Source organism: Odontesthes bonariensis, chromosome 5, assembly GCF_027942865.1.
Source record: "Odontesthes bonariensis isolate fOdoBon6 chromosome 5, fOdoBon6.hap1, whole genome shotgun sequence".
Lineage (NCBI taxonomy): Eukaryota > Metazoa > Chordata > Actinopteri > Atheriniformes > Atherinopsidae > Odontesthes > Odontesthes bonariensis.
The window spans coordinates 6,236,620-6,308,656 of record NC_134510.1 but is presented as its reverse complement, the minus strand read 5'-3'; the positions used below and the strand labels follow the sequence as shown (position 1 = coordinate 6,308,656).

At 39.7% G+C, this 72,037-nt stretch overlaps 2 protein-coding genes across 4 annotated transcripts; both read left to right on the top strand.

The window, feature by feature from the left end:
• The first annotated feature begins 1,585 nt into the window (after positions 1-1,585).
• seh1l (SEH1-like (S. cerevisiae)) lies at positions 1,586-10,471 on the top strand. 2 transcript variants are annotated; one of them, XM_075464696.1, is made up of 9 exons: positions 1,586-1,784; positions 2,221-2,271; positions 2,458-2,604; positions 2,682-2,893; positions 3,539-3,637; positions 3,755-3,895; positions 4,036-4,190; positions 8,298-8,451; positions 10,188-10,471. In XM_075464696.1, exons 1-9 carry the CDS (start codon positions 1,674-1,676, stop codon positions 10,366-10,368), a joined length of 1,251 nt encoding a protein of 416 aa, XP_075320811.1. In that variant the 5' UTR covers positions 1,586-1,673; the 3' UTR covers positions 10,369-10,471. The 2 variants fall into 2 exon arrangements, with proteins under 2 accessions (XP_075320811.1, XP_075320812.1); XM_075464697.1 differs by having other exon boundaries at positions 9,688-10,278.
• Positions 10,472-11,590: 1,119 nt separating this feature from the next.
• cep192 (centrosomal protein 192) lies at positions 11,591-67,571 on the top strand. Of its 2 annotated transcripts, XM_075464694.1 has the most exons (52): positions 11,591-11,798; positions 12,306-12,536; positions 12,851-12,946; positions 16,817-16,974; positions 17,221-17,282; positions 17,426-17,561; positions 17,724-17,839; positions 18,007-18,096; positions 18,404-18,556; positions 18,690-18,840; positions 19,050-19,261; positions 22,437-22,553; positions 23,248-23,403; positions 27,203-27,467; positions 28,114-28,263; positions 28,370-28,434; positions 28,602-28,826; positions 29,106-29,247; positions 29,384-29,466; positions 29,559-29,831; positions 30,274-31,114; positions 31,265-31,370; positions 31,502-31,658; positions 32,051-32,729; positions 33,068-33,253; positions 33,616-33,764; positions 36,754-36,984; positions 37,173-37,298; positions 38,580-38,720; positions 38,879-38,942; positions 39,096-39,235; positions 40,753-40,845; positions 41,201-41,319; positions 42,524-42,697; positions 43,157-43,247; positions 43,466-43,645; positions 43,794-44,054; positions 48,550-48,671; positions 48,944-49,053; positions 49,317-49,479; positions 50,334-50,424; positions 50,554-50,632; positions 51,523-51,646; positions 51,944-52,049; positions 52,254-52,482; positions 52,746-52,822; positions 56,873-56,968; positions 57,440-57,559; positions 59,815-59,927; positions 60,252-60,378; positions 60,783-60,841; positions 66,091-67,571. In XM_075464694.1, the coding sequence occupies exons 2-52, from the start codon at positions 12,364-12,366 to the stop codon at positions 66,221-66,223; spliced, it is 8,310 nt and encodes a 2,769-aa protein (XP_075320809.1). In that variant the 5' UTR covers positions 11,591-11,798; positions 12,306-12,363; the 3' UTR covers positions 66,224-67,571. The 2 variants fall into 2 exon arrangements, with proteins under 2 accessions (XP_075320809.1, XP_075320810.1); XM_075464695.1 differs by lacking the exon at positions 60,783-60,841.
• Positions 67,572-72,037: the final 4,466 nt, after the last annotated feature.

Genomic DNA, 72,037 nt, shown 5'->3' with positions numbered 1-72,037 from the left:
GAGATAGGTAGTGGATTCATTATTTTATTTTTTTTCTTAACTGAACAACAGGCCCTGCCAAAGCAGAAAACCAAATACATAAATTAAAATCATTAACTTCAAGGACTAGAGTTACCAACCGAAACTGACAAGAGAACCAAAGGATAACAACAACAGTGACCTGGCAACTGCCTGAGTGACTGGAGAGCTATGAATACTGAGAGGGTTGATGAGTTGTGTAACATCAGGAAGGGAATCATCAGGTGACAGGTGAGAATGAGACCAGGGGACAGGACCAAGACAACTGAGGAAATCTAGGGGTGACAAGACTGCAATAGAATATAATACTGAAAACTGAAAGCTAAAACAGAATACAAGTAATAAAGCTCAAACAAAATACTAAACAAGAACACAGAATAGGCTAAATCATGGCAGAAAGAAATGACTAAACTAAAACTAAGAAACCAAAAGACAAAAACCAATACACAAAAAAACCATGGACCATGATACGAGAGTCAGTTCTCAACAGAGGTGTCAGAATAATTTACCTGCCTGTAAAACAGGGTACAAGGTGTGGAAAGATGTAAATGTAGGAAGCCAGCAGAAAAAAAGCTGGCAAACTTGATGGAAACTTCCTTTATCAAAATTAGGGTTATATTTAGATTCACATCAAGCTTCTGAATCTACATAATAGTTATTAGTGATTACTTTTGTGTAGCACAGTTGCTTTAGATTATCTTTTCTATTATCCCCAATATCAAGTGGAAGCATGCATTCTGCTGCCTGCACTTAAGTTTTTCAATAGTGTTTTTTTTTTTTTTTTTTATAATTTTCCCATTTGGGTTGATAATAATATTTCAATAGATTTTCCATTACTTGTATTTAATTACTGACATAAATCCTATAGGATTTAGAATATTTTTTGTTTGTTGTAATTGTGTTCAGTGTTTTAAAAGGGATTTAAGTTTAAGTAAGATTAAAAGCTGTATTTGCATTCAATGACTTTGTTTGGACTCGAATATCTTCATACACATACACACACTCATACACAATATAGATAGATAGATAGATAGATAGATAGATAGATAGATAGATAGATAGATAGATAGATAGATAGATTAAACTTCCCCATATTACTATACTAGGCTCTTTGTTTAATAGGGCTACTTTTTCTTGCAAATACAGCCAGAAACATCTGCCACAATTTGTATCGCTGCTTACCTTTTGTAAAGACAATACATAATTATATACATTTACTAGAGTAATTAAAGCTCATCTGAATTTAGTGCAAAATAAAACTTTTGAAGTTTGAAAATACACTGTGCAACATTGAGACGGGATAAGAATGATGTCAGACTTTCTTTCTGAAATCGTCCTTTATGCCCATGGCTTTAATTCGCGAATCTGAAGCTGGAATCGGAAACCAACTGCAGTGTCGTTACTTACTATTACTATTCACCTTAACTTTCTTTAGATTAAGCAAATGTTCTGTTTACTAACGAGTCCATGTTTTCCATCCATTGATGAAGTATCTCGAAAGAAAAACACTGCCCACTTGTGGCCAACATTACCTTACGACGACCCAGGCGTAAAACTTAGTCACACAGGCACAATACAGTCTATGAGGTGGACACATGACAGGCCTGCTAGCTTGCCAGTTCAGCTAGACCTGCCGGTATATTGTTGTTTAAATAATGTTTGTCGCTCGTAGTATTGCAGCAGATCATAAAGATCTCATTCATGATGTGTCGTATGATTTTCATGGCCGGAGAATGGCAACTTGCTCCAGTGACCAAAGTGTTAAGGTGAGTTAAACTTGGTGCTAATGTTAGCATCTGTTGCTAGCATATTAGCATTACACACGTTACCCACACTTCTAGTTCTCTCCTTAAAATACTGTCTCATGTGTTGTTGATAAATAAAGTATAAGCTTTTATGCTATAGCTCACCTGGTTTCCTAGACTCGAAGCTAGCTTTACGTTGCTGCACCTTGTTTTACTAGTTATACAACGTGTATACTAAAGCTAGGTGGACTGTTTATAGATTAATGCAGCAACTGAACAGGAATGCAGCTTTACACCGACACAGTTTGCATGTAAAGCAGCAAAATGCATTTCTTTCAAATCCTACATGTAGAGTGGGAAGGATATATAAGGTTCAAGAATGTTAGTATGGGTGATTTGTTGCTAGATAAACAAGTATGAATACAGATAAGATAATAGCAATATTTATTTCTCTCAGGTTTGGGACAAAAGTGAGAACGGAGAGTGGCATTGTACAGCCAGCTGGAAGGTAAATAACCACTTTTTAATTCATAGCTAAAGGCTTTCTTGATAAAATTATATGTTATCGTTACATTGCTTTGGTATCCTTATCTGTATATGCGTTGTGTATTCTAGACTCATACAATGCATTCAGTGATCATGGAATATAATAGGAATTTCTGATTCAAGGGAATCTAATCTCTCTTCTGTGCAGACACATAGTGGATCAGTGTGGAGAGTAACCTGGGCTCATCCAGAATTTGGGCAGGTTCTAGCGTCCTGCTCCTTTGACAGAACAGCTGCTGTCTGGGAGGAGATTGTGGGAGAGTCCAATGACAAGCAGAGAGGGTTGAGCCACTGGGTTAGTCCAACTGTAGCACATTTTTAAACTCAGGTTTGTCTGATCTGACCTAACTGTTTAATTTTTCTCTGTTTTAGATAAAGAGAACCACACTTGTGGACAGTAGAACATCAGTGACTGATGTGAAGTTTGCTCCTAAACACATGGGTCTGATGCTGACCACTTGCTCTGCTGATGGAGTGGTGAGGATCTATGAAGCTCCTGACGTGATGAACCTGAGTCAGTGGTCCCTGCAGCATGAGATCTCATGCAAGCTCAGCTGCAGCTGCATTTCTTGGAACCCTTCCAGGTTGGACAACAGTCTTACTTTGCATACTCTGAATCAAAAGCCTATGGAACCTTTTTAAGATCTTGCATTGGTAATCTTTTACCATCCCTGTGACTTCTAACTCTGTGCAGATATCAAATAATGAAGTACGGTCAATGTTTGCGTTGAGATTTGCACACGAATCTTTTGCTTGCACACACGATACTTTGGCTCTGATGCCTGCAGAATGTTGTATTAACAATGAGCCATGCGTTTATGTGGATGGTTTTCTTTTTTGTTAAGGAAGCACCATCTTTTGATTACAACAAGAATTGCACGAATGGGCTTGGAACAGGTGAAAAGTAAGATAGAAAGACGGATAGATAGATAGATAGATAGATAGATAGATAGATACTTTATTATTCCCGAAGGAAATTCAAAAGAGCGTGTCCCGTGAGAGCGAGGGGAGACTCCCCATGGCATAAAGCTGGTCTTGAGATAGCTGTTTGATGGCGAGGAGAGGCACTTTGAAGTTGCTTCATCTTTAGTTACTCTCACAATCTTAGGAGATGTTAATTTACGTACATGCATCTTTTCTGTAAATCAGTAGGAAACACCAGCTTATCAGATTGAACAGTGTTGCAGAAATATGTCCGTTTAATCTTTTATCATCTTCATTTCACTCAGCTCTCGTGCTCACCCTCCAATGTTCGCTGTGGGGAGTGATGACAGCAACGTAATGTACGGTGGGAAGGTCCAGATCTACGAGTATAATGAAAACACACGGTGAGTATTCCCTTTTGAGTACTGTTTGTGCTACTGTATTATTCAAAACAACTGTAAAATTCAAAACTATTATGGGTTTTTTTTTCTGATCACTATTGTTTTACTAATGTTTAAAAGCAAATACAGTAAAGCGGAGACACTGATGACCGTCACCGATGCAGTCCATGACATTGCATTTGCTCCAAACCTGGGAAGATCTTTCCATGTGCTCGCCATCGCAACAAAAGATGTCAGAATATTTAAGCTTGTTCCCATGAGGTGACTTTCAGTTTTTCTCTCTCACGCTCTCTAATGTCATTTGAATGACAGACATTTCACAGAAGTTGGTGTAATCAATGAAACCCTGCATTATTACATGATGGAATTCAAATTCATCCTGTCCTGGATGCTTCTAACAGGAAAGAGAGCACCACTACAGGACCCACCAAGTTTGAGGTGCAGATTGTGGCTCAGTTTGACAACCATAATTCCCAGGTATGGCGTGTGAGCTGGAACATCACCAGCACACTGCTGGCTTCCTCAGGGGACGATGGCTGTGTACGTCTGTGGAAAGGTGGGAGGCTGTTGTTGGCAACTGTTGTTGACTCATCATTTATCCTCTTTTAATCAGCTGTTTTTTTGCAGCACGTTTAAGCTATTAGTTTGTACATTGCTCGGAAAATGGAGACTTAGGCAAGGTGACTTTTGTGACATTATTGTTGCTCAGTGACTTTATAAGAATGATGAATATGATGGTACGAGTTTATCAACGTAGCTTTTCATTCCTTATCAATTAATAACTCTTTCAACCAATGCCAGTGCTGCTCCCTTTATACTTATTGCTTTTGGTATCGGGCTCTTAGTATCCATGTAGCAATGTACACCACTCTCAGTCAGTTGGTTTAGATTTGCTACTGTGATGTAGCAGGCTCATATACAAAGCATATGTGATCAAACTCAAATTGTAAAGTTCTCATGAAATCAATGTCAGTGTTTAGTTGTTTTTATATGATATGCTTAAATTGGTTGGTATTTTTGAAGTTGTAATTTCCTGGAAGATGGGGAAAAAAGAATCTGACACTTTCTGCACTTTGGGGCAATTTAGCTTTAATTAAAAAACCTTCTCTGTCCCACCTTTGCCGATGTGGAATGTGCTTGTTGTGGTCTGTTGAGTTGATCAATCAGAACAGAGTCAAGTCAAGTTAAATTTATTTGTATAGCACATTTCATGTTCAAAACAATTCAGAGTGCTTTAAATAAAATAAAAGCATTGCAGCGGGGAGTGGAAGAAGCATTAAAAAATGCATAAAATAATGTAAAGAGAAATAATTAAAATTATTTAAAAAAAGCAACAGTCTAGATAAATTAAAGATACCGTGCAGATTTCATGCATAGACCCATGAGAAAAAGAATGTTTTTAACCTGGATTTAAATATGTCTACATTTGGTGAAAGTTTAATCTCCACTGGCAGTTTGTTCCACTTGTTTGTAGCATAACAGTTAAATGCTGCTTCTCCATATTTAGTCTGGACTCTGGAATGGACGAGCTGACCTGAGTCCTTGGATCTAAGAGCTCTGCGAGGTTTATATTCTCTGAACATATCACAGATGTATTTTGGGCCTAAACCGTTCTGGGATTTTTGAACCATCAGTAGGCTTTTAAATGATATTCTGTGACTGACTGGAAGCCAGTGTACAGATTTTAAAACTGGTGTGATGTGTTCAGATCTCTTAGTCCTGGTTAAAACTCTAGTGTTCTGGATGAGCTGCAGATGTTAAATGCTCTTTTTGGGAAGTCCAGTTAAAAGACCATTACAGTAATCGAGTCTACTGGAGATGAATGCATGGATGAGTTCTTCCTGGTCTTTTTGGGAGAGAAAAACCTTTAATTCTGTTGATGCTTCTGAGAGGTGAAAAGCTGCCTTGGTGACAGCTTTGATGTGGCTGCTGAAAGTCAGATCTGAGTCTATCAACAGTCCAAGGTTACGAACTTGGTCAGTGATTGTAAGGGTCCGAGTCTCAACATATCTACCAATGCTGACCCTCTTCTCTTTGCTACCAAACAGAATGATCTCAGTTTTGTTTTCATTTAATTGTAGAAAATTCTCTCTCATCCAGGTGTTTATTTCCTCCAGACACTGACACAGTACGTCTAGCTGGGCTGCAGTCGTCTGGTGACAGAGACACATAAAGTTGTGTATCGTCTGCATAATTGTGTTACTTGATGTTAAAGTTCTGCAATATCTGACCCAAAGGGAGCATATACAAGTTAAACAGAAGATGTCCAAGAATTGACCCCTGGGGGACTCCACAAGTCATGGCCACTCGCTCAGATTCATATCTGGCAATTGTAACAAAATAGAGTCGGAGGAGGTTTTCAGGAGGTTGGTAGCTTCTCTAGTTTTTACTGAAAGTAAAACTGTTGAATTGATGCAATGGCAAAGCTGCATAGGTGATCTTGTTTTTTTTTTCTTTTTTTTGTCAAACTTTTCTTTTTGTGTCTGCATCTTTCTGTATGAAGCAAGTTATACTCCACTTTACTTTTTCATGACTACAAATTAGTTGTTGCTAGGCAACATATAGCTAAACAGTAACTGGTTTGCAAGGCTTGGTTAAGAGTTTTATAACCCTGAGTGTTTTTTTTCTGAGACTATTTTGCATTGTGGAGGCCTTATATCAAGCAGTAGATACAGAAAGTGCGAGAAAATATGCTGCAAAGGGTGTGGGCTGGGACTTAAACCAGGGTTAGATGGAATGAGAATGTTCAGCCTCTGTACGTAGGGCTCTTTCTCAATTAGTTGAGCAACATTGGTACCCATCTTGACAAATTTTAAAACCAGTCAAGAGTAAAGTTAATGTTTAGTGTCGGTGTGAAGGGGTGAGTGATGTGTTCTGTTATTAAAACTGTGTGCCCAGCAGAGATGCACTATGTTGCCAAAAGTATTCACTCACCCATCCAAATAATTAACTTCAGGTGTTCCAATCACTTCCATGGCCACGTGTATAAATTCAAGCATCAAAGCATGCTGACTGCTTCTACAAACTTTGTAAAAGAATGGGTCGCTCTCAGGAGCTCAAGGAATTCCAGCATGGTACCATGATAGGATGCCACCTTTGCAACAAGTCCATTCGTGAAATTTCCTGGCTACTAAATATTCCAGTCGACTGTCAGTGGAATTATATAACAAAGTGGAAGTGATTGGGAAGAACTGCAACTCGACCATGAAGTGGTAGGTAAAATGATAGAGCGGGTCAGTGGATGCTGAGGCGCAGAGGTCACCAACTTTCTGTGAAGTCAATCGCTACAGACCTCCAAACTTGATGTGGCCTTCAGATTAGCTCAAGAACAGTGCGTAGAGAGTCCTCTTGAGTGACGAATCATGCTTCTCCATCTGGCTATCTGATGGACGAGTCTGGGTTTGGCGGTTGCCAGAAGAATGTTACTTATCTGTCTACTTGTCATAAACACACTCCTAAACCTTGTGGAAAGTTTGCCCCAAAGAGTTGAAGCTGTTATAGCTCAAAAGGGTGGGCCAACATCATATTTAACTCCATTTATTATGAATGGGATGTCACTGGAGCTTATCACAGCTGTCACTGGGTGAGAGGCAGGGTACACCTTGGACAGGTCATCAATCCATCACAAGGGAGGTCATATTGTTACTTAGTAAAAGTTAATCCGCAGTACACATTTAGTCATTAGTAGTGCTAAGTTGATGTAATGTTTTTACCTGCAGTTATGTCGTTGAGAAATGGAACATTATGATTACTCTAACCTTGGGATGTGGCTGCATCTTTTGCTTTTTGGTTGTTGTCCAGCTCTGTCGTGTCACTGTCAGCGATCCATTGTCCTTAACCCTTATTTGTGTGTATGGTTTGTAGTAACAGAGAAAAAACTGAATGAATGGCTTGAGAAACAAAACACCAAAAAAATGGTTCTCTATTTAAGCCTATTTACATACATACACATATTTTGTATTGTACGAATTAAAGTGAAACCATACTAAATAGTGATTTTAAAACTAGTTATAAATTATTTCATTCAGCCAGTAGGAGGCAGTGGAGTCCATCGATGAACTATGACGTGCTCATTGTCATGTTTTATGAAATTAATCTGGTAAATGTGTTAAAAACAAGCTCATCATTCAGCTGGATTTGGTCTCTATAGCGTCTGAGAATGACACATGCTTTCACAGCAAAATGTTGGCATCCAAAATGGTCTGTTTGTTTCTTCTGATTGCACAAAAACTTTTCCCCTAAACGCATGTCTGCAAGCAAACCTCAACAGCAACGTTCTGATAGAAAAAAAAACTAAAACAATGAGTTGAAAGATGTTAAAGAAAATCTGAAGTTCAGGAAAGCTGCACTGTTGGGTTGTTTTCTTTGTTGATTGACCAGTGATATGGTCCATAGTAACATTACGTGAGTATTAGATGAATGTCAGTTCAGCAACTATAGGAATTTATGTATATTGTCAGGTGGCTTAAAAGCTTCTGAGAAGTGTTCTGATCTGGCAGAAAAGAAGATTTTGATGTCAATAGAAAAATCACACTTGAGCAGTAAGATACAAGGGTTATACACTTATGGTGGGGAGGAAGCAAAACTGATAACTTCTGCAGTTTCCGCTTTTCTCTTTCATTTAGGAAAATGATTAACTCTTAATTCTTCTCTGTCTGTGCAGCTAACTACATGGACAACTGGAAGTGCACTGGCATCTTGAAGGGAGATGGAAGCCCGTTGACGGGTTCATCTGGTCAACCCTCAGCCTTGAGCACAGTGGTGGGGTCCTCTGTTCAGACCTCCCAGAATTCCCTGAACGGGATGTCAGCAGGAAGGTAGGTGGTGTGGTGCATCTGAAGCCACTCACCCAGTCCAAGCCGTGCCAGTCAGAACTGACTACTAGATTATGCCTCACACTGACTGGGAGTGCAGCTGCCCACTGACAAACCTCTTGGACTCACTGACCCAATGCTGCCCTCATGCAAAGAGCTTGGCTTCTGGCTTCCAGTATACAAGTTATCTGGATTAGGCTTGTGAAGTCATGAGGACTTGTACTGATGCATGTCTTAAGAGTGGTGTCATGTTTTCCCTTTGCTTCATTAGTGTGAGGGCTAACTGTTTCCCTGCTATACAAAGTACAATAAATCTGTTTATATAAATTTGATATGTTGTTGTTTTTTGAATTTCTAGAGCTTTTTTTTTTACAGGAGACGCAAAGGAACCATTGTCTTGTTTGGTAACCTTGTTGTTATACTGAGAAATTAGATAACTTTCAGTGTAAAATGTCACAAATTCTTGGTGACTATTTCTCTTTTGAGAAGAGTAATGAAACCGGCCAAAGCTTGTCCTCATTTCTCTTTTCAAATGAATGTATCCTTGTGCAAGTATCGCCAAACTCTTTGCAGAGCCTAAAGACAGTTTGAATGAACCACATTAACCAACTGTAACACACAAATGCAAGTATGAATACAGCCATTTTACATTTGCAAAAGCAAGAGCTTATAACTTTTTAATAAAAAAACAAACAAAATTGTTTCTATTCTACTCTTTTCAGTGTCTTCAGACATTTTTTCCATGGAACCTTATTTGAATTTGTAGCTCTCTAAGTTTGGAGCCCATGCTTAAACAAACATATTGTTTAAGCAACTGTTGGCCCATACATTTTTAAGTGCAGCCACAGTGGATGCTGTTTAACAGAAGTTTCATAGGAGTAAAAAAAACAAAAAACATTGCCATTCACTGGTATCTAAGGCAGAAGTACCAGTAAACAAATTGAGTGTGGGCAAACACTGGTTTTGTCAGAATTGGCATGTGGCTGTATTTATGTTCAATTTAATAACCTAAAACTTAACCAAACTATTGTATTTCCCTTTTTTGACTTAACTCTTGGTTCATATCTAACCTGAGAGCTATGTATTGTATGATATTCTGTCATAGATTAATTAGATTTTGTATTGCTGTTAAATTATGTTTGACAATGTTTCCTAACATTCCAGCTACCTTTTGACAAAGATAAGTTTGAACTGGGTCTGCTGAAGTTAACTTGCTATTGTATTGCTTGTTGCATGCAGGATTGGCAAGAGAGCTCCCTTTGCTCCTCCCCTGCGGCAGCTGACCTCTCCAAAGATAAACCAGAGTCCAGCCTATTACTAATGTCTCTTGTGAATCAGCAACCATTTGTCCAAGCGCCAACAAGACCGTGCGCAGTACATTTTATAGCTGAATTCTTAGTTCTTACTGATTGAAGGTTTCATGTTTGGCATGAGAACTGCATGTATGTACTTCACAGCTTCCACTTTGTTTGATTCCTCATGTTTTTGGTGTTGGATGATGGTACTGCATGTATACTTTTAAACAATAGATCAGTGTTACTGCTCTGCCTGCTATTAATCCCTTTTTCAATTCCTAAGTATGTTTGCACTATTTCTCCTTTTATTTTCGCATTTCTACTTCCTTTTATGTGTTTCTCTCGTGTATTTATTTTGATTGTTGTTTTCTCCCCGTCCATGTATTTGTCCTCTTTGTCTTCTATTCTTTTTTTCTTTTCTTTTTTTTTTCCATGTTGCTTTAGGTATTTCTTTCCACCTCTGGATCCTCCCAGAGCAGGTACCAGGTATGGTCATCTGCTGCCTCCTTCCTCCCTAATTGAGCACTGTGATGCTGAGCCCATTATTCAGCTTCAGCAACAAGCTCTCCCCCACAGACTCTCCTCTAGAGCACTGCTGTCCTTACCAGAAGACGAGGAACAATGATTTTGCGTTTCTGTGTGTATTTTGATTTAAAAAGGCATGACATAATTGGGGTGAGGATGCAATATTGCCATTCACATCTAATAAAGAAACAATTTTTCCTGTGTTTTGTGTAATTTTGTGCTTAAATTTGAAAATATATTGGAAGATGTGATGAAGTTTGATCATATGGGCCTGTTTGAATTATTTTAAAATGTATTTCCCCTTTACACAAACATAAATAGCACATATGAGTAACTAACTGGTATGTGAAGCAACTCTAAGGAAGAGCATATGAGTCACTACCATGCAGCCATTACTTCAGAGATGGATGTACGCAGTAATTTTTGATTGTGAGTTTGGTTTTTAAGGCATTCCAAACATTCTTGCAGGTGGAACATGAGATCCGCTGTATTATAACCTGCTATGATTGTTTAGAGGGTGACCATCAAGCAAGTCGATGAATCCTTACTGGCTGCTATGTCTATGCTGCCTTCATTTGCTTTAATAGCGAAGAGCATTTTTATAAATTTAGTGACCCTGTCTCAAATGAAATAATAAAATGTCTGTGATGTCAGTTCTGCCTCTTCAAGCAGCTGTCGGGCATCTCAGCTGCTTGTCAGAACACATGATACACTCCTAACTTAGCCAGTAACTCTCCGACTGTGCATCTCTTGTTGTTTGCCATGAACCCAAACCACAATCGCATAATTGTAGTTATATTACAAGTTCCCAGCTGTATTATCATTATTTAATTTTTTAGAGTCTTGTTAACAATTCCCTAATTTTTCACACATTTTAGAGCCTTTCATGGGGTCCCCCATGATACCCTTTTTGTATATATTATAAGTATATATTTTGTAAAACACGCCCAACGTCAGTGATGTTGTTACAATAATGTACGTTAGTATTCTAGGATGAAATACAGAGGGAAAAATGCTTTGCCTAACTTTTAACCGGAAGCTCATTACTTTAACTTTCTTAAGTTAAATAACAATCCGTTTATTTTGTCAAAATATCCATCGTTAGATATATTGTGGGTGAAGTTTAAAATAAAACATCTTGAGGACAAACACCGGAGTGATATATGAATGGACTATTTTCCAATCTGACCGAATCAACAAAGTACAAGGTGATAAGAATGTTGTCCTATCGCGATTTCCAATTTTCTCCCTCTGTGCTTTTTGGCCAATCACAGCGAGCGGAGCGGCTTAAGTCCCACCCTATTAATATGACGCTCACGCGGGCTTCCTGTGGTTTCTGGGCGCTACTGGGTCTTTCAGAATTGTAGCAGTTAGTTCGAAATTTTAAGAAGTAATGAAACCTGTAAGTGTTAAAAAAGTTACATTTGGAGCGTAACTACAGTTGGCAGTGTGTCAGAACAAGTTTAAAAAGACAAAGGTCGATCTTCATAAGAACCAGTTCACTCTCGGCCCTCTTCTGGAGTATTGAATGTGAGTTTAAGACCAACTAACGTTTACGTTATGTGTTTCTTTGCCGAAACTAAGCAAGAATACTATTAGTAAGCAGGTGTGACGTATCACAACTGTCTGCTGTCGTTTTGCAACGCTTCCCTCCAGTTTATTGAGTAGTAGAAGTGGAGTAGCTCAAACTTGGAGCTGCAGTCGAGCTTAACAAATTCTCTTGTTTTTAGCAAGTAGCTAATAGGCGCAATTGCTACTAATTCAGCGTAATTGGCTAGTGTTGTCAGTCTTCTGATGGATTTAAAGGTCCACCTGCTAAACATCATACATGGAAAATTCTCACAATTGGATTATGTTTAAATTGACAATACACACTGATCAAATGATCCCATCCGCGCTGTACTGTATATTTAATGTGTATGATTGGAGATGACAAACAAATGCTAACTTACTCTTATTTTCTTTCATTATTATTTTTCTCTTTTCCTCTTTTTTTTTATTTAATTTTTTTTTTTTTATAAATTCTACACCTTACAGATGGTCTGGACCTGAACTAATCTCAAGCCACGTTTGGCAGTCACCCTGCTCCATTAACATGGCAGATAGTTTTTACAAGTTGGAGGATGAAGCCTTCCCTAGTTTCCTCGGTAAATCTTTGGAAAACACCAGTGGCCGTGCCACACTGGGGAATGTGACATTGGGTTCAGGCCCAGGGCTGCCCGTGGCTGCTTCTACAGTGGCTAAAATTAGACCTGGGTCTGACAACAGGTGGGAGCATGTTTTTGCTTTGGACAGATGTGACTTGCGTTGAAATACTTAAATACATTATTCTAAGAACCAAATCCATGATTAAGGAGAGAGCTTAAATTCAGCTTTGTGTGTTTATAGTAGATGCATATAAGTGCTACAGGACTAGAAATTAATTGTATACAGAAAAAGATGGTAGTATGGGAAAGTTACCCCCAAATAACTAACTTAATGTTTAAAAAGTTACTCTTTGTGGTTCTTTACTTGTTTTTGTTTTTTTTGTCACAAAAGTTCCTTTGATCGATAATGACGCTGCAATGGGCTTATTTTTATAGAGAAGATCATGTTGAGGCATCATATCTGGAGCAGGCCAACTTACTGTCATCTGGTGGAGAACATCCCAAGTTTGCCCTCAGCTTCAAAGATGACTTGTGAGTACTGTGTATACAAACATTTTCAACAGAGTTGGGTTTTTTTTCCCATAATTTTTCTTGCAAGATTGTATAGAATGGTGGTTCTAAAACCTCTTACACCATGTCTCACCTCAGACAATGTTAAGCTCTCCAGGTTCCCTCTTATGTGTGAGCACTAAATGTGATTTCAACGTTGCATTTAGTTGCAGCCTTCATTTATATCTCTGGGTAAACTTGAACCACTTTTATGCCCAAATAGTTAAATACTTGTTATGGGTGTAGCTCAGGAAGAAGAGCAGTTGTTTGCCAATAGGAAGGTTGATGGTTCGACTTCTGGCATCCCCGGGCCACATGTTGACGTATCCTTAGCCAAGACACTGAACCCCACGTTGCATACCGATGTGTCCATCTGTGTGTGTGTGTGTGATGGAGGGGAGGGGAGGGGAGGGGAGGGGAGGGGGAAAAAAAGCACTGTAAAACTGTATAGATGAGTGAATGTGTGACTGTGGCCCACAGTGTAAAAGCAGTCAGCTGGAGTAGAAAAGTCCCTTTATCATTTATTATAATTGTTTTCCCACAGAAGTCTGCAAGTAGCCAGAATCATAGAATGCACCAACCTGGATTTTGGTTGACTTTTGGTTGAAAATGGTCCGATTCACAATGTCAATATCTTTTCTATCAGAGCATTTATGTGTCCTATTGTATGGAATTATACAGACAATATGCTGACCACAAGATGCCCCAGGGAGCAATTTCATACGTAATGTAAAGAAATGGTAATCATTTGGCAGGATTTTGGAAATAAAGCTTCAACAATTCTGTTAACTTTTTTTTTTTAACCCTACCTTTCAGTTGCTGAAAATGTGTCATTTTGACATTGTGTCAAAAAAATCACAGGTGATACTGGGTAATATGAAGATATTGTTACAAACTTATTTTTGACTAGCAGATCAAATGCGAGTCATTCTCTTGATCAAATTATTAAAAAAAATAACTATACATACTGCGTTGACAAGAAGATGATTCAGCAATAATAATTTCAAGTAATTTCACAGGGAACACCCAGAATAACAACAAACGTATGTCAACAAACTGAATAAAAAGAATTTGGGGCAACTATAAATAACACATTTACAGACAATTCACCTTAGACAGTTTTTTTTTTTTTTTTTTTTTTTTTTTTTTTTTTTTTTTTTAAAATCAATCAAATTTACAATAAAACAATCATAATAATAATTAAAAAAAAAACTAATTCAATCTGTGTACCACTAGAGGACCTAGCATACCATCAGTAATACATGCACAACATTTTAAGAACCATGAGTATAGAAGAAGCTTCATCTTATATGTTCCAGTTCTTTGGATAGTTTTCTTTGCAGATTTTTCTTAGTCTCTACCCCCAGACCATTTAGAGTAGGATATGAGTTTTTTTTTTTTTTTTTTTTTTTTAATTTATGATGTAACCAAAAGCATATCAGAAACTAGAGCATTGATCTACATCCCAGAGAGCACTAAAAGCATGCCATGGAAAATGGATATTAGCTTATTGCTCATGCTGTCAACTCGCTTCAAAGTCGCCAAAGTCCAGGTTTCCAGATTTGGGGTGGCTATAGCTCAAGAGGAAAAGCAGTTGTCTACCAATCAAAAGGTAGGATGGTGGTTTAACTCCTGCCTTCCCCAAACCACATGTCAAAGTGTCCTTGGGCAAGATGCTGAATCCCATGATGCATCCATTGGTCTGTAAATGTGTGTGATTGAAGAAAAAAAAGCGCCATGTAGCCTGTAACACTCTTGACATGCTGTGTGTGAGTGTATGTATCAATCATCAATGATTGTAGGTTAAAAGTGATTTGAGTATTGTGTTAGAGTTAAGTGAATACTTCTTTTTATCTAAACTTTAATGAATGCAGCTGTGCACAGTGCAGACAGCCTCTGTAAACAGTAAGCTTGTTTACATGGCACAAAATAAAACAACAAAAAAGTAATTATTTGTCAGACCAAATCAGAGTTGTTGTTTTTTTATATATATATTTTTTAAATGCAGATAATACATTAGTTTGACTGAAATTGAACAAAACAGAGCTTCTTCAAACTTGCAGATAATGTGGTTGTAGTTTGATTTTCTACAGCATGTTATGCTCTACTATAGTATATCAAATGGGATCTGTGCCAAAGTTCCACCTTTTTGTAAAAAACAATGGGCCTCATGCAAGAACATTTTTGTCTTTTTATTCTAAATGTCTCTTATTTTTTTTTCGTACAAAGGTCTCGTACAAACACACCACGTCAGATTCAACAAATGCTCTTAACTTCGGAAAAAGTGTATAAACGACCTGCATAAATGATGAATGCCACCCGTGTGTATTTAAGTGCATGTGCATGAGGATAGTAGATTTGCATACTCCACGCCCAAAATTCTACCATATTAGGAGCTGTGCTTCCTCTCTCCTGTGCCAGGAAGTGTTGAGTGTTGAATCATGAGAATGGCATCAAGGTGCAAAAATAACAACTTTACGGGCTCTGAGATTGAAGTTCTGCTTTCAGAGATCCAAAAAGGAAAATCTGTCATTTTTAGCAGTGTCAGCAGTGGAATTACGGGACCTGCTAAAGCGAAGAAATGGGAAGTTATTACGAGTGCTGTTTATTGCGTGTCACCTGTACTTGTAATGTCTCGCCATGAGCAGGCGCTTGATGACTGCAACTACAGGCGTGCAATTAGTTGTTGCCTCATCATGATGACACTTTGATGGGGCGGTCCATGAGGGGGGTCTTCTGGCACCACACCTTCTGGTCTGCCTGGGCTGGTTCAGGTAGTGGGAGACCCTCGTTCATGGCAACATTGTGCAAATCTGGCATGCCTTCTCTGGGCTATAGTGCAGTTTGCTCCCCCGCTGTATCGAGACACACCCACCTGGCCTTCAGCTCAGTGCGCTCCAGGCACGGGTGTTTTGATGCGTATATGTGTGCAGTCTATTGCTCCGATTATGATTGGCAGTCCAGTCATGGCATGAAAGTCCCTCTTAATTTGTACTTGTTGGACAGCAGTGTATGGGAATTTGATGTACCATGGGTGATAAACTGATGAGAGTTTTGATGACCAAGGGGAGCGCACGACTCACAGAGGACTGGGACACCCCCGATCTGTCTCCAATCTCGCTCTGAAAGGTTCCAGTAGCCAAAAATCCAAGGGTGGTGAGGACCTGGATGCATGGTGGAATTGGGTTTGATCGGCATATTTCTCTCTGGAGTTGTGGCTCTAGCAAGCTGCATATTTGCAGCAGCACAGTCCTTGGCAGTCTTAATCGCGATGTCAGCCATTCGTCTGTCTCCACATGGATATCCACACGGTCTCTTCCAAGAGCCTGACGTGCTAAGGCATCCAAAAGTAGCAAGTCAGCCACTGGTTACACTTCCCATTGACCTTGTTATATACAGAGTCAAATTAACCGTCAATTAGTGCATCATTTAAGTCAAACAGAATAATGTCAGCATAATTATAGGGTATAATGTATATATTTATTTATGTTTGCTTCAAAGTAATTAAATGTACAATCTTAGTCAAGCAAACTTAATACAAATAACAGCGGACTATTTTACGAAACTCCTATTACAGGTCTGGATAACTCGTAAATTCTGTTCGTACCTGAAAGAAAACGTAAAATACGGAAAGATTGGTGAATCTTGCGTAAATTCTCTTAAATCACTCGTACGCACGACTTAAGAACAAATCTGTGCGTACGAACGATGCATGAGGCCCATTAAGCGTAAATGGGTTTTAATTATATGGTAATTCTATGGTATACATTGTTTTATATTGTATGTTGATTTAATTTTTCCACACACTTTAATGTGGTTGTACTTATTTACATTGATGCTTGCATTTTATAGGGATAATGCAGATGACTTCATTGCAGCCCACCGCCTGTCAGATGTGCTGCTGAAGATCAGTCTGGATGAGAGTGCATCCAGAAACCAAGGCTGCATGCTTGGCCTTCGTCCCATTCAGACATGCTCAGAGCATGGTCGGCCCACAGAATTTGGAACAGGTGCAGAGTTGGAGCTCTTCACCTATACTATAAATTGAAGGCTCAGTCCTAGCCTCTTAGTGTTTAATTTTATTGTCTGGTATTGAAGTTGGCAACTGTGTTGGCATAATTAAATTTTTGAATAGGTTAAATGTGTCTGCTGATTGTTGTCATGATTTAGCCACTTCCGATACCTGTCTCATATCTATATTGTACTAGTTGGAGTATTCATCTAATTGTAAGTTTTTGACTTTATTTTGCTGACAGATCTGTCAACAGGTCTTCTGACATTTGCCCAGTGTGGACAGAAGGACAGTACAAATACAAAGGTACTGGCTTTTGTTTTTTTCTCTCTCATGTAGGTCAATTTCCAGATGCAAAGAGAAGGCCCAACTGAGACCGATCTATGACACAACCTTTTTATGGCCATAAAACAATATGCCCTCCTTTACATTTCTCCAAATATGCTCAGGCCCTACCAACTGCAGCTGAAGAGGACCATGAGCTGAGCGAGGGAGGGGATAGTGACCATTTCAGTGGCAGTAACTCAAGTTTCCTGGCAAATGAAAAGATAATGTCTGTGGACAGCATGAATAGTGATATCACAGGTATGAGTATCTGTTATTTTTCAGTGTCAGAATTTTACCTGTGCATTACTTTAGGTGCTTAATGTTAGGATTTGTGTAGTCAATCATTCATATATGAATTAGAAGAAATGCATAGTGCTAACATTTGTGATTGTGTTACACATGTTAATGTTTGGTCACCAGATGATGACATTGACCTAAACAACCTGCCTGATGATGAACTGGATGTTTATTTCAACAAACTGGTCCCTCCTGCTATGCAGAGAGGCAGAGTGGAGGGCCAGGAGATTCCTGTAACAGTAAGAATTCTCTGCCCTTCTAAACCAGTTAATTGTATATACTACTTGTGCATATAGTCATTGTAAGCATTCTTTAAATAATCTTTTGTGTGAACATTAAAATTGAATTTTTTTCTTTTACATAATTTGTTTGCCTTGGTTTGTTAACAATATGTATTAATGCACAGGGAGTGATGGGTGCTGCTGATGACGGATCAGATACAAGTTCTACTGAGGCAGAAGAATATAGACAACCATTGTTTGATCAATATGATCAGGTGAGTGCATTTTTATTGTTATTGCTTATTAACTGTGTGTCAGCTTCAGTTTATGAGGAAAAAGTTTTATGAACTTAAGTTTGAAAATAAAGTGGGGTTTTTTGTGAAATAAATTTTGTAAAATTCAGGGTTAGGTGTTTTGTGTTTGGCGTTTAATCTCACTTCCTTAAAACTAGTATCACATCAATTCAGTTAAATATTTTTTAGAATCAAATTTTTGACTCAAATAATGTAATTGATAGAATTATGTTTTTAATTCATCTGTGTCCTATAAAGATGTATTATATCCTGTGTGCCTTTTCTTCAGGAGGACTTCCAGATGCCCGATGTGCGCCTTGCAGCCACAGGTATGGATTCCTGTCCAGCAAGTGATGAGGATACAGAGGATGAGCTGGAGTCGGCGAGAGGGAACAACAATGCTCCCAGTACACAGCTGCTGCCAAGCACCTCCAGACAGCTGGTTAAAAATACAAAATTATATAATCAGATTATTATTGTTTTTAAATCTCCAATCGCAGTTTTGGTTTGAAATCCTTGTATGTCCTCACTACATTATTGTATTTTTGTGTATCTTTATTTAAATGTTGGCACAGGTTGGAGAAAGTAACCATCCCAGTTTCAGGCCAGGCCTAGAAGGGGGCAGTTCTGATGAGGAGGCTTCCACTGGCTGCAGTGGTCCATCTCAGTCTGGCATTGAACATAGAAGATCTGCTGAAGGACAAGTCATCAATCCTCCTGTAACGGGTATAACGTGCATCATTTAATATTTTGACCTTTTTATATTTTATTTCTTCTTATTCTCTAGGTTATTTTGCTTAGCTTTTAATTGTATGAATTGCTGTTGACACCGACAAACTCTTTGGATAGCAGATATCATGAGATCTAATTTTCAGTCAGCAAACTGACCCATTTGTATGATCACTGATTTTGTTTGTGCAATTGTACAACAACAGGGGATGGTGGAGATGGAAGCAGTGGGAGTGAGGAAAGTGGAAATGATGGGGGAGTTTCAACCATCCCTCTTCCAGTGAACAATGTCCAAACCTCTTATGATGCCCTGCGTGGTCTGGGGATAGTGGGGAGCAGTCCTGTCAGTGAGGATGAGAGTGGTGTTCTGAGTAATTTGCCAGGACATGCAAGGAACAGCCTTCCCAGACATACCGAGGTAGGAATGAGGATCTTCTGTCAACATATCTGTAGCAAATCATTCTCTCACTGAAGTAAAGACCATGGCAGTATTTCTTTTAAAATATTCCACTCAACAGATTCTAAAACCTAATTTCATATATTTGCCTATTATTGTAATCATTCATGTTTGGCTGGGAGATTAATCACACATGTATCTGTGCATCTGTCACTGTTGGATTCATTGGGCCTCATGCAAGAACATTTTCGTATTTTTATTCTAAATTTCTTTTATTTCTTTCGTACGAAGGTCTCGTACGAATACGCCACGTCAGATTCAACAAATGCTCTTAACTTCGGAAAAAGTGTATAAACGCCCGGCGTAAATGAATGCTACCCGTGCGTATTTAAGTGCATGTGCACGAGGATAGTAGATTTGCATACTCCACGCCCAAAATCCTACCATATTAGGAGCTGTGCTTCCTCTCTCCTGTGCCAGGAAGTGTTGAGTGTTGAATCATGAGAATGGCATCAAGGCACAAAAAGAACAACTTTACGGGCTCTGAGATTGAAGTTCTGCTTTCAGAGATCCAAAAAGGAAAATCTGTCATTTTTAGCAGTGTCAGCACTGGAATTACGGGACCTCCTAAAGCGAAGAAATGGGAGGCAATTACGAGCGCTGTTAATTCTGTGTCACCTGTAGTTCATAATGTCATCGAAATAAAAAAAATGGTTTGATATGAAAATGGCTTTAAAAAAAAAAAAAAAACGTCTGCCATGGCCAGGCGCTCGATGACTGCAACGAAAGCCGTGCATTCAGTTGTTGCCTCATCATGATGACACTTTGATGGGGCGGTTAATGAAGGGGGTTTTCTGGCACCACACCTTCTGGTCTGCCTGGGCTGGTTCAGGTCGTAGGAGACCCTCGTTCATGGCAATATTGTGCAAATCTGGCATGCCTTCTCTGGGCTATAGAGCAGTTTGCCCCCCGCTGTATCGAGACACACCCACCTGGCCTTCAGCTCAGTGCGCTCCACAAAGGCATGGGTGCTTTGATGCGTATATGTGTGCAGTCTATTGCTCCGATTATGATTGGCAGTCCAGTCATGGCATGAAAGTCCCTCTTAATTTGTACTTGTTGGACAGCAGTGTATAAGGAATTTGATGTACCATGGGTGATAAACTGATGAGAGTTTTGATGACCAAGGGGAGCGCACGACTCTCAGAGGACTGGGACACCCCCGATCTGTCTCCAATCTCGCTCTGAAAGGTTCCTGTGGCCAAAAATCCAAGGGTGGTGAGGACCATGTGGACGTGTGGCAGAATTGGGTTTGATCGGCGTGCTTCCCATTGACCTTGTTATATACAGAGTCAAATTAACCTTCAATTGGTGCATAATTTATGTCAAACAGAATGTCAGCATCATTATGGGCGGGACTCCAGATTAACTTTTTTCACCAGGAGTGCTGTAGCCCCCTACTGAAAATTTTAGGGGCGCAACCAGGAATCTTAGGGGCCCACACCGTAAATCAATATACTAACCAAATATTCACATTTCTACTAATTTTCACTGTATTACTCATAAATACCTTGATAATAGATGAAGAAATTACAATGTGCTGTTTCAAATTCAGTGTCACATTTTATTGGGCAATTTTGAAGATGCAACATAGAAGGTAAACCGACCCTCACACCTCACAGCTGAATCATTATGGCACATTAAGTGATTATTTATACTACAAATATATTCAAATAAGACAGCAAAAGAAGTTAGGGATGGGTCTAAACAGAATTTGAATTAAAACATACCAACACAACAACATGTGCGTGCTTCACTTCGATGTGGCCAATCAAAATATTTCTGGGTTTCCCTTTGTTTAGGATCCTTACATATATGATTTCGCATTCCTTTGTAGAAACGTCCGTGTCCCCATCGATCATAATTGATATGTACGTAGCATCCTTTATCTTCGTGTAAGTCTTCCCCTTTAGAGTATCCGCAATTACTCCGATAAATTGTGCGCATGCTGTATCGTTGTTGTATGTTTCCTTAAGTTTTAAGCCATTCTTCCTTTGAAAATCGAGCTGGGTTTTGAATTTGAAGGGTAGTTCCTCCTTAGCAACGAAGTAGGCCGTGTTAAATTTCAGTATCATTTCTGCCTCATCTGCGCTAGGATTTACAGCCTCTTGTCTTCTAAAAGCAACCGGCAGTGGCATTGCTTTTTCATTTGTTAACATGTCTCGGCTTACTCTATGCTTGAGGCTAATATGTTTCACCAGTGTGTCATGTTTAAACTGCGAAGTGCCTGCACTGGCGGCAAACTTGGTGTTCCCCCTTAGTTCTGGGGTAGCGACTGCAACATTTGCAGTTCATGGAGTTGGTCTCCTTACAGTACCTCAACCAGGTGAATTCTCGCAGCCACTCTTCGCAAAAATTTTGGGTTTGGACCTTTTCCGCCACACAAACCTCTGACTCTGAATCATCATTATTATTATTATTATTATTGTCATCATCATCATTCAACTGTGGCACTGGCACACTAGCCGCAGGTCTGAAGAACGAGTCAATAGTTCGCTTGCTCATTTCAAACGCACACAGGTTGTGGTGTGAAATCTTTCTCTTTCACCTTCCACAGACGTTTGTAAATGCGCGCGCGATTAATTGTAGGACCCTCCCCCTCCACACATTAGCAACTTACAGTATCCTTCTCACACTCATTGGCTTACGGATTCAATGAAGCACCCCTTCCATATTTAACGTGGAGAAAAAGAAAACAAAAGGGCAAATTTATTGGTCGCACATGCGCAAGCAGATGTGAAATTCAGTTGCGCACACTCAAAATTTGGTCGCGAAATGCGACCATTTGGTCACAGTCTGGAGCCCTGATTATGGGGTATAATGTATATATTTATTTATGTTTGCTTCAAAGTAATTAAATATACAATCCATTAGTCAAGCAAACTTGATTCGAATAACAGCGGACTATTTTATGAAACTCCTACTACAGGTCTGGATCACTCGTAAATTCTGTTCGTACCTGAAAGAAAACTTAAAATACGAAAAGATTGCTGAATGCGCAAATTCTCTTAAATCACTCGTACGCACGACTTAAGAACAAATCTATGCGTACGAACAGTTGTCGCATGAGGCCCATTGACTTGTAAATAATCAGTGCATTTAGAGTGACATGTTTGCCTGTTTGTGTATTTTACAGATGGGTAACCGTGTAGGTCCTGTAGGAACAGGAGAAGCCAACTCTGTAGAAACAACTGGGAAAACTCAGAGACTTTCTGTCAACTGGAGTATGATGCTGGACCGACAGGAGGCACTAGTGAGTACAACATGCTTTACATCTGTAATGTAATCTGTATTGCTTCATTCATTCTTTTTTTTTTTTGTTGTTGTTGTTCCCCAACTAACTTTTAGCATACTTTTGCTGTGCTTAGAGTGCTTTGGAAAAGTATACCCCTTCTTGGGGTATATCTTTATTTTTTATTTTTTTACAATGACAAAGATTCTGGAAAGTAGCTTCCACGTCTGGTATACAGCTTATATATAGCTAACTAGAATCAAATTTGCAAGAACTTGCATGACCCTCTTCTGTCATGTATACATGAACCAATTGTAAATTAACTTGTGCTGAGTTTTGTGCTGCTGGTCTCAAATTTTGGCAAGGACTTGTCCAGGTCTGATTGTGTTTTCCACTTAATAGCTTACAACTCTAATTTGGGACATAGTTTTAATCTTTTTTTTTTTTCTTCAGTAAGTTGAAACATCTGTTATGCAGTCTCAGCAACATTTGCAGTAAGTCTGACTGTTTGAGGAAAATTAAGCTTTAGGTTACGTTTCACAACCTGAATTCAAGTATTCACTCTATATGGCTCGAGAACAGCTCTCAATTGATTTTGTTTATGCTAAAGATCTGTGTTTTAGGTTGGTTTTACTTAAATAGGAAGTAGTTTTGAGCATTATGGCCATTTTTGTTGTCGGTGCTTTTTTTTTTTTTTTTTTTAATTTAATTCCAGAATGCCATGGAGAGCACAGACTCGGGGCCTGCTGCTGATCGTATATTCGATTCGGTCTACTTGAGGACTGGAGCTGGACTAAGGAGACCACAGGATTCAGCAAATTTGACTTTTTCTCAACTTCAAGGCACCCAAGGAAGCTTCCACCTCTCCCAGGTACAATCTAGAACGGGTGAATCTGTGAAAATCTTGTGATTTGACTGGGGTATCTATTACACCCATATACCAGTAATTTATTTCTAATCGGTTTACTTTTAAAGCTGGAAATTTTAAAGGCTGTAGGACGTTCTATTTCCAGTAAACAATATTGTGCTATTGTGTTTAAGATGACTTGGAGAGTGGAATAGCTCCACTTTGGGTTGCCAAGGGGCAGAACATTTTGGCTACATTTCTGGCAAATTTCCAGAAACTTTCCATTGGAACTTTAGTTTGGGAATTTTGGAAATTGGATAACTTGCACATAAACAAAGATCCCATCAACATTAGGTAGTTGAAATGCCTCCACACATCGGATGGCATATGTTTAATTTTTCTGTTGAATAAGGTGACAGAAAAAAAAAAACACTTATGCAAAGTAATGCACAGATATATAGACAGTTGGCTGTAGAAATTGAATGGTCTATAGTTTACAGCTGATGCTCTTTAAAGGCCAACTTTCGCTAGAAACCACTTTTGTGTCACTCATTTTAAAATGTGGTAGGTCACAACAAGTCATATGAGTATGCGCCGCGCCAAAGTGTAATTCGATCTACTTGGGCTGCACTGGTCATTGAAGGGTCAACCCACTTAAGCCCCTTTCACACTGCCGAATAACCCGCGTTTAATTCGCGAATTTAGCGTGTCCGCTGTTGTGTTCACACTGCCGACCCGGGCTGCCGCGTCAACTCGACTCGCCTTTCGACCCGCGTCGGACCCTAGTCTTTTTGCCGAGTTTGATGTGAACGCAATCGACGCGGGTCGGACGTGGGCGTGACGTGAGGAGTTTAAAAGACAGAATGGACAGCTGATTCAGAACAACAGCGACAGGTGAGGACAAGTTTTACTCTGTTTTAGCCTACATCAAGTTCGAGACATTTTTTAATATGGCCAACTGGGGAGACAAGGAGGTCCGCGAGCTCCTCAGCCCCCGAGCAGAGGACGTTATTTTCCGCCACATGTCGGGGACGGTGAAAGATGGACATCTGCTGGAAGGGCTGGCGAGAAAGATGGGAGAGCGCGGTTTCCCACGCAGCAAGACGCACCGTAAAGTAACATCTCCATGAACTGCACTGCAAAAACAAGTTCTCAAGGTGTCCCGCCATCGTTTGTTTGAAAAATTTGATGCAGACAGGTGTATACCCTACCTCCGGCGCATGGCTTGTGACTACGTCATTGTACACGCCCAGCATTTTATGTGTTTCATGTGACGCTCTGTCACTAGGCAACTCCCCCTGAACTCGGCTTCAGGCGACACGGGTCACCCTGACACGCCAAGCGTTCACATTGCTCGACGCGGGTCGAAGGTGCAATTTGGACCCGCTAAGATAGCGGGTCGCAGTGTGAAAGGGGCTTTAGAGACACAAGCCCCTTTCACACTGCGACCCGCTACCTTAGCGGGTCCAAATTGCACCGTCGACCCGCGTCGAGCAATGTGAACGCTTGACGTGTTGGTGACCCGTGTCGCCTGAAGCCGAGTTCAGGGGGCGTTGCCTAGTGGCAGAACATCACACGAAACACATAAAATGCTGGGCGTGTACAATGACGTAGGCACAAGCCATGCGTCGGAGGTGGTGTTAAATACACCTTGAGGACCCGTTTTTGCAATTGTATATGCAGTTCATGGAGATGTTATTTTACGGGGTGTGGATGGTTACAATGTGGGATGCCGCCGAAGAACATATGCGGAGAATACAAGAGCACTATAGTCCCCGAAATGTGGCGGTAAATAACGTCCTCTGCTCGGAGGCTGAGGAGCTCGCGGACCTCCTTGTCTAGTTGGCCATATTAAAAAATGTCTCGAACTTGATGTAGGCTAAAACAGAGTAAAACTTGTCCTCACCTGTCGCTGTTGTTCTGAATCAGCTGTCCATTCTGTCTTTTAAACTCCTCACTTCACGCCACGCCCACGTCCGACCCGCGTCGATTGCGTTCACACCAAACTCGGCTCGGCAAAAAGACTAGGGTCCGACGCGGGTCGAAAGGCGAGTCGAGTTGACGCGGCAGCCCGGGTCGCTAGTGTGAACGCAACAGCATACACGGTAAATTCGCGGATTAAACGCGGGTTATTCGGCAGTGTGAAAGGGGCTAAAGACAAATGAGCGCGTGAGAGAAGGCGAAACTTTGATTCGTCACTCGGTCGTAAGCCTCGCCCATAGCCTTGTATGGCATGGCCACAGCTAATCTGATGGACAGGCGCTCCGCAGTAGCCTAGAAATCTAGACGCCCCTAGCGGCCGCAAATGGAATTTGCTCCAGGGCTACAGCTTTTTGCTGTACGGGTCTGGCTTGCTAGGCTAGCTCCGCAGCTGAAATTGAGTCGTGTCTGTGACATGCAGATGGGACTGCAGATGGAAATTAGCTTCTAAACTACAATCTGGTGCAGGTCATCTCTTTACTTTGTAATTAATGTACTTTGCACATGGTACCTGACTAAATAAAATAAACCTGAAATCACGGCACCGTAGCTCCATTTCAGCTGCGGAGCATCTGTAGTTGGTGTCCTGCCGAGAGATCACGGCACCGATCCTCCCGAGCAGGTCATCAAACTGGGTCCTGGTGAGCCTGAAATACCGCTGGAAGCGGCCGTCATCCAGACGCAACTCCTGGAGAAGGTGGTGAAATTATCCGAGCTGAATGCACCACCGGATGATGTCACTGACCCAGATACGACGGCGTGTGCGTTTCAGACGAATCTCGGACTGCCACAGCAGGTACAAGGACGCGATGGTACTTATATCAGCCATGGTTGATGAGAGAGTGAAATGGATAGCCCCTTGAGCTATTCGCTCGTTTTTTACTCGCGCGAATAAGGTGAGTAAATTCAATTTACACCCGCGGCAATACTCGCGCGAGTAAGGCGGTGCGAATACATGAAGAGTTGATTTTATCCGCCAACTTTCACAAATTCACAGCAATGATTGCCAATCGTTGCAGTGCAGCAAGAAACTCCGGGCACAGTTCAAACATAGCGCGCTGCGGGCTGGCAGTGGCACAGCTCAGCTGTAGGTCTAGGGGGTGTCCCCCCTGACGTGTTTTTTTTTTTTTTTTTTTTTTTTTTTTTATAGAAACCAATCAGAGGTGCCTTATTGTCACGTCGCGGATATTCATGAGGAAAACCGGAAAAGCCAGTCGTTTGCCACACAGGCCAATTCTAGCTCACACAAAACAGCTTGAAACAAGGAGACAAGGACGATATTTTTGACAAACGATGCACAATGCATTCAATCATAGTGGTGACCACAGTAATATGTATATTTGTAAATGAAATAACGATGGAAGTGGATCTTTAATGAAATTTACATTTCTAGAAATCATCTGTGCCTGTTATGGAGGAATGCACAATGGATGTAGGAGGTGTAACCTCAATAGCCCTACACTAAATAGTGTGCCATGTGCTTGTGATTGAGGACTAGAATAGATACCCAACTGTATTTGCATCAGATCTAATTGTTTTACCCAATATTATGCTACGATCTATTTTTTACTAACCATATTTAAGTTCCTAACCTTCAATTTTGAAATTTCCAGGTTATTACTGTTAATATCCATAAATTGCTGTTAATGTCCATGAAAAGTTTCCAACTTTGAAAATTCCCTGAATTTTACAACCTTAGTTCTACTGTGGATTCCTTGAATGAACGCAGTGTTGTACAATAAATGTATTGTAAAACTAAGTTGGATAAGATGCAGTTATGTTAAAAAAAAAAAAAAAGATTGTTATGCAGCATACCCTTTTTTGTTGTCAAACTATGCTGTAGATGCTGCTCCCGGATTGTGGTGAAAGGGATGATGAGGGAGTAGATGAACCTGATGGTGCTAGGCACTCGTTAGGCTTAAGGGGAGGACCCTGTGGTGATGTGACTGCTGCTGAGGCATCAGATGGTACCAGTGAGGATGACAATGATCCCCTTTCCACTTCCCTGGAACCAAAGTATTTCTCCCAGAGCTTCCACCAGGAACAAGAAGATTCAGATGAAGGGTGGAACCATTGCCCAGACAACCTGGAGCTGGAGTTTCAACAAGGTTTGTTGTCTTTAATGTCTGTCACAAGTGACTCTAAAGGCCTCAGTAGGCTTCTCCGTCGCTATCCGTCTCCGTAGTCACAGAGAGGCTCTCCGTCCTTTCGAAGTTCTTCGTCGGGCTGTCGGATATGCAAGGCAGTTCACGTCTCGATCAGTAGGTGTCGCTACGTTAAACGTCCCAATCTCGCGACGTCTATCGTGAAAGTCGTTGATTGATTGTTTACCTTCCAACTCCGTTCCACTCCTCACAGTGAATGATGGCGAGCGAGAGAGAAAGACTGTTGTTGGAGCTTATTGATCTTGAAATGCAAATAATTTTGTCCAATTGTTGACCGGCACACAGTAAACTCTTTCAAAAATGGCGGTGTTGTTGTTCTGAGAGGAAGGCGCTAAACCGGAAAACTGATTCCGGAAATGATGTTGTTAGCCGACCAATCACAACCCTTGCGGTCTCCGGCCGACGCACGCAAGCGACGGAGAGCGTCTCCGGGAGGGTCTCCATTAACCGAGAGGGCTCTCCGTAGGCGACCATAAATCAGCCTTCAGACACAATATGCAGTTACATTAAATATTTTGGTGGTGATTCTCAAACTTGATACATACTGGTACAGCTTGTAATATGTTAAAAGCACTGCTTTTCTATTCAGGTGCAAATGCCACTCATAGCATAGTTTACCAGAATGAAGAAGGGCAGTGGGTCACAGACCTTGCATACTACTCCTGCTTTGAAAAAGAGGTGGATGGGAAGACATCAGAGGCTGCTGGCCAGTTTCAAACTGAGGACTTTGTACCTGCCGGTAAGTACAATTCCACAACTGTAATAATGCGTAATGGATGGAGAGTAAAATGCACTGTTTGGACCTGTTTGTTTTTTGTTTTTTTTATTTATTGTTTTTCTTTTAGATGATGCTATGAAAAAGATTGTGAAAGATCAAGAGGAGTTTGAAAAGGAGCATCAGTTTATGCAGGTATACATAAAAAAATACAATTTTTGTTGATAGACTTTTAAAATCCATTTATTTGCTACAAACATAATACAAAAAAAATAGATATATTAACCGATACAAAGAACATTGATGCATTTTTTAGCGTAAAGCATGGCCTCTGGTAATATTTAGTATTACTGTTCACTCAGGAGGAGCAGATTGAACCAACCAGTAGCAGCAGCAGTACTTTTCATAGTGACTCATCTTGGAAGATCCCTGCAAACAGCCACATCCTGATGAGGGCTTCTCAGGTCTCCTCAGAGTTTAAGCAGGCAGATGAAAGCTACCTGCGCCTGTCTTTAGGGCAATTTTTTGGACAGCGCTCTGAAGCCCTGGGCTGTTTGGGAAATACTAATGAAGTTGAGGTTAAACGGGTAGGTAATTACTGCTTTACAGAAAGTAAAGAGATATGTTTTTTCTGAGGGTTTGAATGCTATGAAGAGTTGAATAGCACTGATAATATAATCAATATAAAAAGCTGCTATGTCACTGGCTGCTAATGGACAGATCCTGCTTCAAAATGGTTTCTTCTTTAATGTTATAAAACTGAGATTTTGTTCATTTATACCTGTAGCCTCAGCTCTCAAAGTCTGTCTGAAGAAGTGTAATGTAATTAATAACTGAAAGCATATTCTTTATTCGTCTCTCTCTAGCCATCGTTTGGCTACATCATTACCTCTCCAGAGAAGAGGGAACCGTTTTCTCTAATTCATCCCTCAGAACTTGCATCTGCAAATGACTCTCCCCACAATGACACAACGGAACTCAGTGAAGCAGACAAAACTCTCAACCCAGGTTTGTTTGTAGAGTTATTGATGAAATAAAGTAGACGTTCTATCATTTTTTTGTGTTTTTGCTGATTTATTTTATATTTTTTGAGTGGTTTGCTCTACACCTGTCAGACTAACTGATCATGATAAACTCTGTGTAGAGGATCTCGACAAAACTCTCAATGCTCCAGGTGAAAGGATGTCACCAAAAAGAGATGATGATCCAGGACTTTGTAATCCAGAGGTACGTGAATCTCTCTGCCAATATTGGAATATTCTGATGTAGAGTTACATGCAAAGCTTTATGAGCTTATTCTGAAATTCACTTGTTTTTAGGACCGTTCTCTCAGAGCTGCACGGAACGTACATAATCAGGGCTCAGGCTCTGGGTCGAGCCTGGGTAATCAGAGCTGTGTGTCCCCTGATAATAACAGCAGTCAGCTGATGCTTAGTATCAGTACAATTGCTTCAGCCATCGCTAATGCATCCATCAGCACTGACCCATCACAGCTGGCTGCCATGATTGTCGATTTATCAAAGAAGAGTAGAGCAAGATATCAGCCAGGGTCTGCTGGCAGCAACACAGAGGAACCCACTGCAGCACAACATGTAAGACTGAATATATTTGATAGTATTTATTTTCTTTTCCTATTTTTTTTCTTTTTCTTTTCTTTTTGAGATGTTACGATGCACAAAGAGAATGCTGTTGATCTTCATAAGCACTGTCGGCCCACAGCAAAGTTATGGGTTCACACTTGCTTGTATGCCTTTCACAGACTTGAGGCTGCCTTCACACCAGACTCATGGCTCATAAATCGATGTGCGGAATGTGATTCATGAAAATTGTGTATTTCTTACCAAAGTAACATAGTTAAAATTAAAATGGAAACTAAGATCTCTAATCACATTGTTTTAACATAATTGTGACGCTGAGATTCAATATAAAGCTTGTCAACAATTATTTTTCAAATCTTTTTTCTTGAAATGTTAAGGGTAAATGTAAAAATAATTATTAAAAGACATTAAAGTCACTGGTTTGTCTTCTTCATAGGTCCTTCCTGAGCCAGACCAGAGCACTGTCTTAGACACTCTGCAGAGAAGCATCTGTGCTGGAGAGATGAGTGCCTTTGACATAGAAAAATACCTTAAAATGGCCAACATGTCTGGCACCAGTGATTCCTCTGTGGCACACACAACCTTTGACTTAAGTGATTGGGCTGAGAATCTCAGCAACTTGCAGAGGAACCCTCAAAAAGGATATGTCATGAAACAAGAGAGCGAGAATCAGCCTTTCAGTACAAAAACTGAGGAGGACAAAGGAGAAGTAATGACACTTGGAAATATGAACTCCCCTGCTGTGCCTTTCTCCAATGTGTCGTCACCTACAAAGAGGGGTGGCTTAAAAAGAAGCTCAATTCCTCGTCCTCGTGTGTCACTCTGCACTGCCAAAAGACCTGAGAACTCGGGGCAGGCTTCCCCACTTAAGCCTCCTGCAGACAAACTGAAATCTGATAACACTACTGCCTCTTCTGCCAAGACTTTTAGCTCTTCGTGCAAAATGCCCACAGAAAATGGAGTCAAGCCAGGAGAAGTTAACCCCAAAACATCCAACATTAAGACATCTGAAACCCCACACACAAATGATAAAAGCTTACCCAGAACCTCCCCAAACTGGAGAAAAGGGCAGTCAGGCCTGCCTTGCCTTAAAGGCTCCTCTCCCTCAACCCACAGGGTGAGGAGTGTTGGCCAGCAGCCACAACACAAACCCAGCGACTCTCCAGAGAAGAAACCATCAGTGAACATCACTGCTCCTTCTCTACCTTATAGCTCCGTGGAGAAGCATGTTGGCTTCCCTTGTCAAAATGCTCAGCCTCAACGAGACTCTCGATCTGGTAAGTAATAACCCAAAGGTCAGACTTCTGACGTGAACAAGCAGTCATAAGTGTACATTGTTATTGGGGATTCCCTTGGTGTGTGACTATTGAGAGGTCAGCATATACCAATGTTTTAACGTTAAACTTTGGTTTCTGAACTTCCAAAAGGTTTTTCTGTGTCATGTATTGAGGATTCTCAGTGCAACTTTAGACCATCCACCTCTCCTGTTACTCACTCCTCTCCAAGTCGGACCTCCATTCCAAGTGCTGAATGGTATTGGATCAGACATGGTTTTTATTAATCAAATGCATCTTATTATATATTAGTATTGTAAATGGCAGATATAGTGCATTTGTAATAATAGCCACTAATTTGATACCTAATTTGTTTGTTCTTCTCTACAGTATGGTTTCACCTTCTTCATCCAATGGAGTTGCTGCAGAAAGATGTCCAGTGCCTGACCTCTCACCTCAGTCTACCTGTTCCAGCCCCAGTCTCAGCAGGCTCACATACATTTCAATGAATGATGGCACTGTTGTACCTACACCTGAGAGACTAAAGGTACAGTAGGACAAAGCTGTTGAGCCAAACTTGGACTGTAATGACTCTGAAAGTTGGAAATTTTTTATTTTTTTTTCACAACATATGACATTAAAATTCAATGAAATGAGCGCACATAGCCAGATCACTTTCATGTGGACATTGTTTAAATTTGGTGTTTACAGTGTTGTCTTAAAAGACTTTATTTGGAAGAAAACATTTTGTTTGATGCATAGCCAAATAATACCATTTCATTAAAAAAAAAAAAAGGTCTTTAAAACATGAATGCTGTTGAGGAGTACTTACGTTCTCTGATTTAAAACAGATAGAATGGATTTTCTGTGCGAACCGTCAAAAGTTCTAGTTATGGAAAGTTTTATATTCATTGTGTTGGATTGTTCTGCTGCCCACAGAATAATTCTACAATGGCATTGAGTACCACGATCATCCGATTCAGTCCAACACCACCTGTGGAAATGGATGCTCAGTCCAACCTGGATATTCTTGGCCCTCCAAGAAACCTTGATGATGATAATCAGCCAAAGCATTCTAAAAGTCTTGAGACATTACCAGCACAGCAGTGTAAAAGTCCTGAGCTCTCACATGGTGGCTTTGCTCTGAGCTGCCCTCGCAGCCAGAGTGAATGCGACTACCATTGTTCTAGTCATATTTACACAGGATGCAAGAACCACAAGCATCTTTCTGATGCAAATGGAAGACAGCTCGCAAAGGTGGACTCAAGCTATTGCAGCAATCCAAACATTCAGCAAACGAGCAGCTCCGCAGCTCAGGGTTCCCAGCAGTGGCGAGGTGCTACATCAATGCTGTCATCAGTATATCCTGGTGGCCTTGGCATGCCACCTGCCTACTCAGCAGAAGGGCTTCATTATGTGCAAATCCCCAGCTTTAAGTCTCAATGTCCTGGAATGATTGACCTTTCCCACAAAGAAGATATTCAGTCCCTCATCACTGGACACTCTCTCTTCAACTCCCAGTTACGTCAGTTGTATTTGGGACCTGAAACTCCATTACATCCTACTGCTTTCCATTTGGGCCCAACAAGGAACGGTCTCTACACTATGTCGTCTTCAGGCATGTCTTTTTTTAAATTATTATTTTTTTTATCTTCCAACTTATATCTTATCATTCTGTCAAAACTGTAAACTACAGCAGAATTTAAATACCTACAACTTACATTTTCTTTATAGTACGATAACACAACATTAGCATGGTGTTATATACATTTAAGAGGGCTATACATTTTTTTGTAGTTTATATAAAGATGAATGTTGTTATGGGGTGAATGCATGTTAGATTTTCAAAACTCATTGCCTTAATTATGTACAATGATTTCTGAGTATATTATCACATGAGTTGGCTATCATGATGAGTAAACAGGAAAAAATAGTTGCTCTTCCCTTTGCTTTCAGGCATTCCAAAGAGTGAGCTAACTTTGAGACACCGTCACCCCACATCAGGTCCTTTGGGGATTTCTGGGACTGCTGAGTCTCATCAGCTTTCAAGACCACATCAACAGGATATAAGAATGATAGGAAAACCATTCAGTCAGTATGGTGGAGAGCCACTGGTTACAGGTGGTCTTGAGGAACTTGGAGGTAGTAGTCGTCTTAGTGCTGTCCATATGTGTTTCCTACTTCTAACCATTGGAATATACTGTATAGGCTTTTTAAAGCAGATACAAATGACAAAATATTTCAAATATTGTAAGGTCCAATGTGTCAGAGATTTAGATATGTGATCGTCATGCTTTGACTAATCATGGTAAACAGCTGATAAATGATGGGCAAGCAATATTTTGTGTGTCTGTGCTCAGCACCTAATAATTGGTGCAGTCATTTAAACCATATAACTCTTGGCTTCTAATTGTTTTAACTCAAAACAAACATATTATGGACTTTTTCATGTGCACAAAGGGCAGTATATCTGTCAGCTTTCACTGTTCCAATATCATCCTCAGGCCAAGTGGTGGTGCCAGAGGAACTTCGGTTTCCTCATGCTTGCTGTGTAGGCATTGCCTCACAGACCTCCCTTAGCCTCTTCAACCCCTCTGAGAGATGGCAGCAAGTTTCAATCACTGTCACAAGCCTAGCCATTGATGGAGAGAAGGTAAGCTGAGGGTTACATGTCCATGAGCATTCACTATATTGCCAAAAGTATTCACTCACCCACAGTCACTTCCATGGCCACAGCAGTATAAATTCAAGCACCCCGGCATACTGACTGCTTCTACAAACATTTGTGAAAGAATGGTTTTCAGGAACTCAATTAATTCCAGCGTGGTACCATGATAAGGATGCCACCTTTGCAACAAGTCCAGTCGTGAAATTTCCTGGCTACTAAATATTCCAGTCAACTGTCAGGGCTATTATAACAAAGTGGAAGCGATTGTGAATGACAGCAACTCAGCCACTAAGTGATAGGCCACATAAAATGACAGAGCAGGGATGGTGGATGCTGAGGCGCAGAGGTTGCCAATTTTCTGCAGAGTCAATTGCTATAGACATCCAAACTTCATGTGGCCTTCAGATTAGCTCAAGAACAGTGCGTAGAGAGCTTCATAAAATGGGTTTCCATGGCCGAGCAGCTGCATCCAAGCCATAGTATCACTCCCTCCAGGAAATACGCGAGACAAGTTCTTCAGTTACTGATGGATTTATTTTCTTCTTTAATATCGTCATCCACCGTCGAACTATTAAAAGTAGTAACAAAACACATACAATAAGTAGACAGCCCTATAACCCAAACAAAAGTACAAAAACGACAAAGGCATCATACATCATAAAACACACACATACCTTGCTGGCTGCATACCACTGAGAGGGAAATGAGTAGATATCTTCTGGCTCAAACAGAGCTTAGACAGCACGGCATAAACTGTGCAACAGCCGCGAGTCGGCTTCTAGCTTCTAACCCTCAGAGGAAGTGTGCGACATTAAAAGACATCCGTGTGAAACCCCAACCCACACAACGTCACATCCCATTAATTAAAACCATAAATGACACCCAGTACATTTTTTACCCAAAATAAACAAATATCAGAAATGTGAAAATATAAATGCAAAGAAAAATAAACAACCCACAGTCAAAGAAATTTAAACGGCTAAACATAGGCTACATCACAAAATGCAATGCAAAGCGTTGGGCTGTGGAGACGAGTTCTCTGGAGTAACGAATCACGCTTCTCCATCTGGCATTCTGATGGACGAGTCTTTGTTTAGCGGTTGCCAGGAGACAAATACCGTTTACTTGTCTGACTGCATTATGCCAAGTGTAACGTTTGGTGGAGGGGGGATTATGGTGTGGGGTTGTTTTTCAGGAGCTGGGCTCGGCCCCTTAGTTCCAGCTAAAGGAACTCTGAATGCTTCAGCATACCAAGAGATTTTGGCCAATTTCATGCTCCCAACTTTGTTGAAACAGTTTGGTGATGCAGTGTTTCCCATACATAGACTAATTCGTGGCGGTGCGCCACAGATTCAACACCGGCCGCCACATATTGCGTTTCGTTATTATTATTTTTAACGCCATTTTAAAAAATACTCGTATTCGTTAAGCTGCATTTCCTTTCCCTGCTCTCATTCAGTCTCTCTGTCCCTTGCGTCTCTCTCGCATAGCCTTCACACACACACACACACAGCCCCTCCCCTCCGTGCTTCCCTGGAAGCTTGCAAGCTTCAGCGTCGCGTTAGATTAGCTCTATAGCTCTGGCTCAACCGAAAGAAGACGGCTGGCGAAATTCACGAAAGGTTGGTATCACGTGCACCTTTATAAAATCACACATTAAAAAGTCCTATAAAAATATTTTATATTTTGAATACAATGTTGTCCCGTCCCGACCCATAGCAAAGAAGCGATTACGCCTTCTTTATAAAGTTAACTAGTCGCAAGTTTGTCGTAAAAATAAATAAATAAATAATGTAGTTGGGTTGTCGAGGTCAAAACACAAGCAGCTGTGAATCAAATAAAGTAGTTTTTTTTAAACTCTTACACTGAATGTTTGCTGCTTCAATCCAGATGAGTATTGAAAAATATTTTCCGCGATTGAAAGAGACGTGCGTGTTGAGGATGAGGAGCAGCCTGAACCGGAGGTATCAGTCTGAAACGGCTGAACAGTCCGACCAGTGTAATTAGTTATGTTATTAATTTGTTTACAATGAAGATGTGAAAATCTGCAGATAAGCCCCACCTGTGTCACCCACCGTGACACAGGTGTCACACATCCTTACGTCCCCCATAATTTTCCTTGATGGAGAAATTATCCAGGTTCTTAACTCCCAATGTGACATATAGCCTATGTCACATTACAGATCTCTGACAGTGGGGGGTGGTATTCTGGAAAAAAATTCTGAAATGGGTTCTATGTGGTCTATTTAGTCTGTGTTATAACCCCTTTAATTTTCATTTTAGTAGAAATGGGTCTGGGTTCTTATGGGTTAATACAATAAAGTTCTGTGTGAGCAATTATTAACGAAGGAATTATTTCGAAGAATTTTCATTTTTTTAAAACCCCCCCCCCCCCCCCCCCCCCCCCCATGGCCCACCACCACACATTGCCTTCACATCTGTGGGAAACACTGTGATGGCCCCTTCCTGTTCCAACATGATTGCACACCAGTTCACAAAGCAAGGTCCATAAAGACATGGATGACCGAGTTGATGGGATGAATTGGAGTGGAGACTGTGAGCCAGGCCTTCTTGTCCAACATCAGTGTCCTCACAAATTCGCTTCTGGAAGAATGGTCAAATATTCCCATAAACGTGCTCCTAAACTTTGTGGAAAGCTTGCCCAGAGGAGTTGAAGCTGTTTATAGCTGCAAAGGGTGGGCCGACGTCATATTAAACCCTATGGCTTAAGAATGGGATATGCGTGTAAAGACAGATGAGCGAATACTTTTGGCCAAATAGTGCATCTCATTTAAAGTACAAATCAGATAAATTGTGTCCAGATAACTCTTAAATTGCCAGCTTATGAAAGAAAAGAGTAATTTCCCAATAGAATGTGGTTTAACTGACACAGCTAAAAAATGCTAATTTAGTTGGTGTCACTCGGTGAAAGATATTCCACCTATGCTTGAATCTTTCATACCAATCTCTACAGGTGGACAACTTGCCATACCAGTGGTTAATGGTGAAGAACAAAACCATTATTGGCCCCAAGAGTACAGAGGAACAAAAGATGTTGTTCATCCCTCCACAGGCTGGTGTTTACCATTGTATCCTCAGTGTTTGCTCCTGGCCTGCATCAGCTGAGACAGAGTTAGCAGCTAGAGCAAATGTCTTTGCCAAAACAGTGGTGCTTGTTGCTATTGCGGAGAACCCTGCACTAGAGGTGAGGGCCTCTCATTTAAGAACAAAATGCATCAAAATGAAAGTGTAATTAAATATTTGGGTTGAGAGTTATTGAGCTGGTGGTTTGAAATTCTAAAAGTGTGTAGTTGCTTTTTCCTTTTGTAAGTGAATGACCAATGTTTGCACATTACGTAGGACAAGATCTTCAAATTAATTTATATTTCTCAGATCGACGTGAGCAAATCTGGTTGTTTGGATTTTGGAGACCTGCCAGGAGGGAGTGCTAAATCTCTTGCTCTTAGAGTGCTCAACAGAACTCATGCCACAGTACCCATCCGTCTGGTCATCAGCGCAGTAAGTTTACTTGACATGATCGTAAAAATGATATATACTGTACCTCTCACTCAAGAAGACGCATGCAGTGATGCAGGGTGTGTCCAAAATCACATATACATATATATAAAATATATATATTTTTTAAATTTAAGTTTTGTCCTAATGTAAAGTTATGCTATATAGTTTACTTCCCACAATATACCATGAAAAGTATTCTTAACTGATTTAACAAACCCAGAAAATGCCTGACATAATGCACAGCACCAAGGACAAAAAGCTTACAAGTAAATAGACCACCAAAACTTCAGTAAAAATGTTAGTAATATTGTTACTAATGTTATATAGTATAAGCCACTTTCAAGTTTGTTTTCACTCATTTCCTTTATTTATTTATATATATATATATATACTTTTTTTTTGTCACTAATTAACATTTCTAGTTCAAAATATCTTTTAAGTAACAGATTCAGTGATCTTATATCTGCCAGCACAAGAGAAGTACCCGAGTTATGCTGCAAAAATAATGTGCTTCATGTAATATTAATCGGTGTATATTGATTAATGTCAACAGACCAGAACACCTAAACACAAACAGCTCAAATCATTTTGTATTTATTTGGCAAAAAACTAAATTATTCCCAGTACATCACAAAAATGCTTACGGTATTGACCTGATGTATCAAACTGTGTGACCTAAGTAGTGTCCAGAAGTGTGTGTGTTTTTTTTATTTATTTATTTTTTATAAATATACTATAACTAGACTAACTACAGAGTGATCGGTCAGTACGAATTGGTGAATAAGTAAGTGATTTCAGACACAACAACAGTGGCCTCCAGTGACAGCTCCATGACATTTCTCCACGATAAAGCTGAGTCAAAGGTAAAACGGGTATTTGTTTAAAAAGTTCCCTTTACACACTACACTGCTATTTAAAGATATCATGTCATCTTAAGGGTAAAATGTTAATTGAACTCAGTCTGAAGTTAAAATCATAACTAGGCCAATGAAGCAAATGATGGTGTTTATTACCGTATAATGTTTTTATAATATTTTTTCCCATAATGGTAACTTAACATTAAATTAGTTTTTGAAAGATGTTTGATTACATTTGGTTCACTTTCCTTTTCTTTTCTTTTTTTCTTTTTGTCATTTATTCTGTCCTCCTCCTTAAAAGAAAATTTGAGTTTGAAGTATGGTGCAGCAGAAATGGCTTTTTAAAAAGCGATCCTTGTTTTGCCTTTTCACCCATTGGAAGCATTGACTTGAATGTTCCTCATCCTGAACTCAATTCTTCCAGAATGCAACAGCATGGCGATGTTTCACCTTTTCCAAGCACCCTGTTGCCATGACGTCTGAGGCCATGCAGCAGGTTGGACACATGACTCCAGTGTCCTCTCCCTCCGTGATGAATCATGTGATGCATGCCAGCTATGGAGAGGTTATTTGGCAAAATCAATACAACCTTAATCAACATCTTTAATTATTTATTTTTTTCTGTCATGCTGCATGGTTTTTCTCAAAATGACTGAGGCCATGTCAAGTAATCAAATGGATTTTTTTTTTAATAAATATGACGTGATTGACTGTTTCTCTCAGAATCCAGAAAGCTTCACTGTCTGGGTCCATTTCAAGGCCCCCCAGAAGTATACAGCCCCTTCAGGTAATCTGCCCTTTTTGAATACTGTATGTCTGCATGTCATTTAATAATTTAATGAGTCACTTATTTTTTTCTATTCTGCAGATGAAGTAAAATTATAAAACAAATTTGAAGTTTATTTTCTGGTTAACTTATTTCTGCGGTTGTGCTTTTCAGGAGAACTCGGTCCACCTGATGAGTACAATGCTCGGGTGGACATTGAAATGGACTCTCCAGGTCCAAGTCATGTTATCAGGAGTATTCCCCTCAAGGCCAGGTCTGGAACTGCAAGGGTCCATGCTCCTAAAGATCTGCAGGTAGCGCAACTTCTGTGTGGATGTTATCAGACTGACTGACTGACTGTATCTTTACATGATTAAGTTTTAATTATTTGTTTTATGACTTAACGTTAAAGTTAATGTATCTTTGAGATGGTAAGTTTTTTTTTGTTTTTTTTTTGTTTTGTTAAATAATTAAATGAATAAACCTCAATGAGCTTGGCCACTACAGTGGTATTGAAAAATCATTAAATCGGCAATACAGTATAAACGGCAAAAGTATTTTTGAGAGTAATGCTGGAAAAACCATTAGATGGATTAAGAAACTGATGAGTTTTTCCTCAGCTCTGTTTTACTTTGTTCCTCTGTTACGAAGAAGGGTGGTATGTGAATCTGATTATTTGATGCAGGAATTTACTGAACAATCACTCTCTTGGTTGATGGTTTATGCACTTAAAGGGGAACTGCGGTATTTTCAACATTAAGCCTCTTTTCTGAGACATCTGCAATGTTTTAGAACCCCCCTCACCGCTTTTTTGATGTTTACTGCTGTCTCCGGTATTTGCCTAATTTTGATTCTTCTCAACCTGCTTCAGAACGGCAAGTCATATGCATGTCTTAAAAGGTCCGTAAAAGCACCATAAACGTCCGTTTTCAAAATCATCAACTCACCGGAGTGGTTACTGGTGTGCACTGGTAATCCATATCAAATTTCGTGGAGAAAAGTTGCTTCTGTCGTGTTTTATTTGGCAGCTCGTTCATGCTCGCACTATTTTCTTAGTGGTGGCGGAGTAATATCAACGAACATCCAGTACAAAATGTCAAATAAAACACGACAGAAGCAACTTTTCGCCACGAAATTTGATATGGATTACCAGTGCACACCAGTAACCACTCCGGTGAGTTGATTATTTTGAAAACGGACGTTTATGGTGCTTTTACGGACCTTTCTAGACATGCGCATGACTTGCCGTTCTGAAGCAGGTTGAGAAGAATCAAAATTAGACAAATACAGGAAACAGCAGTAAACATCAAAAATGCGGTGAGGGGGGTTCTAAAACATTGCAGACGTCTCAGAAAAGAGGCTTAATGTTGAAAATACCGGAGTTCCCCTTTAAGTTGTGTTTGTTTAATCTTCATAAGATGACAGCTCTTGTCAGATTTGTTTTCTAGGATCAGAATGGTCCAGTTATTGTTACTTCTGCGATGCATGAGCATCTTGAATACAATCGGTGGCATTTCAGAAATGTGAGGTGTGGAAAATTGGTGTGACTGCTTGGCAGTGGAGATAATGCCATCTGTTGAGGTCAATGTACTGCACATGTGCTGCAGGTCTGCGTTACCAACAGTTGTTCTTGTGTTCTTCACAGCAGAATATAAACGAGCTGTAAGTCTGACTACTAAGTGAATTTGAGTACAACTTTTCAACCTTGTACAAAGTTGCAGTGCGTGCATGCACACATGACTTGAGATAAACTAACTTTGATTGGTATTCGAACCTTTCTTTTCCATTGTAAAGTTGGCAGTAAGCTGCTTTTTGTTCTTCCTTTGTCTAGACTCTCAGCCTTTGTGTTCCAGTGGGGAAATGTACCCAACAGAAGCTGCCATTAAAAAATGCAGGAAACATTGATGTGCAGCTGAAACTGAAGGTAATTTTGACCTTTATTTCTATTATTGCATTTGGGTTTGTCTAAGCGTCTGTAGCATTTTGGGCACAGGTTGTGGCTCATGAAATGGGGACTATATATTTTTCAAGTGTAATTTTTATTTATTTTTTTTCTTTGTGCTTGATTTCTTTCTTCATTTTTTTCTCATCTTCTTTCTCTCACTTTCTTTTTTTTTTTTTTTTTATTTATTTATTTTTCTATGTATTTTGTTTTTCATTTATTTCTATTTCTTCCTGCTTTCTATCCTGCTCCGTTCCTGGTTTTTTTTCTACCTTTTCTCCTTAATATTGAAAATGCCTCTTATTCTGCTGTTTACTTTTTATTCTTCTGTTTACAGAGTAGTGAAGATGGTGATAGTTTTTCTGTGACACCTGATGAGCTGTTCCTGAGAGTGGGAGAGGAATGCTGCATTGTTGTGTCATTCAAAGCACATGACAACGGATTATGCAGAGAAAGGTAGACAAGCAAGTACTGAGTTAAAAAAAAAAAAATCCTAATGGGGATATAGTTGATTAATTTTGCAATATTTTTTGCAGATTTAATATTTAAGTCCTGTAAAGAAACCAGAACTTTTCTTTCTATATTTGAGTGACATGGTTAAAAGGATAATAATAAGTTCTTTTCCTTTAGAGCTGGGATCTCAAACTCTGGTCCTTGAGGGCTGCTGTTCTGCAGGTTTTAGATGTATCCCAATCTTTTGAAGAGATCCATTTAATCTGAATCAGGTGTGTTTAAGCAGGGATGCATCTAAAACCTTCAGGACAGTGGCCCTCGAGGACCGGTGTTTGAGATCCCTACTTTAGAGGATCTTTTATATGTGGTCATCTGTATTTAATGGCACTTGATCAAGTTTCTAGATTTGAAGTGATTAAGTATTACTGTGAGGGCTGTGAGTTTTAATGGAGCAATGTCATTACTCATACTTAACCCTTTTTTTTTTTTTTTTAATCTAAAACGATCAAATAATGTGTGAGTAAAGCCTTGCACACATTAACACTGGTATTTTCAGGTTTTTTTTTTTTAAACTTTTTTATTTTTTAAATGTATATAAAACGGAACACAAGAGCCACCTTGCACAGGATTGAAGTTTGTCCAGATTATTGTCCAATCCTGTTTTAACAATCCGAAGGTATTTTGTGTCCAGTGCCACCTCCCCTTGTCTGCTAAACATTTCTGAATGCACTGATGGGTGCTCTAGCAAGAGTTGTCTTGAGAGAACCCACGCATACACGGGGAGAACATGCAAACTCCATACAGAAAGGCTCCAGCCGGGAGTTGAAAATAACAACACAGTTAACCGGTTTATATATATACATATATATATATATATATATTTTTTTTTCTTTTCTTTTTTTTTTTTTCTCATCACCTTGTTGTAAGGTGTTAAGGATTTTCATTTTCTAGGACAGGTGTACGTAGAGAAGACCAAATGCATAGAAAAATCTGTTTTTGTCAAAATAATGTGTACACAGGAACTAATACTAAAAGTATTGGCAGAATAGATAATTGTCTTAAGTAGATTTATATTGACTGAGCTTCTTTTTTGGATGAACAGGTACATGGGCCACGTTTCGTACCGCTGAGTATATCAGAATATGTGTAGGTAATGTTGGTTTGGATATACACTAAACTTACTCTTATTAATCTTCCCATCTGACAGTCTCCTCACCATCTTGGTGCTACCATCAGGACCTCAGTATGAAGTAACATTGAGAGGAGAAGTGGTAGACTCTAGGAAACCTGTCTACGGCCCTCAACTGACCGGTGACGTCCCACCAATTCTCTCTAATAAGCAGTTTGTGGCCTGGGGAGGGGTCACCCTAGGACGAGCTGTGTAGGCAACTTTTCTGCTTTTCATTCATTTAACTGCTGCTTGGTTACAGAAACAACTCTTTCTAGGTATCAATTATTCATTGGAAAGTAATCAATAAAAAAACTCAAGGCACAGTGTTCCATTTTATTCTATTAAGGCTTGTATAATGTTATTCATGAGAGGGGACTGTGCTTCTACAGGGAGTTCAGTCTTCAGAAGCTATTTCAACATAATGCACAATTTATTTGTTGTCACTTAATAAAAGTAAATAGTGGCACAACAGAAAGAAAGTTGAATCAACATAGTTTTTATAAATTTGAACCAGGTTCAAGTTTAACTTGACTATTCTACAGAAAGACTTCAGTAGAATTACTTCTAATTTCAAAATGATGAGACATTTTTTTTAGCAAGGATTTTGGTTTTACACATAACTTTTATACAGTAACTACTATGGCTACTAACCAACAACATTGTTTTTAGCCAACAGAAGCTGGTGCTAAGGAACAACTCGACCAATGCCACACAGCAACTGCGCTTGCTTATTCGTGGTCAGGACCAGGACTGTTTTCAGGTACATAGTATGATTACTGAATGTTGTATCGTTTCAACATGTTAAAATAAATCGCATCACAAGGAAAAAAACAAAGATTGTCATTTTATTTGATTGTTTTTAAAAAAAATGTTTTATTTATTTTATTTTTATCAAGGTGATTGTACAAATAAATGCATCAATGGAATTAAGAATGCTTGAGTTCAGTAGTTAACCTAATATTGACTCTTGTTTCTCAGCTTCAGAGTATGTTTAGCCTTGAAGAACGTCTTACTCGACATGGAGAACTGTCCATTCGTCCCAGAGAGGATGTGACGGTCCATTTGCTCTTTGCTCCCACAAGAGTGGCTTGCATGTTGGCTAAGCTAGAGATCAAACAGTCTGGGGTCTGGGCTTCACAACCAGGAGTCAAATTCACTGTGAGGATTTTGCTAATTATTATCTGAATAGATTTAGTTTGAACTTTTTTGTCTTTTCTTTTTTTCAACCATCTCTTAGTTATGCTGTCTAATTTTCTACAGGTCTTAAGCTATAGTTTGATTCAGTCCTTTAATTTCCCATTCTCAGATTCCACTTTCTGGCTATGGTGGGACCAGCAACATCATCTTAGAGGACCAAAGGAAACGGGCAGATGGCTATGTGGCAACACTGACCGATGTTGCTGTTGGTCGTGTCAGCAAAGTGTGTCTGTGTGTGAGGAACACTGGCTCCAGAGTGGCTTTCATCAAAGCTGTGGCCTTCTCAGATGTACCATCCCGGTCATTTATGGAGTCCACAGTCATGAGCCTGGCCCCTTCACAGTTTGTACTGAAGGAAAGGACACAAGAGGTAAGAGGCTGGCTGCTGCTGATGTTTGTCTTGTTAGTTCAGAAAAAATACCAAGCTATGTCCAAGTGTGACACAAGAAATGAGAAATAGAAACTCAAAGAGAAACTATAGCAGTTACGTTGATGTAGTTTCTCAGTCATTCAGGTCATAGGAATCCTGACAGCTTGAGTAAGGACACCTGGACTTGACTTTACTTGGTTGTTGAAGACATTTCACCTCATCTGAAAGGCTTCTTCAGTTGAAAAACTAGTTGGTGGGGAGTATTGTGAGTAGCTGAATGACCGTTCAGTTGTCTTTGACGCAACTGACGAATATGGGTCGCAAGTCATTTTCACCCGCGAGTTGTTTACCTGCCTGACCAAGCATGTTTCGGTCACGAGATACAATGTTTGAATGGATGTGAGATGGGGGTGGGCATTCGATTACATTTTCTTAATCGATTGTCAGGAGAATTCAAATACATTATTTAATTATACTTTTTATATATTAAAAATGTAATAAAGATCTCATCGAGGAAAAACACTGTATTTTGTATTTTAATTGCAAGAAGAACAACTCTTGTGGCAGTTAAACTGACATTCAGTGGTTAAACTTGAAGATGTGCGCTCCCGTGCTGTAAAGCACAGGAGCCTGCAGCTGCGAGCCGGCGCTCTTAAACACCATTGACCCTCGTTTGTTCCAAAATAATAATAATTACAAAAATCATGTTAGTGGGGGTACTTGGAATGGGATGGGGGCTGTTAGAGCAATAACGAAGCTGTTTAAGAGCTGTAACACTTTTTATTTACATTATTAACTATTTACATTAACAACCAGTAGGTGTCGCAATTCAATGTTATCAATGCTGTCTTTTAATGTCTGAGCCTGGCAAAGCATTATTACTTCGGTTTAAAAAAATATATATATTTTTTTTTTTTTGGGAACGTTGGCAAGGCGGCAGTGCGAGTTTGCTAAGGTGGCCGCCTTAACTATAATGCGCTGCGGGAAACACTGCACTTTCCACCAGTCTGTCGGGGTGCAATCCAGGGAGTTCTGCTTTGATGTCTGTCTCGCATTGAGTGGTATAGTGCTCCCCAAGGAGTTGTACAATAGAAGAGACCTGGGACTAGGACTCCAGTGTTCTCCAGACACAGCCTCGTCTCCCGTAGCCTGTGGGATAGACGCCCTACTGGTCTCCACTGCCTCTCCCAGTTCAACCAGTTTTGCATTAGCAGACACTCTCTGTGTTGGTATAAGAAAGCCCAGCTGCTTGTGACAAGGGTCCAGCATTGATGAGATCATGGGGGCGGATGACACAAACTCATCAGACTGAACCTGTATAAATACGATGGGGGGGGGGGGTCAATTATCAGAAAAAATACCAAATCTAAATAGGCAACACAACACAGATAAGAGGCAAGTATGCAGATAGATAGGCCTACTCCAATTGGCTATTTATTATGTAAATCGCGTAAACTAAGATAAAGTTTAGCTTACATTCATTCGCTTCTTGAGGGAAGACTGCACTTTTGTCTTGAATTCGATGATTCTGGGCCCGTCTCCTCTGCGCATGTGGTGGATATTGATGAGGCTGAAGGTGACGGGATAAGTGTTTGAAATGGAGACGTCTTTCTCTGCAGACATAACTGTGGTGGCACATTTAAGTGCTGACAGCACAGGTTGTGTGTCCTCCATCAGCTGCCAGTACTCATCTTTCAACTCCAGGATCCTGGCATCTTGAAGCTTGGTCACAGTTCGGTCTGACAGCACAGCAACAACAGCCCACCGCTGCTCCACTAGCCGATCAAACATGTTGCACACAGTGTGCTGCAGTGCTGTGATTAAAGTGGCTAACAAGTTTACTAGCCGCTGATATTGCCTGATGTAGATACAGTGTTAACAGCAACAATATTGGCTGCGTTGTCATGAACACATGCAACAACATCAAGTCCCTACCTACTGTTCTACAGCTTCATTCATTTTCTAAGCGAGTTGGTCAGCCATACTGGGGGACAGAATTTGTCACCTGGCAGGCTTTCTGTGAGCATGACCGCTGAGTTCATTAGCCAGTCATCACTGATGCAATGGCAGGTGATGGTGATGTAGCTCTCAGCTGTTAAAGCGGTCCAGCAGTCTGGTTAGTGTAACAGTCCTTTTTTTTTTTTTTTTTTTTTTTTTTTTCCAAATAAACAGCTACTTCTTCTGTTGTTTGTAGTGAGTTTCTACCAGTCTGGTGATGGTACGTCGTGACAGAATGTGATATGCTGGTTAAAATAAATTCAACAGATCTCGAAAACCTTTGCCCTCAACAATACTTAAGGGCAGCATATCCATTTCAATGAACTTGCAGATCCCTTGGGTAATTTTCTCTGTTCGTTGTGTACTGCAGCTCCACTGTGTCCGTGCTATCACCGAGTCGATGCTAGGTTGAGACTGGGATGCACTGCCACCGACATTAACCAGGGTCAGATGCACGTTGTCCAAGTGGTACATCATAAGTAATTTTTGTAAAACAAAACTCTAATCGAAGTCGAATATTCCCAGTGGGTGGTAAAATGTTTAATTACTGGCACACAGTGAAATTTGTTGCATTGCTTCAAGACAACCAGCATTTTATCTTTTTTTTTAAAAAACTTTTTTTTTTTAAATAAGATGAATAAATAAAAATAACGTGAACGACGAAATTCTTAACGATCAATTGTCAATTCGTCCATTAATCTACCCACTCCTAATGTGAGACCACCTGGAGAGGAGAGTTGAGACTGCACAGAAGGTTCTGGGAAGGTGGTACCTTAGACCAGGGGTTCCCAAACCTTTCCATGCCAAGGCCCCCCAAACAGTATTAGCATCTGGCCGGGGACCCCCTTTGCAAACCACAGACAATGCTACAAAATATGTAAAGAAACATCAACTTTTAGAACGTATTTTCTTTCTTTTCTTCACGCACAGTAGCTCCCTGTGTGAATGCAGCCTGACTAAATGCTCTTCTTTACGTCTGAAGAAGTCGACCGTTTTTTCTGACTCTGCCAGATGTTTTTGTATCAAGTGACGCTGAAGTTTCGAAGGTTTTGAACGCTCATTTGAGGGGGTCTCCAGACAGAGGACGCATTTCGGGCAATCGTGGCCGTTTTTCTATATGGCTGTAAAGCCAAACTTAATATATGCTGCCTCATACTTTTTGATTTTAGTCGGCCAGTTCTTTCAGTCTCTTCCAAGTCAAAAATCTGTCCATTTTGGCTAGCTACCTACTTGCTAGCTTGAGGAGCAGGGCAGCTTCAGAACAGGCGCAAACCGCCAGTTCTACGATGTTTTGACTGGCAGCCAATCAGAAAGACAAGCATGGCAAATAACATTTCGATATGATATATTATTATAAATTGTATTTTACAATACTGATTTAAAAAAAAAAAAAAAAAAAAAAGTGACCAATTTTTATAATGTTTAAAAAAATTAATTAATTTTTTTTTTTTTTTTTTTTTTGCATTTTTTTTCTTATCTTCACTCCAATTTTCTGAGGCCCCCCTGGCGGCCCCCACTTTGAAAACCACTGCCTTAGACCACTTCCTCTATTCAGAGATGCTTTTTCTAGTTTAACTTGAATTGCTTCTTTAACTCCTCTCAAACAATCGGTCCTCTTTCTCCAAGATGTGTACGTTGCCGTCCTCAAAAGGTAAACTGCTGAGGGTTGATCTGATGAGCTGGCTGTTCTATGTGCTTGCAAAGTGGTACGGTAGTTTAGTTTCCCCCTCTATAAAGTTCTTTGCACACCTTACTACACTGCATATATGATGCCACTCAGTTTGTGTTTGGGTGTTTTGTCTTTTGGTTGTGCCAGTGTCTGTCTGAGCATGTTGTTGGCTTTTAAATACACAAGAATGTCATTATGAAAAGATCCAAGTTTCTTAGATACTCCTGCCACATATGGAATTACAATATGCTTGCGCTATTTTCTCTTTGTGTTGTTTGGTCCAGATTTCTTGGCTGATTTGATTTAAAAACCTAGTTAGACTATTCACAGGTTTGAAGTGGTTTCTTGAAGTGTTGGTATTCATTTTGTTGTAGCAAGGCTTCTGTCTGTAGAAACATTAATTGAACTTGAAATGGGTGGTGGAGAGGCCGAGAACCAGAATGCCACAGAACTGGTCAGAGTGAAGCTTTTCCTGTTGTATAAAGGGTCATCTTACTGCAGCCATTTTCTGATGGTCTCCATAGCTTCTGATACTGGTGTACATGTGAACAGGGAGGTGACATCGAAGAACACATTGGTTTCACTTGCGGTCAGTTTCATATACCAAACTGTGATGTTTGGCAGGAAACATGCCACATCATATACCAGAGGAGCTAAGATTGAGGTGAGGTATTAGACCGATCATTAGCAGCATCAACTAGGTCACCCACAACGTTGCCTTAGCGGGTATTTGCGTATCCTGAGAACTGCCATGTTCCCCCTGAGCCCCTTTATTCTCATTGGTTCATGTCTTTCACATGACCCTGTTATTGAAATCTTTATTCTCAGGTGATCACTGTCTTAATGAAGTCCACCCAAAGAGAGCAGAGTCTGTGTCATTCAACTAATAACCTGCTGGCTACAATCTGTCTGTTTTGTGGAGATGAAGTCTCCAGGCAGCAATACAGGAGGTGAGACCTTGCAACATTTTTTAGCTTAGGTTTGTAGTTGATCTAATTTGTATTACACTAATGATTAAATATTAAAGTTGGTAGTTTGAAGTTACCAAGTCTGGGAGTTAGTTGTGGGTTATTGATAATTAAATCTGAATAGCCATCTGGAAATGCTGTCAAAAAAATCTTTTATTTATTTTTTAAATGACTTGGTAGCTCTGATTAATTCAGGAATAGTACAAAATAGTAATTTGATAAATGTTTGTCTAAGTTCTTGTTTATTCTTTCAGATTGCTTGAAACCAAACCAGAAGCCGTGCGAAAGGCCCTGTCTGAGAACAGTCTGCTAAAAAACATAGAGTTCAACGAAAAGTTCCTAGGAGAAGAAGGTGTTAAAGAAAGTAAGATGCCAATATCATGCCGCTCAAAATGTCCTTTAACTTTAAAACTCTTTATTTTGTGGTAAGTAATCTGCAGTGTTTCCACATTTCATTTTGCTGTTCTGTTTCTTAATTGTTAATGAATTCAAAGGCCAGCAGTTACTGTAGCTGCTGATTTATGCAGATTTGATGACCTGTATTTAGCTCAATAAAAAGTTGCCCTTGTCAGATATGCAACATTTTCCATTAATCTGAGTCTGACCAAATATGTCACTTATCTGTAGCCTATGACCTACCCCAGCGTCCTAATGAGGCCCACATCTTCTACAGCAACATGAGTAGGGTGGTGGTATCGTTACTGGGAAGTACAAAGAGCTCAGATTGTGAAGAGAATGAGCAAACTAAACTGCTGCAGCACTCTACCATGCCCAGCTTGGAGTCAGAGAGGTAATGTCACCGATATCGGATATCATTAACCTGCTGTAATACACAAGGAGCAGTTCCAATTTCAAAGTAGCTTTGTAAACAAATGTGTTTCTCAATGAGTACCATTTGGGCAATGTATCAGCTTTTTAATTTAAATTTTAGATATCCCATTTATTTTACTTGTTAATATTACTGTACCGCTGTAGAGTTTCTAAGTGGAAAGGACTACTCTTATTATTTACATGTTCGACTGCTCTGCTTTGTGTAGCTGGAGAGGAAAACCTGGAAGGGTTCTAATTTGATTTAAATAAGTGCTCATGAAATCATATGCATGGTACTGATTCAGCACTGATTTATTTAGCCCAATTTGTGTAAAATGCCTGTATATATTGTATACTGGGGTAGCTGTAGATGGGGTAACCAATTAAAGGCTTGTGGTTTGATTCTCTGCTTCCCCAGACCACGTATCTAAGTGTCCTTGGACAAGACATTCAACCACCACTTTACCTGTAACACTGACCTGTGTGTAAAATCACCTTGAGTGGTCAACTAGACTAAAAAACCATCATATAAGAACTGTTTATTTTCCATTTTACCACTTAAATTGCTTTTCTGCCTAGAAATATCAGAATATGAATTTGGGTTAATTTAGCCATGCCCTGTTCTCACCATGTTTATACATTACTGTAGTATATTGTTTTCACTGAAACAAAATCTCTCCATCCAGCTTATTGCAAAGAACTGATTTAGATTTTTTATTTTTTTTTTTCTTATGGTTTTCTGCTGTGTTGGTCTGGCTCAAGTATTGTTTTGTTTTTTTTGTTTTTGTAATGCAATTTCATACAAAATACAGTTTAATGTTGTGCAATTCTTAGTGGTTTGCTGAATGGCAATATGTCTCTGGATGTGCTGCCAGTCAAGGATTCCCAGGGTTCAGCATTGAGACTTGCAGACCCTTCCTCAAAGGTACTTAAAGCTGTTCTTAACAAGTGTTTATTATCTTTGTACTTTTTTAAACTGGACAAGAAGACCTTTGTTTCACTCTTTCATATGGAAAAAAATGTGTAGATTTGGAATTATTCATCCCTTCCCCAGGCTTCAGAACACCTGCACACACAGTCTGAGTCCTGGATCATCCACCCACAGCAACTTGTTCTTGCAGCTCCCATCATCAGTGAGTCTTGTCGAGATTGTGGAAATGTCATGAGCAGTGTTGGTCAAGTTACTTGGTAATAGTGATGGAAAAGTAATCAGTAACTAAGAAAGTAATCCATTTACTTTACTGATTTATTTATTTTCAAAAGTAATTAGTAGTTACTTTAATGACTTTACTTCATTACTTTTCAAAAAACATGATGCACAACCTGAGTACACTATAAAGCAATAGAGTTTTCAGCCTAATCCTATTCTTTCTGCATATTCCATCATATAGAATTGAATCAAATGAAACGGTCTCTTTTTCAAAACACCTGTCGCTCTTAAGTCCATTTTCACCTGCTTAGCAGGAGAGGGGCCATCAGAGGTTTGCCCTGTGGAATTGGATGTGGTAGACGCAGCGGTCATTTCAGTGGGGGGGATCCGGGGGTTTCTCAATGAGTTTCTCAGATTTGAGGTGGAATTTTTAGCTGTAGATAAGAAAATTTCTTCCCAAGCAGCGTGTACAGCGGATGCTAATGTTTTTGTCCCTTTTTATTGAGTCAAACTCAAAGTAATGTCGGTACTTCCAAGCATTAAACGCTGCATGGTCCTGCTCTCTCCCACGGTCCATGCCATCTCTTGTTGATCTACACACGCACTGACGTCACACCGCTCATACGTGATTGTCATGAGACCCTCTCGCAAACGAAATCACGGTTTAGTAACGCAGCCTGCTTGTGGGAAAGTAACCGTAATCCAATTACTGTTTTTGCAATTGTAATCCCTTACTTTGCTTGTTACTTGAAAATACTAATCAGATTACAGTAACGCGTTACTTCTAACGCGTTACTGCCCATCACTGGACATGAGTGGATTTAATTTTGATTGTAGTTGATGAAACAACTGCTGATTGTGTTTTGTCTTTAGATGGTCCATCCACCACCAGCCAGGTTCAGATCCGAAACAATACTAACAGAAAGCTGAACTTTGATCTGTCCTGGCCTGCTCACTGCCTTACCATCACACCACAGCATGGACTTATCGAGCCTCAGTAAGAATATCCTTTGTGTGGTTGCTAAGAGAAAACAAAAAAAATCTGGAAAATGTACATACCTATGAAAATTGCAACAAGTTTAAACAGATATTTAATGTGTTGTTTTGTACAGAGACTGAATTGGCCCATCATTTAGTCTAATAAGTTATTTATTTTAGATAAAATACTTGCTACAGTCTTAACTGTCATTATAGCTTCTCCTGATACACATGAACAAATAAGCCAAATCATGTGACTGTATATGTGACAAATTTTTCCACCTGTGTCTTATTTCTTGATTATTTGTTAACCAAGGTGCCACCTGCAAATTTTGATAAGCCCCAACCCCTCACTAGCTAACAAGTCTGCTCTGCTGCCATGGAGTGGACAGATATATGTCCAGTGTGCTGGTCAACAGAAGGTAAAGAACATTCATCTTTTGTCATCTAAATTTGCAAAAAACTTTTTAAATGTTTCAAAAGAAAATGCAAAATAGGCAAATTTTAAATTCAGTTTGAAACAAAGGAAGTAGAGCTATTCAGGAGACACTGTACATCCCTGTAAGCAAAATGCTGTCTGTAGTTTTTGAATATAATCAAGTCTGTGCGCTGTGATACTGGTTCAGTTCATCAAGGTCCAAATACGTCGGGACTTGGCTCTGGATATATCTGCAACTCCAGGAGATGCAACTCTGTCAGCCCTGCCTGTTGAGGCTGCTACTCCTGTGTTACCTGTGGCCAGGCTCAGTTCAAAGCCCTTGCTAACCCCACAGATCCCACAGACGCCTCAGGCCTTGGTGGAAATCGGCAACAAGGCCATCATCTTCCCTACCACTCATGCAGGGGAGACATCAGGTATAAAGTTGTCTAACCACTGGAGTGAAGTTGCATTGTCTTTTTAACGTTAAAACTCTACGTTAATAAAGTACTCATGTTTGAACACAAGAATTGAAATTCATAGATTGATTTTTATAGAAATTAATGCTGAATGTAGATAAATGTATGTAGGATACAAATTTAAAAAAGATGAGCGGTGTACTCTGCATTGGTGCTAGGTGTGTGTGTGTGTGTGTGTGTGTGTGTATTACTGTGGGAGACTCAAGTCTCCTGTACTTCAGAGGCCCAGCTGGAGGTCCAGAATGGGGAAGTGGAAGTGAGGTGGTACTTGTCGTCATTCGCTCCTCCATATGTAAAGGTGAGTTGTTGTTTTTTTCTCTCTCTGAGTTTTATTGTGTTTTCCTCTTTAATATAATGTTCTTTGGAACAGATGCTTTTTTACTTTTCAATTAAGTTTTTCTTGACTTGTTCACACTCATGATCACCAGAGGCCACAGCATGGCAGGTGTTGTTTTCACTCTGCAAGTGTATGACCTGTCTGAGACCCCAAGTAAATGCTGAGTTATACTCAGTGGTTAATTTGAGCCGGCACCTCTTCATTTTGACCACCCTGTGTTCTGGCACCTATTTGGGCAGATCCGGTACCTCTCTCAAAAAAAAAAAAAAATGGTTAAAATGAAATAAAATATGCAGATATAAATTTACAGAACAAATCCCAAGAATTTCATGTTGTTTATTAAGATTAAGATTTGAAAGAGTTGGAGATCTGTGTTGACGCACAGAAAAGCTGGGCCAACAAACAAAGTGCTTTCACTTTTGAAATTCGCCACATCGAGGAGCACGTTAGCCTAGCAAGCCAGACCCGTGACGCTGGATAGCAGTGTGGGCGGGATAAACGGTTGTCTGTCAAGTTGACTCTGCACTCAACGCCACGCAATAGGATGGCGCAACAACCAATCAGAGCGATGAAGAAGGATTACAGAGTCAGTGCGACGGACCAATGGCGCAAAACTCCGAAAATGTCCTACAAAAAAAAAAAACTTAAGTGCACTTATCTGTTCGTCTCGCAAAGAAAACTGTATATCTAAATTTTCTAGAGTCGCTGCCAAAGCCAAATCGAAAGACTGTTTGCTGGGCGCAGCCACTGTTTACCTCTCTCTGGAACTACACACTGAAACGTCGCACCTCTGTCGTCACTAGGTAGCGCGGCCTCCGACCCCGCTCCTCACGATTTGATTGGCCTGATTAAGTTTCGATTTGCAGCCTCGCAAAACGACCACAAGTGACTAGACTAGCCCCGGAGCAAATTCAGTTTGCGGTCGCTAGTTCTCAAATGAACTTGATTTGTACTCCCAACTGTAGCTCTTTGCCCACATCCACCATGTCATCTTTACTCTTCTTAAATCTTGTTGGATCCCCCTGGCTAAATTCAATCCAGTCCCGTACGTGAGGTCCTGGGTGGCCAAAGGACACAGAACTGCCACAGACACACGCATTAAAAGCAGAAAACAAGAGGTAAAGGACAATCCGGACATGCTCGTGATGTGGGATGTTTTAAACAACTAAATATGGTGAGCAAACATACTGTCTATTAATAGGCCGCCGTGCCAATCTTTGAATAATAAATATTTTTTTTATACGTTAGACCTGTTGAGAAATTAATTGCTGGCTGTATACTGAAGTCCCACCTGTGGTGATGTGGGCATTTGACTATGTTTTGCGTACTAGCCTAAAATAATTATAAATTATTGTCATAACATTTATACCATGGATATTATTTGAAATTGAGGCTTGTAAGTCCCACAGCGTTTCAAGTGGACATTTTCATGTTGTTTTCAGCACCTTTTCTGTATACGTTCCGGGACCTGTACGCGTCTCGTCATCCCTGAGCTGTATGTACTTTGCGTTCCGGCACCTTATGATTTACAAATTAAGCACTGGTTATACTTCTTTTAACTGCCCTTGCGTCTTGCACTTGTGTTAATGGCGCGAGACGTTTATGCTTCATTTAGCTTTGTCGGCGCTTGTGCTGCGTGGCGATTCACCGCCAGGACAGTAGGTGGAGCAGCGGGTTTTTTCAGTGACAAGCCTACTACGATGAAAGGAAATTCACCCCCAGGACCTCTTCGGCAAGTCTCTCTTCGAGTGGATTCATCATAGACATAATATATTCTATATATTATGTCTATGGGATTCATGCTTCTTCTTCTTCTTCTTCTTCTTCTTCTTCTTCTTCTTCTTCTTCGCTTTCTACCTTAGCGTTTGAAAACAGCTGTCTTTTATTAGGGGATGGAACCGGAAGATGAACACGCCGCCGGATGTGATGTAGATAGTGGCTTGTGTTCGCATCCAGAGTGGCTACTCTATAGCTCTGCTCGCGTCTTGCGTGAAGTTTAGAAAATTGAGGTGACACACGCAAGGGGGGGCTTGCAACCGCGCAAGGGCTTGCGTTGCGTCTTGCGTTACCGACTATAAACCAGGCTTAAAGGCTGAGTTATACTTCTTTTAACTGCCCTTGCGCTTGCTTCTTGCGCTTGTGTTAATGGCTCGAGACGTTTAAGGCCGAGTTATACTTCTTTTAACTGCCGTTGCGCTTGCTTCTTGCGCTTGTGTTAATGGCTCGAGACGTTTAAGGCCGAGTTATACTTCTTTTAACTGCCCTTGCGCTTGCTTCTTGCGCTTGTGTTAATGGCTCGAGACGTTTATGCTTCATTTAGCTTTGTCGGCGGTTGCGTGTGCTGCTTGGCAATTCACCGCCAGGACAGTAGGTGGAGTAGCGGGTTTTTTCAATGACAAGCCTACTACGATTAAAGGAAATTCACCGCCAGGACCTCTTCGGCAAGTCTCTCTTCGAGTGGATTCATCATAGACATAATATATTATATATATGTTATGTCTATGGGATTCATGCTTCTTCTTCGCTTTCTACCTTGGCGTTTGAAAAAAGCTGTGTTTTTTTTTTTTTAGTTTTTTTTTTTTTAAACTTTATTAGTAATTCAACAAAATAACAGTTTAAAAATGTGAGCATAACGCCAAAAAGAAGATAGCCAGGGGGAGCATAGGAATAATAATAAGAAGAAGATGACCTTCATAATGCACTTACAAAAAGACAAAAAACAGCGGTCTTTTATTAGGGGATGAAACCGGAAGATGAACACGCCGCCGGATGTGATGTAGATAGTGGCTTGTGCTCGCGTCCAGAGTGGCTACTCAATAGCTCTGCTCGCGTCTTGTCTTGCGTGAAGTTTAGAAAATTGAGGTGACACGTACGCAAGGGGGGGCTTGCAACCGCGCAAGGGCTTGCGTTTCTTCTTGCGTCTTGCTTTGAGTCTTGCGTTACCGACTATAAACCAGGCTTCAGACTCACAGAAGCAGTACCACTAAATTACAGTAAATTGTATCTCAGCAATTTTAGTTATTTTTCAACTGTGCAATTGTTTTCCTAGTCTGTCCTCTAGGAGGGAAAATAGGCTATTCATTACCATTATAAAACTGGCAAATTCTTATTAGCAGAAAACCCTGCCTTTTTATTTTATGGTATGATGTTGGCTAAAATATTCCCAACACTCCTCTTAAGTTTACTAACACGCATGTTAACACAACAGGCAGTATTTCCATATACTTGGGTGAGATGAAATGGCAAACGACCTTCACGTCACAAAGGAATTATTTTTTTCTCTTAACAGTGAAATTAGTAAGTAAATTTCCGTTGGGGTTTGAAGTGTGCAGCCAAACATAGGTCTAGAAAATATGCATTTTTGTATGATTAACGCATTGGATGCAATTACAGCAGGGATAACAATGATTAACTTTACATTTCATACTCGTACCACGTACATTGTATAGTATATGTACAAAGCACTGGAGTTTGAAAGGAGGGGAGAGCGACGTCTGCCCACCCTATTTGGGGCCTCAGTGTGGCTCTTCTGCAGCCTGTGCCTCTTTATGTTTCCCTGGTCCACCACAGCTAGCCTTTGTCTGCTGTTGCAAGCCGGGCTCCCCCCACAGTCAAACTTGAATATTCACTGTACCATAGAATTCCAGCAGCTAACTGTGGTTTCAGCTGACTTGACATTGGGGGGCCTGTGGAGGCCGGATTTCCACACCATGTCCTTGACCTCCCTGTTCTCTGCATTTCAGGTTCACATTGAAATGCAGCTGTTTTGAGACCAATGTTAGATGTTCTCAAACGTTTTCTTGCTCCTTTGCTGAGTTTTGGGGAATATGAGCCTTCTTGTAATTGAATGATTATTCACAAACATTTAATGGAGTCTATCATACGAGTATTGCGTGGATAAAAAACACTCTGAATTTTAGAGACGATCCTGATCAATTTCTTTATAAATGGATAGGTAACAGGACATTCCTCCCAGTTTTAATACTGTTTTGATATATTCTGTCTTCTTAGGGGGTTGACAAAACGGAAGATGTTTACCGGGCCACCTACACTGCTTTTAGGTGTTCCAAGGTCTCAGGAACCCTGGGAACCCATGAGAAGATGCAGGTAGGCTCTCGCTTCCAGTCAAACTCTTCTTTATTATTTAGCTATTTAGAGCAAGTAATTTCAAAGGGACATGGAAGATTGCTATGGGTTACAACTACAGAAGATAATCCTAGAATTGCTGCTTTACATGGGAATAACGGGTGAGGAAGTACTTTTCTCCCCACTCATCAGTATAGGCGGCTACTTTTTTGTTGCATAGCTGTGTAGTAAATCGAAGTAAATGCCCCCCCCACCATTGGATTAAAAAAAAAACAAAACATTTTTTTCTTACCAAATAATAAATCAAAATAAATACTTTAATTTAATTCTGATTGGGGAAAAAACAATTAGTTTATTGTAGTTGTAGTTTCTATTGAAGAATATTTTTTGCACTAATCCCCCCCCCCCCCAAAAAGAAAAATGGAAATTGCATTAGTGTAATGGACATTTCTATGTTGAAGTAGATTAAGTTTGTTTTTCCTGCTTTCCCAGGTTCCTGTGACATTCCTGCCCAGAGACAGAGGGGACTACGTTCAGTTCTGGGACTTGGAGTGCCACCCTGTGTCTGAACCCCAGCAGAAAACTAGAATCCGTTTCCAGCTCTGTGGCTCTGTGAGGACTTCATTATTGTTTTTGTTTTTAATGCTACATTGATTCTGTTTTTTTTTATTTTTTATGAAATTACTCATTCTAAGCATAGGAGTTGCACAATAATATTAGTGAAAATATGTAAACCAAAATGAACAATTTTTTTAGTGCAAGTTTAATGGTTTAATTCTTATTTTTTGGCACTTGGTCTAAACGATTCAGAGTAGCTTTTCACATTTAATTTGGATTTTTGTCAGCCACAGGCATCTGAAAATGAGATGCAACACACATTTGAATACCAAATGTATTGCTAATATTCTAAGTTATATACTAGTATCACTTATTAGTTAGAAGAAAAGTTACACACTAAAATTGAATCTAACACAATTTTATACATTTGAATAGAATCTATTGAAGCCGAAAGTTTACAATTGGAATGTATTTGTGTGGAATCCAGCTTGTAAAAAGGTTATTTCAGCCTTTGCAGTATTTTTCTAAAGAGTCAAGTTATTTTACAAAAATGAAACCTGAAACTACATTTATTCACATGATTGAATCAAAGAGCAATGCTGCAGAACTTACTTGATATCAAAGATGATCTGTTCAGCCTCTACTAAATGCACTCTGTTATTAAAGCACCATATTTTGTAAAGTCTCTGCTGCAACAAAGAGTACAGGCTGTCATTCCTGCCCCCTGCAATACCCAAACACAGTTACAGTTTATAATGGCTATTATATTTTTTTGTTTTTACTCCAACAATATCATTTTCTTTTTGGGATTCATGAAGCATCATTCAATTCAAACTCTTTTCTGCTCCTATTGTGGAAACATTAAAGGGATAGTTCGGGATATTTGACATGGATCTGTATGGCATCACCATAACCAGTGTCGTGCATTCAAACTGACTTACCCCCGACAGTGTCCTGTGAGCCGAGTTTTTGTCCAGTGTTGGTCAAGGCGAAAGTAGTCCGGCTTGTTTGCTGGGGTCAAGAAATTAGCGCGTTTTTCTTCCCAAAACAGTACGTGTGCTAAAGAGTGATTTATTTCATCACAAAAACCGAAGCCGGCAAAAGTCACTCCTCGTTATCACTTGGGCCCTATACTGTCTCTCATTGTGTATCAGTGCGCACGTCATTCTGACCGCGAGCTGTGCGCACGAGTTCACTTTGTTTACTGCTCGGGAAGATGTCTGACAACGAGAGCGACGAGGAACATATTGACTTCTGTTCAGAGCCAAGGGGGTATCTTTATGAACCCGTTTATACTGAGGAGGAAGTTCGCCAAATGGACTTAGATCGGGCAGAAAGAGAGAGGGTGGACAGAGAAGTGATGGAAACAGAAGCTGGAGCCAGTTCTGGAGCTGCGATACCCAGGGTGGCCGACAAATCCTGGTGCACTTGTTTGAAGTGCGAAGTAATGCAGACAGAGGTGGAATGTTACTGCTGCCACGAGTGGGATTTAGTTATGCCCCAGATACAAAACCTTTCCATAGATGAGGATGTCGGCGGCCGCGGGACAGCTGCTGCCTGCATCACAAATAACGGTGACTTCCCTGCACTCCTGAATGCAGGCGTCTTGAGAACTTTTTTCCATGTTCCCAAGATCAACTGGAAGAGGCGTCCCAGACCAGCTGGACCCGATGGCCAGTTGTCTGCAGAGTAAGTGTTGAGCACTGCCAAAGAACAGAAAGACTCGTGCGCACAGCTCGCGGTCAGAATGACGTGCGCACTGATACACAATGAGAGACAGTATAGGGCCCAAGTGATAACGAGGAGTGACTTTTGCCGGCTTCGGTTTTTGTGATGAAATAAATCACTCTTTAGCACACGTACTGTTTTGGGAAGAAAAACGCGCTAATTTCTTGACCCCAGCAAACAAGCCGGACTACTTTCGCCTTGACCAACACTGGACAAAAACTCGGCTCACAGGACACTGTCGGGGGTAAGTCAGTTTGAATGCACGACACTGGTTATGGTGATGCCATACAGATCCATGTCAAATATCCCGAACTATCCCTTTAAGCATGAAGTCGTCAGTTTTATTTATTTATTTTCTCCCGTTTCTGTTTGAATCTGGATAATCTGGGATTGATTTAGCTCCACAAAAGTAATACCTGAAAAAAAGATTCCAATATGTAAATCTCAAATACAGTCTTATGTAATGCATTTACTTTTAATGTTTATATTGTTTATGTAAGCAGGGATGTCTCATATCCATTGACATGGAAGATGCTCTGAAGATGAACACTGTAAAAGCATTATCTTATCCTTGTCTCAAGGGACTGAAGTCTGGCCCAGTGGAAGGACCACAGGAAGGAGACTGTTCTTTGGTGAAGACAGAAGCCACAGTAAAGAGCAGAAAGAGATCTGATTTCTCAGCAAGCAAAACCAGGTTGGTCCAGCTGGATATAAACCTACATTGGATCTGTTCGTTACATCTATAATACATTAAATAAGTTGGTTATTAATAGGTGTAGAATTTTTATAGGGGAAGACATTGTATACCACCCAGTACTTGGTCGAAATCTGTTATGTAATATTTATTTATTCCTGTCTTTATTTCTGTTGTCCTTTACCTATGTATGTTCCTTAAGAAATACAGAATTTCAATCCGATATCGAATGTAGTCAAAATTGGTTTATCTGTAACGCACTGCAAGTCTCGTCCTCAAATTTTAGTAGTTATCTTTATAACTGGCACGATTTACAATTTTCAGCCAGGAGGAGGACATGCGGAGGGGTGTGTATTCTCCACAGGATATGTACACATTTCCAGATACTCGAGTTGGTGAGTTCAACACTCTGAAGGTCAACATCCGCAACAACTCATCTGACACGCATGAGGTGAGACCTTCCATATTCTCATTTAGATGTATGAAAGAGAGTTGTCGTCTTTTCCCCGTTTACTGCAGCAGGGAAAAAGGAGCAGAACTATCTGGTGCAGAAAGTGTCAGAGTTATTGAAGGGAAAGGGAGTTATATTTAAAATAAGTCTGTTTAGATTAGACTCTGAAGATTCTGTAGACAAGACCATGCCATGTCTGGCTTAGACTGTCATAAGTTTAGATTTTATAGTACAGATTGAGGTTGCCATATATTCACTGTTACTCTGTATCGGTATATAAAACTTGCATGACTAACTTGATGTCTGTATACTAAATGATCAATGTTGTTTTAATGCCCAATATTTCTCACTGTGCTTTGCATGGAGTTGATATTTGATGTGTGGCTTCTCTAATTGACTTGCAGCTGAAATTTGTAAAACCTAGGGAGCCCTTCCTCATCAAGCATTCCAAATATTCCCTGAGGTGAGTCATGGTCATCCCTTACAGAGGTGCTCCAATCTACTCTTCTGTAGAAACTTTATTTCTCATTGGTAATCAGGGATTTAATTCACTTGAATGAGCTTTACAATTCTTGCCTACAACTGTTGGTCTACATGTTTTTATATATTTTCCAAAACGTAATAATGTTTTGTAATTGTATCATAGTTCATGTTTTCTTAAGGTGTGTAACATAATTGTCTTATTGGGAATGCTCTCTGTGGGAGATCTTATGAGATTGTGGGACCTGGAGGGTAATGTTACTAAACACAGTACACACTTTGGGCCTAAAGGAGTACTGATGAAGCTTTGTGCAGGCTGTCTGGTCACAGGTACTAGCTCTGTACTGTACTGATGAGGGACTGTGCTCAGTATGTGCATGTGTTTTTGAATGGAAAATTTGTTTATAGTTAAACTAAATAGATAAGAAAAAGATAATAGGAAAATTAAATCTGGTTACTTTCTCCACAAGTAGAGCATCGTCACGCATAGCATTTATATATCAAGTTGCCATGGCATGCAATGCTGCATGTTGTACACCCTGAACCTGTCCCAGCTATGCAGTAGAGGTGGTGTGTGCCCAGTGTGGACAAATGATTGCCTTGTGGTGTTCCCAGCATGTTATGGCTCTTATTGGGGTATCTGCAGGTCTTAGTCTTTTAAATGTATAAGAAATTGTTAGAAAGCTTTCATTCACTCAGAGGACTACTCATCTCTTACGTCTCATTTAAAAACCAAGACAAACTAAGGAAAAGAAAAGATATAGAGAAAGAAGTAATGTTGAAGGAAAGTCTCCATAAATCGGCTCCTACAGAGGATAACTGGATTCATCTAACTACTGCCAAAGCTAAATTAAACACTATAATATCTGAGGAAACTCTGCATAAAATATACTTGACTAAACAAAAAGATTACGAACTGGGTAACAAACCAGGTAAACTATTAGCATATCAAATAAAAAAGGAGCAAGCTGAAAAGACCATAAAAGCCATATATACGTCAGAAAATAAAATAACATATCATCCTCAGGAAATCAATCGTACTTTTTTCAACTTCTATAATAATCTCTATAAATCACAACAGGGCTTTTCTCAAGAAAAATTGGAAGATTACTTAAGTAAAATTAAATTACCGGAAGTTTCTCTTTCAGATAATCAAATGTTAACTTCTCCATTTACAGAAGAAGAAGTACTGGCTACAATTAACTTAATGCCTTTAAATAAAAGTCCAGGACCAGACGGCTTCTCTGTTTTTTTTTTTACAAGGAGTTCTGGCCTGAAATCCGCCCTATTTTTATGGCAATGGTGAATCATTTTTGCGAGAATAATACACTCCCCCAAACAATGAACCTGGCTCATATCAGTGTCCTACTTAAAGGTGGTAAAGATCCCCTATCCTGTTCTTCTTATCGACCTATAAGTCTTTTGGACCATGATTATAAGATTATCACCAAACTCTTAGCTAAAAGGCTGGAGTCTATCCTACCCAAACTTATCAACCCTGACCAGTCAGGTTTCATAAAAGGCAGATATGCAGCTGATAATATAAGAAGAACATTAAATATAATTAATTGCCTCAATAATCAGCAAAAATCTTCTCTGCTTCTCTCTTTAGACGCAGAGAAGGCATTTGATAGGGTGGAATTTAATTTTCTTTTCTCTGTCCTTGATACATTTAAAATAGGCGATAACTTTATTAATTGGATTAAAAGTATTTATAACGGCCCCAAAGCGGCAGTCATTACAAACGGACACTGTTCAAACTTTTTTTTCTCTAACTAGAGGAACAAGGCAGGGGTGTCCTGTCACCCTTACTCTTTGCTACAATGATCGAGCCGCTCGCCACATTTGTTAGAAGTAACAGTAATATCCGAGGCTTTAAGTTGGATGCTAGAGAACACAAAATGTCATTATTCGCAGATGATATTCTCTTATATATTTTAGATCCTCAGCATTCAGTCCCCCACCTGCTAAGTACAATTAATGAATTTGGCAAATATTCAGGATATAAGATTAATCCCCATAAGTCCAATGCGATTTTTCTGCACATGACACCAACCGCAAAAATGCTAGCTTTGAGTGGATTCAACCCCACTCCAAAAGGCTTTAAGTACCTGGGCATATTCGTTACCCCAGAATTGGATAACTTATTTCTAGAAAACTATACTACTCTCTCATCCAAGGTCTGATCAGAATTATCAAGGTGGACCTCACTACCATTATCGCTCTTAGGGAGAATAAATTTAATTAAAATGAACGTTCTCCCAAGATTTCTTTTTCTGTTTCAGATGCTCCCTTGTTCCCTCCCGGTAGAATTTTTCAAATTGACCAATAACTGTATCTCGAGATTTATATGGAGAAATAAAAAGCCTCGTATTAGTTTATCTACGCTTATGAAGCCCGAAGCTTCTGGAGGTCTGGGATTACTGAATCTTCAGTATTACTTTTGGGCAGCACAAATAAGGAACCGAGTTTCATGGATAACAATGAGACAATCAATGTGGGTGAATATTGAGTCAAAACTGGTTGAACCGTTGCTCCTCAGCTCCCTTCCTTTCATAGATCGTTTTGAAAAACTAAAGAATATTGACAAGTGTTTTACTGTTGCTAACACCTTACAAACGTGGAAAAAAATGTAGAAAGAAAATGGGATTGTCCTCTGGTACCTCTGTTCATTCACCTATTTTTCTAAATCCAGACCTTAAATCTCAATCTACCCTGTCTAATACAAGTCAATGGACTAATGTTGGTATAATACAATTTAAGGACATGTTAAAAATGGACTTTAAGGTCAAATCATTTATAGATTTAAAGCTACAGTTTGAGCTCCCAGACACGCTATTCTTTAAGTATTTACAGCTAAGAAGCGTTATCACAGCTCTCATTAAAGAAAAACGATTAAGGTTTGAAATATCTAAATTAGAGGAGTTGTTGCTCTCAGAAACCTTAAAAGGAAAAATTAGTATATTTTACGACCTTATGATAAAAGAAAGCCCATCATCATTTGTGTTGGTTAGGAAAATATGGGAGAAGGACATGGGGAAAATATTTGATGATAATGCATGGTTAAATATTTGTAACAACATTCACTTCCCCTTTACAAGTAACAAAATCAAAGAAGGTAATTTCAAATTTATCTACAAAACCTATCTATCCCCTTCAAAAATGCATAAAATATCAAAAGATATCACAGCTGTTTGCCAAAGATGTAGTAAGGCGGAAGGGACGTTCATGCATATGTTTTGGGATTGTAGCCTATTAAAAAAATTACTGGAGCTCAATCCACTCATTTACTGAAGTAGTTTTGGATAGACAGTTTGAACTGTCCAGTAGTCTATATCTACTCAAGGATATAAAGGCCTTAGTGTTGGATCAGTCGAAAAGAAGATTATTCATTTTGATAACTCATTTTGCAAAGAAATGTATACTTATATTCTGGAAGAATGAAGTACCCCCATCTTTTAAGATGTTTGTGGATCAATTATCCTCTTTCTTGGCCTTAGAGAAAATGACTTTGGAGAAATATGACAAGGGTTATCTTTTTGATGATCTTTGGCGTCCTATAATTTCAGGTTTGACAAACTTGAACAAGTAGAGGGATAAACCTAGACACGATATTGGCATTCCACTTTTTTCTTTTTCTCTTATGCTGGTTAGTAACTATATGTACATATTGAGGTTGAAAGCAAAGCCCCCCCACCCCACCCTGCCAACATTAACAATTATACGTGTATATATATATATATACTATATATGCATAGGCCCTAACAGACACTTGGGCATTTATGGATATACATATGGAGGTATGACGGGACATGGGGGTGGGTTTTACGAGACATTATTAGACTTTTTTTTTTTTTTTTTTTAAATCTTATTTATTTATTTATGGATTTATTTTTCGTTTCAGGAATTAGCCCAAGTTTTATGTTTTTAATATATATATGTATTTTCTTTTTTCATTAACATAACTTATTTTCTCTTTTCTCTTTCATACAATGTTGTGTTTTGGATCATCCCCGTATGGGGGAGGGGGGTGTTGGAGGAGTAAAAGGGTGGGGGGGGTTGTTGGAGGAGTAAGAGGGTGGGGTGGGTGGGAATATGAATGGGGGGTGGGGGTTACGTGGGAAAATAATTCTTTAAAAGGACTTGCAAGCCATATGAAGAAAGACAATTTATGTTTGTATTATTTGAATGTCCTTTGAAAATAAAAAGATATTACAAAAAAAATTAAAAATATGATAACATTTGGATGTAAAACATTGGCTGCATCAATAAAAAATGTAGATGTCAGAAAGCTTTCATTTCGGGCTAAATTTTATCTGGCATATCTTTTCTTTTCTTTTTTTTTCTTTTTTTGTGTCCCATAACTGAAAGCGGTAAACTATGAAATGCTTGCATATATAAAATTGGCAAAAACCAGCTGGGAGATGCCAGTGGAGTTTTGCTAATCCTGTGTTCTCATGTAAATTTATACATTGAAATTCAATTATTTAGTTATACCTTTAATTGATTAGTCCCAGACATTCATTTTGTTGGTTATCCATGTCCAAGTAATGAATGAAATTTACATTATTAGGGGTCATTTTCTCATTAGGATGACTGTATTGATTTTTAATTAGTTTAATCCTTTATTCCTTAGTTAATTATTCCTTTATTATGTAAACCTTTGTTTTTTTTTTGTTACACTGCAGCAAATTGGGAAAACATGTTTAATCTGAAACTAAAGCTGTCAAATATTAAGCATGTTTGCTTGATCTTAATGAGTTAATGGATAAGATAAAACTTTTTCAGCCAAAGTGTTACAAAGTGATATGCGGAAAAATATCTGAAAAAATATGCTCTTCATTAAGGTAAATGGCTACGGTCTATACATTGACTAATAATTTGCTAATTTCCAGATCTGAAACTGAAACTAGTAAATGGAGCTTGGGGATTCCTGCAGAAACCCTACATTTTACTCTTCATTTTCATGCCATCCACACTGAATTGATGCATTTACCCATTATGCCCATTTACTTTACAATCATGCCAGTATGCAACATTTGGTGTGCATGTACATAAGAGCTGTTGTAAGTTGTTCTTTTTGTTAGGGGGCAATCTATTCATTTTGATTATCTTTAAAGGAAAAACATGTGTATTTGTTTTTGTGCATGCGTTTTCTATATTCATGCCATAAAATGTTTCTATTAATAGTCTTTAACTGCCATACTGTGCTTCTTCTTGCTCATCCATCAGATCACAGCATTACCTGAAGCTACCAGTCAAATTCAAGCCCAGTACCACAGGCAGACACACAGGCTTACTGCTCATCCAGTCAGAAACGAGTGGAAGTCTTGTAATTCAGCTGACTGGTGAGGCATTGCCTTGAATTCTACAGCCACCATCATATGCCACCTCCTTGTGCTGTCCAGTGGATGCTCTCTGCTCTACTGTTCACCATGAGATAAATGAGCGCAACAAGGAAGAAAAGGCCAACCCACACACTGCTAAAGATCAAATAAAAGCAAGCTTTGATTTAAATCCTTCTTTTACACAATTTGGGGATTTGTTGATTAAGTGGAGCTTCGTGGGGCACACCTACTGAGAAGGCACAGGTATTCTCAGCTGGCCCACAGAAAAAGAGAAGCTAGATAGTCAGGCTGACTGGCTCAGAATTGGTCTGCACTGTTTTTTTTTTTTTTTTTGTTTTGTTTTTTTAGCTTTTTCAGAAAGCTAATGACAATTGTCACTTGACTCTAGATCTGGTATTTGCTTGATCCTGTAGTCATATCACAAGGCAGCATTGTTGCTCCCACAATCCCTGTCAGACAGTGGCAGTACCAGTTGAAATATATTTAGGATTACTTGCAGTTGGTCACACAGGAATGCCTTTGTCTCTTGTTTGGCAACAGGGCTGCAGGGATTTTGTCTTTTGAAAAGCTGCATAGTGTTGTTTTTTTTCCTGTTATTACATTGTGGAAGTCTGAAAAAGAAACTCTTTGTCTCAAAAGCTGATGAAGTAATTTCTGTATTATGATTGTCAAACAACCACAACATATTTAAGAATTCTGTTTTTATGGATTCACTTCATTTTTAGATTACTGCTCTAGATCTGTCTACATTTTATAAGATTTTTCTTATCTTCTGCACTGGTGTGGTTTCTATGGAGATGGCTCTTCGAGTCCACCTGCACAGTAGTCTTTGTCGGCACCATGTGTTGCCGTCCCAACAACCTCTAAGACTCATTCCAAACAGCCCAGATGTATGGGATTAAGTCCTGATCAGGGCAGCTCACAGCAACATTTGGGTTGTTAATGACTGTTATTACATGCTAAAACAGTTTCCTTTGGTGGGGCTTTTGTTGGGCAGCTTGCCAGGTCTGCTAAGTATGGTTACCATGGCAAAATTAATCACCGTTCCAGTCACAGAAAATTAGCTCCCCGTTTCCTCTTTTGGCTTTAGCGCAAGTGGCCAGAATTGCTTGGGGGCTCGCCTTCTATTATCAGTTTTGGAACTGGATTGGCATGAGAAAATGTGTGCAAACTTCTTCAAGAATGTGTTGTTAACCTGTTGGATCCCACACATTGTCACAATAAGTTTGAAGAACTTTTAATATTGAGGCAGTATTCTGTCACAGGTAGCTCCAGACCTCCATCTGGACACTTAGATTTACGATTTGCACTGTCATGTAACATATTGTGTGTACACATTTTTTTAATAAAGTTTTGTGATAAATAGCTTTGCTTTTTTTGTTTATTCGTTTTTTTAATCCACATTGCAATTGAGAGGTATTTGGAAAGTATAGCTTGCAATGATTACATGTATCCAATTGTTTTGAATTATTTCATTTCTATTAATTCAGCTATATTTAATGGTTCAATGCAACAACAACTGCATGTATCTTAAGGATGGACCGTTAGTTGGTAGAGGTGTGTGACTTAACAAAAAGTGTGCCAAGTTATTTAGTAGTGGAAGGCTGTTTTCTGAAACAAATATTTATTCATTTAAAGATTCTGTTAAAAGATCAGTAATAAAATAACTAGAGAACCCTCTGTTTGATAATCTTAGATGCATTTTTAGCCTTGCCACATAAGCTTGGATACACCTGAAAACATCTAATTTTGATGAGTATTATGCAATGTATAGTCGATATACAACACAATCTACTCTGCATTCAAATTTTTAAACGTTCCTTCGCTGGGATGCGACAACGTATCCTTTCCTGACCTGTGCAACCTGTGAAACGCAGAGGTGTCACCTTTGGCGCTCTGGCTGCTCTGTGTTAAGTGACCTGCAGGTGGCGACAAAGCACCATTTACCGCCCGGCTGTCAGCACCGTGCACTGTACAGTAAGACAGCTGAGCTTTATTTTGCTTCCCAGCTTTGACATCACTGTAGTGCAGTTGGACTTGACGTCTGGCAGCAACACAACAGCAAAGACTTTTAAATGCCGAGCCACGGCGAGTTTGCATGACAACCATTTACAGGTAGGACGCCTGCGACATTTTCTAAATTACTGTACACTTGCGCCTTTAAAATGCATATTGCTGTAGTCGTAGGCGGATAGAGGAATATTGACGTTATGCTAGCTAGCGTGGCTAAACGGTTGTCAGCCTGTCTGGTCGGGCTCTGACTTTGGGTTTGATGGTGGAAGTTGCTGTGCAGAGTTGGACCCGCTTTCCAAGCTGCGCCAGACCGCTGAGCTAAGCTAACTAAGCTAAATTAGCACCCATCAAGCAGGCTAATCCTGGCACCCATCCATCCGCAAGGGTCACAGCACCAGTCCGCTATGTTTGTCCCTTCGTTGTGACGCTGCGTCTCTCAATGGCCATGACCTCCTCGTTTGCGCTTGTCACCGACACCGAGATCATTTTTTTTCTCTGTCTGCTGTGTCGTTAGATGTTTTGTCCATTGTGATTTGAATTAACAATCTAATTGCGAAATAAGATTAAGAGTCTGAGGTGACACTCATATTTCAGGCCAGGAGGCTACCCAACTTTTAGTCACGCTAATCAGGGGCGCAATGCACTTGATGAACAGGTGGAGTAGCTTCATCAGAAGTCTGTAGATACAAATCCGTGTTTTGGGTTCAACCCTGGAGGGTGGGATGAAGATCACACTGGGGTACAAAAATATGAACACCCATAAGCATCCTCACAGTTTAAGGGGAAAAAAGATTCAATTGTGATTTTTACTCCAGCCTTCTTGCGTTGTCCATAGCTCTTTGCTTTGAACACTTCCAAAAAAAAAAAAAAAAAAAAGCTGCGGGTTAAATAATATTTCCAATTATTTGACCACTGAAAAGTGAACCTGAGATTTTATATGCCCACGTGCCAGCGATTTAAGCTTGACTACCGTTTTTTTTTTTTTTTTTTTTCTGTTAAAGTGACCAAAACAAATGCGTCAGTCTAATTTTATTGGACTTCGCTGTGACAGTGGTTGGCGAAGTGAGGTCTGAAAACAATCCCAACAGACCCATGTCTCAAAGTATGAAACTCTAACAGCCCTATGGGACTGTTGATGTGCACGTGACACTTTACTGTGTCAGAGCACGGTGGCTGTGCTTTATCCCAGCCCTCTGACAGGGTTTACAATAACTTGATTCTGAGCTTTGTTCACTGATGAGCTGCATGAAGGGCAGGAGTTTTTCTCTTAGTGAATTTAAATACATGCTGAGTTTGTCTTTGGTTCCTTGCCTGGCTGACTGTATAGAAGCCCTCTGGAAACTTACGGTGACTGCTTGTCCTGAAAGTTTCAGTCCAGAACCCCTTGAGCGAGAGTCCTTGAAGCTATAGTCTAATTGTTTCTTTCTGTCTTATTGCCTGTCTGTGACCCCACCTTCTGCAAAAAAAAAAACACGCCCACTCAAACATTTTCATATGCTATTTTTCTATTCCACACACATGCATGCGTTTGGCTGCTGTGTCAGAGTCTTTGGCAGCAGAGTGCACTGCAGTAAAGCAGGAAGCTCGAGTAGGTGATGTATCTTTATCCTCTGCTGCAGCACTGATGAGGCATGCTGTTGAGGTAAAGCTTGATTAGTCAGGTTCAATGAAAGAACATCTGTGATTAATAGTGAAGCCAGCAGGAATGTGAGAACACCAAGTACCAATACTTGTCCTTCTAAACAGACATTTCTGTTTGCTGCTTGACTTTAAATCTTTTCTTTTTCTGGTAATGTTTGGACTTGGCTGACTCTACTACGTGAAGATGTCACTGCTAAAACTGCTTCAGTAAACTCAAATGTATAAGTCATTATCCTAGAATGGAGAATGATTTCTAATTAATTCACTGTGCTGGAGTCAAGCGCATTCATACTCTTTAAATGTGCACCTCCAGACGTCTTTCAGGAGGAGATGATTGTGACATTACTTTGAACGAGTGAAGTTACTTGGTTTGACATAACATTAGCAAGTGGCTGACAAGCTTTATAGGGTGTTTACATCAAGCTGTCACTGAGCTAGCAGACTTGTCTTTTGAGACCTTGAGTGTAGAGACATACTCAAATTCGGATTTGCTTTGCTTTGTCAAACCTCACACACTTTAAACCAGCATGAATTGTATAAAACTACAAATACTTTACAAATATGTGCTGAAATGTTTTTCAGGAGATCTTATTGCATACTTTCAGGTACTACAACCCCTGGCAAAAATGATGGAATCACCGGCCTCGGAGGATGTTCATTCAGTTGTTTCATTTTGTAGAAAAAAAGCAGATCACAGACATGACACAAAACTAAACTAACTAAACTTTCTGGCTTTAAGAAACACTAAAAGAAATCAAGAAAAAAAATTGTGGCAGTCAGTAACGGTTACTTTTTTAGACCAAGCAGAGGGAAAAAAAATCTGGAATCACTCAATTCTGAGGAAAAAAATGATGGAATCACCCTGTAAACACCCTGTTGACATCAAAGCGTCAAGACAGAAAACTTAAAGCAATACGTCTCAAAAACCAAAAATGCACAACAAAACAAATGAGGAACGAATGGGAGGAAACTGGAGTCAACGTCTGTGACCGAACTGTAAGAAACCGCCGAAAGGAAATGGGATTTACATACAGAAAAGCTAAACGAAAGCCATCATTAACACCAAAACAGAAAAAAACAAGGTTACAATGGGCTAAGGAAAAGCAATCGTGGACTGTGGATGAATGGATGAAAGTCATATTCAGTGATGAATCTCGAATCTGCATTGGCCAAGGTGATGATGCTGGAACTTTTGTTTGGTGCCGTTCCAATGAGATTTATAAAGATGACTGTCATTGATGATATGGGGCTGCATGTCAGGTAAAGGCACTGGGGAGATGGCTGTCATTACATCTTCAATAAATGCACAAGTTTATGTTGATATTTTGGACACTTTTCTTATCCCATCAATTGAAAGGATGTTTGGGGATGATGAAATCATTTTTCAAGATGATAATGCATCTTGCCATAGAGCAAAAACTGTGAAAACATTCCTTGAAAAAGGCAAGGCAAGTTTATTTGTATAGCACAATTCAACTACAAGGCGATTCAAAGTGCTTTACAGAGACATTAAAACGGTAGAAATAAAAAGCATGATTTAAATTTTAAACAAAAAAGAAGAAATAAGAACAATAGATAAAATCAAAGAATTAAAAAGCACAATTTAAATTTTAAACAAAAAGAAAGAAATAAGAACAATATAAAATCAGTAGTTAAAATGTGATTAAGTTTTGAGCTTTATTCAAACGCAGCTGAAAATAGGTGTGTCTTCAACCTGGACTTAAATACACTGAGTGTTTCAGCTGATCTGAGGCTTTCTGGGAGTTTGTTCCAGACATGTGGAGCATAGAAGCTGAATGCAGCTTCTCCATATGTCTGGCTCTGATTCTGGGAACTGATAAAAGACCGGATCCAGATGACCTGAGGGATCTGGAAGGTTCATACTGGGTCAGGAGGTCACTGATGTATTTTGGTCCTAGACCATTCAGAGCTTTATATACCAGCATCAGAACTTTAAAGTCTATCCTCTGATGGACAGGCAGCCAGTGTAAAGACCTCAGAGCTGGACTGATGTGGTCCACTTTTTTGGTCTTAGTGAGGACTCGAGCAGCAGAGTTCTGAATAAGCTGCAGTTGTCTAACTGACCTTTTCGGTAGACCTGTAAAGATGCTGTAAGACACATAAGGTCAATGTCATGGCCTGCAAATAGTCCGGATCTTAACCCAATTGAAAATCTT

Excerpts from the sequence above, each read along its gene's own strand:
- cep192 (XM_075464694.1), top strand. The coding sequence starts at position 12,364 with ATGGCAGATAGTTTTTACAAGTTGGAGGATGAAGCCTTCCCTAGTTTC. Across the intron at positions 23,404-27,202 it reads GAAGCTTCCACCTCTCCCAG|ATGCTGCTCCCGGATTGTGG; the intron begins GTACAATCTAGA and ends ACTATGCTGTAG. Across the intron at positions 44,055-48,549 it reads TGAAGGAAAGGACACAAGAG|GTGATCACTGTCTTAATGAA; the intron begins GTAAGAGGCTGG and ends CTTTATTCTCAG.
- seh1l (XM_075464696.1), top strand. The coding sequence starts at position 1,674 with ATGTTTGTCGCTCGTAGTATTGCAGCAGATCATAAAGATCTCATTCAT. Across the intron at positions 2,605-2,681 it reads AGAGAGGGTTGAGCCACTGG|ATAAAGAGAACCACACTTGT; the intron begins GTTAGTCCAACT and ends TCTCTGTTTTAG. Across the intron at positions 8,452-10,187 it reads AACGGGATGTCAGCAGGAAG|GTATTTCTTTCCACCTCTGG; the intron begins GTAGGTGGTGTG and ends ATGTTGCTTTAG.